Source organism: Argopecten irradians, chromosome 8, assembly GCF_041381155.1.
Source record: "Argopecten irradians isolate NY chromosome 8, Ai_NY, whole genome shotgun sequence".
Lineage (NCBI taxonomy): Eukaryota > Metazoa > Mollusca > Bivalvia > Pectinida > Pectinidae > Argopecten > Argopecten irradians.
The window spans coordinates 2,383,334-2,455,422 of NC_091141.1; the positions used below are offsets into that span (position 1 = coordinate 2,383,334).

The 72,089-nt window shown below is 34.1% G+C and overlaps 3 protein-coding genes across 3 annotated transcripts; 2 read left to right on the forward strand and 1 right to left on the reverse strand.

Annotated features, from left to right (window-relative positions):
- Window positions 1-284: 284 nt before the first annotated feature.
- LOC138328889 (uncharacterized) lies at window positions 285-21,332 on the forward strand. Its single transcript, XM_069275605.1, has 25 exons — window positions 285-382; window positions 1,114-1,257; window positions 1,726-1,869; window positions 3,979-4,122; window positions 4,839-4,979; window positions 7,137-7,277; window positions 7,889-8,035; window positions 8,577-8,645; window positions 9,162-9,305; window positions 10,767-10,985; window positions 11,552-11,748; window positions 12,047-12,152; window positions 12,396-12,766; window positions 13,267-13,390; window positions 14,656-14,865; window positions 15,379-15,465; window positions 15,614-15,792; window positions 16,186-16,283; window positions 16,547-16,778; window positions 17,885-17,982; window positions 18,246-18,477; window positions 19,026-19,142; window positions 19,552-19,751; window positions 20,386-20,558; window positions 21,050-21,332. Exons 1-25 carry the CDS (start codon window positions 285-287, stop codon window positions 21,330-21,332), a joined length of 4,098 nt encoding a protein of 1,365 aa, XP_069131706.1.
- Window positions 21,333-23,605: 2,273 nt separating this feature from the next.
- Window positions 23,606-36,123, forward strand: LOC138328890 (cartilage oligomeric matrix protein-like). The gene is made up of 22 exons (XM_069275606.1): window positions 23,606-23,812; window positions 24,052-24,214; window positions 24,561-24,886; window positions 25,260-25,508; window positions 25,743-25,892; window positions 26,494-26,598; window positions 26,954-27,061; window positions 27,253-27,457; window positions 27,661-27,784; window positions 28,131-28,216; window positions 28,676-28,771; window positions 29,157-29,390; window positions 29,732-29,913; window positions 30,263-30,435; window positions 31,763-31,906; window positions 32,280-32,357; window positions 32,936-33,138; window positions 33,945-34,030; window positions 34,572-34,637; window positions 35,118-35,244; window positions 35,679-35,749; window positions 35,980-36,123. Exons 1-22 carry the CDS (start codon window positions 23,606-23,608, stop codon window positions 36,019-36,021), a joined length of 3,225 nt encoding a protein of 1,074 aa, XP_069131707.1. The 3' UTR covers window positions 36,022-36,123.
- Window positions 36,124-36,479: 356 nt separating this feature from the next.
- Window positions 36,480-47,491, reverse strand: LOC138329082 (piggyBac transposable element-derived protein 4-like). Its single transcript, XM_069275811.1, has 6 exons — window positions 47,411-47,491; window positions 45,871-46,057; window positions 44,743-44,898; window positions 43,264-43,458; window positions 41,936-42,120; window positions 36,480-39,874 (listed from the first exon to the last, which is right to left on the reverse strand). The coding sequence occupies exons 1-6, from the start codon at window positions 47,454-47,456 to the stop codon at window positions 38,757-38,759; spliced, it is 1,887 nt and encodes a 628-aa protein (XP_069131912.1). The 5' UTR covers window positions 47,457-47,491; the 3' UTR covers window positions 36,480-38,756.
- Between the last annotated feature and the right edge of the window lie 24,598 nt (window positions 47,492-72,089).

The window sequence follows — 72,089 nt, forward strand, 5'->3', positions numbered from 1 at the left end:
ATGATATAGTGTTGTTACCTCTACATTACTAAAGTGACCTGAGTTACACGACATGATATAGTGTTGTTACCTCTATATTACTAAAGCGACCTGAGTTACACGACATGATATAGTGTTGTTACCTCTATATTACTAAAGCGACCTGAGTTACACGGACATGATATAGTGTTGTTACCTCTATATTACTAAAGCGATCTGAATTACACACGGACATGATATAGTGTTGTTACCTCTATATTACTAAAAGCGACCTGAGTTACACGACCTTTTCGCGTGTACCTAAGATGACGGACATGCCTCTGTTTCGGGACCTGAGGATGAACCATTGTGACCTCACTATCCTGGAGGCGGGAATCTTTGGGGATCTCCAACTCACATACGTGTAAGTTATAAACTTGTCCTATACCATTGCTGCATTAATGTTCCGAATTGTCTTTAAGCTATTCAGTAGTTAGCTCCGTTGATATGAATTTCCGTGCCTATAATCATCAGTATATACCAATATTAGCAATCTTATTAATGATATTAATTGTATTGATATTGTATATTGTATTGTTTTTAAAATTAATATTAAATATAATTGTTGTATATATGTTTTAATTGACACTGATGTTATCATTTTATCACTATACATTAAACCTGTTATTTTAAAATATAGTTTATTAGAATGTTGTTGATTTTTCCAGTTCAATGGCATGGAATATGATTATCACAGTAGAAAACGGTGTTTTCCCTTCATCAATAATTTACATGTAAGTAAGATGTATACATTTGCGAACCATTACTTATATCATATACATATATTCACCGCAATAAAATCCTCACTTAAAACATACAACCATTAGTGAAAATGAATATATATATATAAACAACAATCCTATGTCAACCTGACAATAAGACCAAGTGTTTCGAAATAACCGTCTTCATGTTCATCGGCGACCCCTTCCAAATCTACTTTGTATTTATCTGCCTTGTAAAAACAAGCGACAAAAACATTTAAATATATAGCTTTGTTACACTCATGGATGTACAACTAATTGTGTTGCAAAATATATATTTCTGTTATTACCTATCACATGTTCCATGATTATAAATTATCTTGTATTTTTCCAGAGTAATGAACTGCAACTGCTTTAAATTCACTCATGAAAACCCGTTCACTAATTTAAATCAGCTTCAGTACCTGGATCTCGGCCATAACGAGATTGACTATATACCCGAGACAGCTTTCCAGAACTGTACTTCACTTACTTCTTTGTGAGTACAATAAAAACTCTCTTCACATAATCTCGGCTTTTATGGACACCTTAATCAGTAAATATATCATACTCTGATAGAACCTATAATGAATTTTACTTAGTAGAGCGTATTAATATAGTTTGAAGGTAAGATATTGATCATCAAAATATTGAATATCAATTAATAATTTGATAGAATGGTTGCAACTGTTGAGAAAGCTGATTTGAAAAGAAAACAAGAAGGTTTTTTTTCGAGAAACAAAAATAATCAATTTACATATGCCCACAATGCTAGAATATCATCTGAGTGATCATCGTTGTGATGTATTGAGCAATATTAATTATTATAATTAAAGTAATAATTGTCTGTGATTGATCATTTATAAATCATCAATGAAACGTAATATTATGACAGCATAAAATAACGGCTTTTTTATAATTTCATAACGTCAAAATGATTCAATATTGTATATGCCGTACCTTACAGACGTTTGCATGAAAACAACATTGGATGGCTATCTAAAGAAATGTTCAAAGACAGTCCACTAACATCCCAATTTTATGCGTACGACAACGAAATATCCTGTATAGAGGATGGCACATTCAACCATACCAATCAAATCTCCCACTTGTAAGTATCGGGTCAACCGCATCAGTCATATGTCGGGTCAACCGCATCAGTCACATTTAAGTATCGGGTCAACCGCATCAGTCATATGTAAGTATCGGGTCAACCGCATCAGTCATATGTAAGTATCGGGCCAACCGCATCAGTCATATGTAAGTATCGGGTCAACCGCAGCAACCATATGTAAGTATCGGGTCAACCGCATCATTCATATGAAGGTATCGGGTGAACCGCATCAGTCATATGAAGGTATCGGGTCAACCGCAACAACCATATGTAAGTATCGGGTCAACCGCATCAGTCATATGAAGGTATCGGGTCAACCGCATCAGTCATATGTAAGTTTCGGGTGAACCGCATCAGTCATATGTAAGTTTCGGGTGAACCGCAGCAACCATATGTAAGTATCGGGTCAACCGCATCAGTCATATGTAAGTATCGGGCCAACCGCATCAGTCATATGAAGGTATCGGGTCAACCGCATCAGTCATATGAAGGTATTGGGTCAACCGCATCAATCATATAAAGGTACCGGGTCAACCGCATCAGTCATATGAAGGTATCGGGTCACCTGCATCAGTCATATGAAGGTATCGGGTCACCCGCATCAGTCATATGAAGGTATCGGGTCAACCGCATCAGTCATATGAAGGTATCGGGTCAACCGCATCAGTCATATGTAAGTATCGGGTCAACCGCATCAGTCATATGTAAGTATCGGGTCAACCGCATCAGTCATATGAAGGTATCGGGTCAACCGCATCAGTCATATGTAAGTATCGGGTCAACCGCATCAGTCATATGTAAGTATCGGGTCAACCGCATCAGTCATATGTAAGTATCGGGCCAACCGCATCAGTCATATGTAAGTATCGGGTCAACCGCATCAGTCATATGTAAGTATCGGGTCAACCGCATCAGTCATATGAAGGTATCGGGTCAACCGCAGCAACCATTTCTAAGTATCGGGTCAACCGCATCAGTCATATGAAGGTATCGGGTGAACCGCATCAGCCATATGTAAGTATCAGGTTAACCGTATCAGCTATATGTGAGTATTGAGCCAACCGCATTAGCCAAATGTTGTAAGTATCGGGCCAACCGCAGCAACCATATGTAAGTATTGGGTCAATCGCATCAGTCATATGAAAGTATCGAGTGAACCGCATCAGTCATATGAAGGTATCGAGTGAACCGCATCATTCATATGTAATTATCGGGACAATCGTGTCAGCAATATGTAAGTATTGTGTCAACCGAATCAGCCAAATGTTTTAAGTATTGAGCCAACTGCATCAGCCTTATGTTATTATTGAGCCAACCGTATCAGTCATATGTAATTATCGGGTCAACCGCATCAACCATATGTAAGAGTAGTGTCAACAACATCAGCCATATGTAAGTATTGCGCCAACCGCATCAACTATATGTAAGTATTGTGTCAACCGCATTAGCCATATGTAAGTATTGCGCCAACCGCATCAGCTATATGTAAGTATTGTGTCAACAGCATCAGCCATGTGTAAGTATTGAGCTAGCCGCATCAGCCATATGTAAATACCCAGTCAACCGGATCAACCGTCATTAATTTTGTAAATAGCTAGCACAAAGGCCATCAGCCATATGTAAGTAACGCACCAACCGCATTAGCCAAGGATTTTTTTAAGTAGACGGCCAACCGTATGTAAGTAAACCGTGAAACATTGTACATTACATAAGTAGGGCGAGCTAGCCATATAAGCCATATGAAAGCAGTCCGACCACATTGCAGCCAATCGTATTATGTATATCAATACTGAATAAAAACAAAGCTGTAATCCGATTGGGAATACTATTATTTTTTTTATATAGTATATCGTGCAAAATGAGATCGAAAACCAGTGATAAAACCCATTCTTAATAATGTTACTTTGACTTCTATAATGCTTTTTCCTTAATAAGATTTTTAAAACTTTAAGACTTTCTGAAAAACATAATTGTTAACATTAAGATCAGCTGTTGAATAAAGATATATTATCTCAGTGATAGAACTTGATAGAATAAATCCGACAGATACATATATTACATAAAGGGTTTCATGATAATTCTTTTTCTAAAAATATCTTTTTGCAGTTTTCTTCACAATAATAAGTTAGAAAAACTACCGACTGGTGGCGACTTTTCCTCCAAAACCATGTACGATTTATATCTGTACAATAACCGGTTTACAGAGCTACCGTCTGGGGTGTTTGAGGATCTCAATGTAGCCCACTCAATGTAAGTCGATACGGATGTATACCGTGCCATTTGTATACACAAATATATTGTTGTATTTGATTATGCATGAGAAAACATACATTTGTCTAAATATACGTAATAGAGGTTAAAAATCCACATCCATATTTTATCTTAATACCTCATACTACTGTCGTTGTTAGTATTAACATTACAGTTAAAAACGGTTATAACGAACCTCTGGGTCCCAACGAAATCACTTCGTGATATGCTTCGAACGCTAAACTTATTAAAGAATCTCATAGGGACTTTGACGGGGAATGAAAATTACGTTATAACCGCGAATTCGTTGTACGTGTATTCGTTAGTAACATGTTTTACAGAAAACTCAATAAGGAATTTCCAATTAAACTATTAATATGTCATATGCCGTCTTTTATGGAACCTTTCAAAATATGATATATGGGAGTACAAAACTTTTATTTATTTAAGTAGAAGTTAAGTTAACTTAAGACTTTAGAAAGGATTTTCTAATGATAATTTGAAGTAAGTTTGGTTCTTAAAGTTCCGGAATGTGATAAAACCGAGCCCGAATGATCCAGATATTTTATTGTGTATTCATTTATGTAATAGCAATATTGGACTGTATGTGTCTTTTCATTACCTAGACATGCTTATATAATTAAACAAAGGGAGGAATAAAAATATCGATGTGTTGAAAAATACCATATCAAATGTTATTCTAATTTTCGATACAGGTTAATCTACGGATCGTCTATCACTGCGGTGAGATCAGGGGCGTTCCGGAATTCAAGATTCGGAAACGTCCTTGATTTGAGAGGAAACCCATTGAATACAATAGAAACTGGCGCTTTCGAGTCTTCAACATTTGACACAATGTGAGTTTGCTTTAAACCTGGTCTTCTTTGTGTTCTTAGTATTATCATCATAAAGAAAGAAATACACTTAACAATGCAATACATTGTATTAAGCTCTATATGTGAGAAAGTATATTCCGATTTTTGTGTTATAACTTCATGCCTTAAAATGTATTAAATATTAATCCTTATCATCCACTCAACCTCTCAACCTAATCTCCTCTCTTGAATATTCAAAATTAACCGAGGAACTATATTATCTATGGAATCATTACGCCGTTGTATTCGTCAGAAGCGACACTACAAACAACAACGTCATTTTATAGTTTATAGACTGATAAACTTTAATCCAATGAAAACATGAAATGATTGTAACAAACAAGATTACATTATGATATTATTGTCATTGAGTGTGAGCTATGGGAGTCTATGACATTATGATAATATTGTCAATGAGTGTGAGCTATGGGAGTTTATTACATTATGATATTATTGTCAATGAGTGTGAGCTATGCGACTTTATTACATTATGATAATATTGTCAATGAGTGTAAGCTATGCGAGTCTGTTACAATATGATAATATTGTCAATGAGTGTGAGCTATGCGAGTCTATTACTTTATAATAATATTGTCAATGAGTTTGAGCTATGCGAGTCTATTACATTATGATAATATTGTCAATGAGTTTGAGCTATGCGAGTCTAGTACATTATGATAATATTGTCAATGAGTGTGAGCTATGCGAGTCTATTACATTATGATAATATTGTCAATGAGTGTGAGCTATGCGAGTCTATTACATTATGATAATATTGTCAATGAGTGTGAGCTATGCGAGTCTATTACATTATGATAATATTGTCAATGAGTGTGAGCTATGGGAGTCTATTACATTATGATAATATTGTCAATGAGTGTGAGCTATGCGAGTCTATTACATTATGATAATAGTGTCAATGAGTGTGAGCTATGCGAGTCTATTACATTATGATAATATTGTCAATGAGTGTGAGCTATGCGAGTCTATTACATTATGATAATATTGTCAATGAGTGTAAGCTATGCGAGTCTATTACATTATGATAATATTGTCAATGAGTGTAAGCTATGCGAGTCTATTACATTATGATAATATTGTCAATGAGTGTAAGCTATGCGAGTCTATTACATTATGATAATATTGTCAATGAGTGTGAGCTATGGGAGTCTATTACATTATGATAATATTGTCAATGAGTGTGAGCTATGCGAGTCTATTACATTATGATAATATTGTCAATGAGTGTGAGCTATGCGAGTCTATTACATTATGATAATATTGTCAATGAGTGTGAGCTATGCGAGTCTATTACATTATAATAATATTGTCAATGAGTGTGAGCTATGCGAGTCTATTACATTATGATAATATTGTCAATGAGTGTGAGCTATGCGAGTCTATTACATTATGATAATATTGACAATGAGTTTGAGCCCTGCGAGTCTATTACGTTGATAATATTGTCAATGAGTGTAAGCTATGCGAGTCTATTACTTTATAATAATATTGTCAATGAGTGTAAGCTATGCGAGTCTATTACATTATGATAATATTGTCAATGAGTGTGAGCTATGCGAGTCTATTACATTATGATAATATTGACAATGAGTTTGAGCCCTGCGAGTCTATTACATTGATAATATTGTCAATGAGTGTAAGCTATGCGAGTCTATTACATTATGATAATATTGTCAATGAGTGTGAGCTATGAGAGTCTATTACATTATGATAATAGTGTCAATGAGTGTGAGCTATGCGAGTCTATTACATTATGATAATATTGTCAATAAGTGTGAGCTATGGGAGTCTATTACATTATGATAATATTGTCAATGAGTGTGAGCTATGCGAGTCTATTACATTATGATAATATTGTCAATAAGTGTGAGCTATGCCAGTCTATTATATTATGATGATATTGTCAATGAGTGTGAGCTATACGAGTCTATTACATTCCGACGTGTTTTGGTCCAAAGGTTTGTGCTAAATACTGTAAAATACAGTATAGAATATAATTTGTTTGTGATATGATTATTCATGGTTTTGATTTTTTTCATAAGTATTTCTTTCATCACGTATCAAAAGAGATGATACTAATATTACTACGCTATTATTTTCCTACGTTTATTTTGCCAGGTACCTGAACGACATGCAGATTAGCCACTTACCTACGGGAGCCTTCCGATCCGTGACCGCTACCTATCTATACCTACATTCTAATGATATTACTCACATCGAACGTGCTGCATTCCAAGATGTACATTTGGATGTTGGCTTGTGCGTAACTTGATTATAAAATACAAGTCCTTTTTTATGATAATTTATTTTAAATCGTCCTCTAGAGGGAGAATTTTTATGTAATTTAAACAGTATAAATATATCTTCTTTTACTTTCCTGCCACTTGAACATTCTCATTTACATGGAAACAAAAACTAGATATGTGGAACCATCATGAACTTTTTGGTATATTTATAATAAGCCAAAAATCATAAACATGTATTAAACTAATTATTTCTAGATTGTGACTACATATGGTGTATAGTAAACTAAATAATTGTGTTGTGAGAGGAAAGCTGCAAATACTGTGCATAAAATGTAAAATACCCAGTAACAATTATTCCTTTGTTTATCGTTTCAATTTTGAAATAAATTCGTATTATCAATGTATTGTTCAGATGTGATAATCAACTTATTCAGGATAATTTTTACATATTTACATTTGTTTGTATGTATATACAGTTGTAATCGTTTATGTACATATATGTCATAAACGCAATACTAAGTAAATCGTGCAGTATTTGTATGTAGATGAAATGTTATTACTATTATGTTTAACGAACACATTATTCACAGAATGTATTCATTATGTTCCATTTTATATTTTAAGGTATTTGCATGACAACAAACTGACCAATTTGACGGACCCATTGTTTTCTAACGCCTCCAGTATCGGCGGACTATTTGACCTTGGGCACAACAACATATCTATTGTCGCCAGTAAAGCATTTGACGGGCTAACGTCTGTTTCTTCCCTGTAAGTATTTGGTAGTTTGGTATATATTGTTTATATGTTTTACTAAATTGTCGATCTCGCCTATACCTAAAATATTGCTATACATATGAACATCAAAAGGCATTGTCAAATTGCAATGTTTCAATATTTCTGTTTAAAGCACTTCATAAGTGTGTAATTGATAAATATACACGGATTCCAAGTTTAGATGTTTTGATAGCATGCGTTCTTCACAAAAGATACATAAATTATCATTGACACATTCAATCATCGAGTAAGGATGAACAGCCCTCTCCTTTATAGACTATATCCTGAACTAAAACACATGTAGACGAACACGTTGTGTTAGTGTTATTTCGGACTGAAGAAGGCCCTATAGTGGCTGAATATATATTCCATAGAAATGATTTTGATTTTACTTTGAATTTATTTATTTTGGCCTTTTATTTCGGATTATTAATATACTAGCTTTATACCGTTTTTCCTCATTATAAAACATATTTCGTTGCTTCTATCTAGACTATATCCTGAACTAAAACATATTTCGTTGTTTCTATCGTAGAGTCCTGAACGACAATAGTATGGAATACTACCCTACAGCCGCACTCGCCAATCTAGGACTCGAGCACATGTGAGCCATTTATAACTCAATAATTAGTCGATTTTCTCCTGACGATGCCATTCATACTTTCTGAGTTCAAGTCCTACCATTATATATATTAACGAAATGTTTTGTCTTTTTTGCCGTTGAAGTTATAAAGTTAGCTTAGTTATGACTACCCTTCCGTTTGTTTTTCGTTTCTATTGCGTCTTTGAATATTGCATAGTTGCCTCCATTGCAGGTAAGTATTCATTGTGATGTCATCATTTTAAGCGAAACTTTTTTTAAGTGTGACGTTAAACTTGCAAGCACATGACGTCAAAATTAAAAAAAGCTAAATGCAGGAAAGGTTTGAGGAGGATATGTTCAATAAATCAACCCATATCATTCAGTTCCACTAAAAGTTCATTTTTACCCGACCCGTATATGGATACCTTATATAGTTTGATAGAATAAGGACAATGAACAAGTCACTGCTTTATATGCATGGGTAAATAATCTTGAACTGTCAACACATCATCTGAAATTGTTTTCGTTTCCTTTTAGTAATATATCCAACAACAACATCCGGGAACTTTCGCTAGTTGCATTCCGTCATCAGGATGATCTGATCACTGTGAACCTAACTGGAAACAGTATCACCAAAATACGCAAAGGAACCTTAGCTAATCTGTTCAACCTACAAACCCTGTATGTATATAAATCATAGTGAACTATTCAACCTACAATCCTGTATGTATAGTCATAGTAAACTATTCAACCTACAAACCCTGTATGTATATAAGTCATACTGATCTATTCAACCTACAACCCTGTATGTATATAAGTCATATCTAACTATTCAACCTACAAACCCTGTATGTATATAAGCCATAGTGAACTATTCAACCTAAAAACCCTGTATTTACAAAAAGCATAGTGAACTATTCAACCTACAAACCCTGTATGTATATAAGTCATAGTAAACAATTCAACCTACAAACCCTGTATGTATATAAGTCATAGTTAACTATTCAACCTACAAACTCTGTATGTATATAAATTATAGTGAACTATTCAACCTACAAACCCTGTATGTATATGAGTCATAGTGAACTATTCAACCTACAAACCCTGTATGTATATAAGTCATAGTAAACTATTCAACCTATAGTCCTGTATGTATATAAGTCATAGTGAACTATTCAACCTACAATCCTGTATGTATATAAGTCATAGTGAACTATTCAACCTACAACCCTATAAGTATATAAATTATAGTAAACTATTCAACCTACAACCCTGTTTGTATATAAGTCATAATGAATTATTCAACCTACAAACCCTGTAAGTATATTAATCATAGTAAACTATTCAACCTACAAACCCTATATGTATATAAGTCATAGTAAACTATTCAACCTAAAAACCCTGTGTGTATATAATAATAGCGACTGTTTGTATATAAAGCATAATATTTAAATTTTTACTGCATTTTATGTAACCTTACCAAGCGCAGTTGATAGTCATATATACTATGAACTTTGATCGCTTATTATGACATCATTATTATTGTGACGTAACAATTGTCATGCCAGCGATCACGAAAAACGCCTGTTCAAATGGCTGTTCCATCCTTGACGTTAACGAATGATTATTTCATTGTAGATGCAAAAACACTTGGTATTTTAACATAAAATTGTAACCGAAAGGAAATATAAGCATAGCATAGTATATATAAACATGGCAAAATATTCAACCAACAAACCCTGTATGCATATAAAGCATGAAAATCTGTGCAATTTATGAATGTTTATAAAGTATATTATTCTGTTCAACCTACAAGCCCTTTAGGTATATAAATCATAGTAAGTATTCAACCTACAATCGTATATGCATATAACGCATAGTAAACTATTCAATCTACAAGCCATGTATGTTATATGAAACAAAATATTCAATTTAACCTACAAGCCCTTTATGTATATATGTCATAGTAATCTGTTCAACATACAAGCCCTTTATGTATATAAATCATAGTAATATGTTGAACCTACAAGCCCTTTATGTACATAAATCATAGCATCTTGGTCAACCTACAAGTCCTGCATGTATATATAGCATGTTATTAATGTTATTTTGATGCAATAACGTATTCATTTTGTCTTGCAGATTACTGGGATATAACCTCATCAGCTACATTGAGCCAGGATCGTTTTCTGGTCTTGGATCTATTGAGACTATTGATGTTTCTTACAATAACATGTTCTTTTTTCCTGCCATGCCTAACTTGACGTCTCTAGCTAGAATAGACCTCAGCCACAACCAGCTAATGACGTTTGAAAGCGCAGCGTTTGATGAGATGGAATTAAACGAAGCATTTAATGTTCTGTATGTGAATACATCTTTTGGTTTTTATCATTGATCGATATAGAGATTATAATTAATATATTTATGTTACCTGTACCTTCGGTGAAAATATCCATGCTTGCTAATGACCTCAAGCAAAAAAAGACACCTCCTATCTCAGCTAAAACTTGTGTTTTCGTCTGGTCTGGTAGTAGCTGTTCACAACTCTTCCCGTATTAGTGTGTTAGTGTATGTAAATGTCATGTGATTTGAAGCGTAAATAAACATTAGGTTTCACTTCATGTCGGATATCACATGTGTGTTTGAATAGAGCATTAGCATTAAAAACCTTTATCTAGAACCGTTTTACCATGCAACCTAGTTTTTTCTTATTATTTATTTTCTCTGTTTAAACGACTATTTTGTTATTCTTATTAATTGATTATTCGTGATTTTGCTTCAATATCCTTCGGTGAACTTATTGTAGAGACAAAAAATGCACAAAACATATAATATTATAGGCATATTTTCATGATTTTTCGAAAGAATAATTTGGTTGGATTTTGATACTATCACGCATTATGGAAACTTCAATTTTTGCACTTCAGAGATTTGACGGGAAATCAAAACATTGGATGTGACTGCTACATGATTGAATCCTTAAAGAAGATACGTCAGGTGATTTCAGGAGGATTATGTGGGTCACCACTAGGGGCCATAAACACATCATTGGACTACTCTTCTAACAGGAGAGGACGTGATCCCGCGTACTTTGTATATGCCGATCCGAGGCTGTTTCTGTGCTGTAAGCTTCTTTTATTTTGAACTTTGATTTTTGTACCAAACTCATCAAAAACTAAATCAAATACATACATGTATGAAGCATTATATATATGTGAATCAATAAAATGAAAACTATTAACAAACCCTTTTATATTAAATCAATAAAATGCAGTTGATAAAGAACTTACCAATAACATCTTTATCTGAAGGAAAACGTTTACTTGGCGAGTACTTATATATGCGCTTCCGAAATTCAATAAACAGATCCCCCTCTCATTCAAGGTTAAAGTAGTTGACGTGTCTGTATTATTTACACACAGCACCTGTAGATGTCATAGCGTCAACTGTCACATCAGCTGACGTCACTGTGACGTGGGCGAGACCAGAGAGCATAACAATAGTGTCTGATACGGACGATGACGCTTGGTAATGTATCTTTATATGTCTTTTTTAATGGTGTTAATGTTTTATCAAACACTTTAGAAAGCATGTTAAGTATCTTAAAATCGACCATTTCTTTTAGTATATATGGACCAGACAAATTAGCACCTGTCCTTATGAACAATTAAAGTGCACTGTTATACGGATAAAGATATGTTTTAATTTTTTCGTAAGTTCTTCATAAAAAAAATATATTCTTTCAATATATTTGTTGTTTGTTATTTCCAGGCGTTACAACCTCACATGTACAGGTTCGAATGGACATGTGCTACACGCGATCATATCTAGTGTAATTGACTCTTCAAACGCGAATTCATCGAGCTTGGCAAATTCATCCGGGAACAGTTTTGGGTTGAATACAACCAACGCCAGTAATAGCACCGGGTTGAATACCACACCAGTAAATACTACAACAGTGAATTCAACTAATACAACAAATAATGATACATCCGGATTGTTCTCCCATACATTTACTATAGACGATGGAGTTATGGCAAACACTGAGTATATTTGCGTTGTTGCAGTTCTAGACGGAAACGCCAACTTTATATCTAGTCCTCCAAGTCAGCCAGGGGTAGTCAGGACGCAAAGAGATAAAAGTAAGTAACCTGGAGACATATACATTAAGGCAGTCAGGACAAAAAGAAATCCAAACGAAGAAATGGTGGAAGTTATCGGCTGTACGCCGTGTCTTCTCCTTCAACCAACATGGCCGTCATTCCTTAGATTCTGATTGGTAACAAATTAGGCATCATCCGATTTTGGTGTAAACTAGTATATAAGGGTTTTGAAGGATGTCAAATGCAATGGTTTAATTGGGCATTTGGACTTACGCTATGATCATCCATTACAATTTGAACTTGCTATGATTTGCATATCTTGTCTAATACGTTACTGTCGAAGCACGCATTTCATATAAATGACATGTATTTTTTTCCGCAAAACTAATACTGATTAAGCGTTATTGTACTAATTGTTTATTCATACTGACCGTCGATATAAAAATAAATGTGTTTAAAAAAATGAACTCTAAGACTACATATATTGTAACATGTGCTATTTTATTGAAACACGTTATCCCTTCAATTCTTTTTTTCAGCCGTTCTGCCAACTATTAATATAACAAGTGCTAGCAATTCAACTAATTCGACAAATACAACAAATATGATTACAACAAATGATATCTACGATTGGACACTCCCCATTGTATACTACGATTTTAGGTAGGTAATATACAAATATAGCATTTTGATGAGGTCGATACATGGTTATATCGACCAAAGAAAAAATTTGACCGAGGACGTAGTCCGAGGTCGATATTTTTTCTCTAGTCGATGTAACCATGTATTGACCGAAATCAAAATGCTATATTTGTTTTATTATTTTTCTGGATTTTTTTACATTTTGAAATGAGTGCAAATCTAAATAAACATCGCATTGTAAATTCTGCTTTGCTATGACAGTTACAATCTTATGATTTTGTAACATGTTTAATTTAAGAACAACATACGAAAACAGTATCAATTGATGCACTTCACGCTTTTATTACATGCACCCGGTACATGCGTTCTTGTCAATGTACATGTACTCGATTATACCTGTAGTTCCATTTCGGACAATTAAATGTGTAGTTTGTTCTCCGTTGAAATAATCCGCTTCGACGCCAAACATATATCAAAAGATTCAGATTGACATGAACATACATTCTATTATGCTTAGTACTCCATTTCGTAAAATAAAAATCGTATACATACTGTACGAGTAGCTTAATTCGGCCTAATGTTGTTACTAGTCTAGGTGGAAAATTTCAAATAAATATCAAACGTATTCACTATTCAATGGCTCCAGATGCTTAATGAATGTTACTCGATTATTTCCTACTCTCCTACCGTGTTTATGTTGAAAATTTGTAAGTTTAAACTGTAGTCATCAGCTGGAAGTCATTATCATCTTTGATAGAAACCGTAACAATCAACGTCGTCTGTCACATTTTGTGGTTACGCTTCAAACTCAGGTCATCAAAGCGTTTGTTTCAAAGCGCAAGGAACACGAAGCGTTTTGGTAACGTAGATGATAACGTTATCTAAAAATAACCGTGCAATATACTTTTTCTATAAACTACTTCCGGAAAAATCGTGCAATATAGCTTTTTATCGGTGAGCACGTGGCGTGTTTTTGACCAATGAAAAGTGACAAAAAATCCAGAAAAATAATAACATAATATATTTTTCTTCCTATTAGATTTTTATCATTTTATACTAATGACAATTAATTATGGATGAACAGGGTTGTGTTTAAAACAAGGTGGTAAATCAATCGGCAGTTCTATTAATTTATAAAAACAAAATATACACAATTTCAGAGAAAGCAAGAAAAAAAACCATAACAAATGAATAAATTATACACTTATGAATCTGTTTAGGCAGATAATAGTATAATTTCACCATAAAACTGTATGTATTAGCTATCAATTTAATAATCGTTTCAGTGACACGCATCCAGACTTTGTGGGGTACGAGACAGCGATAACCTCCAGGCCGACCTACGTTCCGAGTCCGTTCGAAGCATGGCTGTCCCGATCAACCAATCCGAGTACAGACTCGTTTTCCTCCTGGTTTGTGGACAATCCCGCGACAAACATAGCTGTAGAGAGTACGATTAAGCTGGAGATAATTGGGACAGTTCCACCAACACATAGGTAGGTAATGTTACTTGAATTAGATTACATACTGGAGTTTTAACTCCATTTGAAAAAATAATGTATTATGATAATTTCATTTACCTTTGTTGTTTGAAAGCATTCTATTAATTGTATTTGAGCCTTGCATACCCTCACTGGTTTTGTTTTTCGTGAAAAGTGCGTGTGCTTTCTTATGTCACTTTCTATTTTTTCTTTCCTTTATATATTCTTACGTTTTATTGGAAAACCCCAATTAATATTCCGGTAAACGATCCCGACGTTACGTTAAATGGAACATATAACAGATACGTAGAAAGGGAGTTGCTTTATATTGCAATGGGAAATTCTACTTTGATATGTAACTTTTATGTGTATAAAATATCCTAAGCAGTTTGGCGAGGTATCGGTAACAATGAAATCTCTGAGATAGTTATACCTTTATAAAATGTTTGAGACTATGTTTTTCTTAGAGAAGTTCGGGTAATATCAATATAAATGCGTTTTCCATGTCTTCACTACATCTACATGTAGGTATGAATCTGATTCATTCTTTCCTGTTGATGGCGTCGGGTACGGGGACAATCAGAAGGATTGCTTTGGTGCAGACCACAATTTTGGGTAAGCAATTAAGACGAGGACCAAACCATCCGATTTCTTTAAATGGTTGATATTAATGAAACATTTTGTCGTTTGTAAACCCGTTCTCAATATTAAACTTAACACAATCCTTTAGTTGAGCTATATTGATCGTTTTGTTTTCGTCCAGATTTACTTCTGCTATCAGAGTGGCATTTGGTTACCAGGGCATTGAGAACGAGACAATAACTGTAGGTGGAGGCGATGACCTTTGGGTGTACATCAATGACATTTTAGTAGTAGAGGTCATCAACAGGGGAAACGATTTCCCATGCAAGATGATAAATCTTTATCTGGCATCAGCGGAAGGTTAGTGTAGATAAAGATGATTTATGTCGAAATCATTCGGCAATTAGCTAGTCACCTAAACATAAAAAGCAAGACACGCTACTGTATTGATTTTGAAAGAAACACTTTCCTTTGGCGGGAGGCTACAAGCGAAGCTTTATTGATATACCTATCTCATTTACATTTCAACCTGCCTTAGCAACCACCATTATATAAAGACCACCTGCTTAACAAGACCACATTCGCGGGGCTCAACCTGATCAATTTTAACCCACTTTGACATTCGAATAAAGACAACTTGGCTATAAATATTATTTTCGTGGTTCTTGAAGACAGGTTTGGCTGTAAATTACAACATCCGAGAATCCATTTTGTTTTTATCATTTGCATCATGCTGTAATCTTTTCGATGAAGGTGGTTCAACAATAATACCACAGGCAGGCGTCATTGTGAGCGGGCAATGTGTTATCACCAATTCAGAACCAACAGAGAGTGTTTTCCTTGACTTATCAGTGAGTTTTTCAAAATATCTTCCATTATTTGATTAAATTTGATTAATTAATGAAAATATTTATGGTTGGAAATTAAAGTTTTACTTTGTCATGGATTCCTATACGTCATGAAAATTGCATGAGAATAATGGCTGTCAAATTAAATTCAAAATCACAAAGCTTGGGAACACATTATATTTTCATTGCATCGTTTAGTCTTTGTTTCATAATAATGATTCAAATAAGGTTGATAATAATATTTTGAATTGATTCCAAATGTATAGGTGGGCGAGAAGTACCGTATATCAATATTCCATGCCGAGCGCCTGACATGTTCCTCTAACCTGTATATACAAACCGAAAATATCAACTTCATCACTGATCCACTTGTGGACATGCCCAGTGATTACGTCATCACCCCGCCGGAAGATTTCCATGTAAACGGCACGCTCAAGCATCTGTACCTCGTCGACATTTTCTCATCCGGACCACCTTTTAATGTCACCGTTATCAGAGGTAACGCTTACTATTGTTTCTTCATAATGGATAACATAGATATGTTAGAAAGCCACAGTATTGGTTATCACAGAAACGTTGGTTCCAAGCTTGAGACGATATTTCGTATTTAAAATGGAAGCAATCAGAGAAGAAACTGGCGATCCCGTGGGAAAGCTTGTGTTAGGACTGATGACTACATACCCTTTAGTTCCATTACGGAAATCTAAACAATGATTATCTTGCACGTGTATATTCACTGCATCACACAATTATCACTTTTCATCTTTCATTTTCAAAAGAAACGTATTTGATATATAGCTTGCTGTATGGAAACAGGTATATATCGAATGTTTCGTCACTATAAATATCTTGCATTTTTAAAAAATATTTTAAAAAGAATAATAATATTCTAAATTGATATTAATAAATTGTTAATAAAATTATTTTTGACCGAAGTATTTTTTTATTTTAACTAACTAATGATAAAAATTCAATTTTTGTTGTTGTTGTTAATGTTTAGATGATATTGTGCATTTTCTCTACATTTAAAACTGTTAACGCTGGAGTCCCTCAGGGATCTGTCTTAGGCCCTTTTTTATTTCTATTATATATTAACGACATAACTAATATTGTTACTAGTGATTGCAAATTGTTTGCAGATGACACTTCGATTAGTGAAGTAATTGATAATAACCAAATCTATGCTGCCCATACACTTTCACAAAATCTTTCGAATGTATAAGTACCTGGATTTATGTCGAAATCATTCGGCAATTAGCTAGTCACCTAAACATAAAAAGCAAGACACGCTACTGTATTGATTTTGAAAGAAACACTTTCCTTTAGCGGGAGGCTACAAGCGAAGCTTTATTGATATACCTATCTCATTTACATCTCAACCTGCCTTAGCAACCACCATTATATAAATACCACCTGCTTAACAAGACCACATTCGCGGGGCTCAACCTGATCAATTTTAACCCAATTTGACATTCGAATAAAAATAACTTGGCTATAAATATTATTTTCGTGGTTCTTGAAGACAGGTTTGGCTGTAAATTACAACATCCGAGAATCCATTTTGTTTTTATCATTTGTATCATGCTGTAATCTTTTCGATGAAGGTGGTTCAACAATAATACCACAGGCAGGCGTCATTGTGAGCGGGCAATGTGTTATCACCAATTCAGAACCAACAGAGAGTGTTTTCCTTGACTTATCAGTGAGTTTTTCAAGATGTCTTCCATTATTTGATTAAATTTGATTAATTAATGAAAATATTTATGGTTGGAAATTAAAGTTTTACTTTGTCATGGATTCCTATACGTCATGAAAATTGCATGAGAATAATGGTTGTCAAATTAAATTCAAAATCACAAAGCTTGGAAACACATTATATTTTCATTGCATCGTTTAGTCTTTGTTTCATAATAATGATTCAAATAAGGTTGATAATAATATTTTGAATTGATTCCAAATGTATAGGTGGGCGAGAAGTACCGTATATCAATATTCCATGCCGAGCGCCTGACATGTTCCTCTAACCTGTATATACAAACCGAAAATATCAACTTCATCACTGATCCACTTGTGGACATGCCCAGTGATTACGTCATCACCCCGCCGGAAGATTTCCATGTAAACGGCACGCTTAAGCATTTGTACCTCGCCGACATTTTCTCATCCGGACCACCTTTTAATGTCACCGTTATCAGAGGTAACGCTTACTATTGTTTCTTCTTAATGGATAACATAGATATGTTAGAAAGCCACAGTATTGGTTATCACAGAAACGTTGGTTCCAAGCTTGAGACGATATTTCGTATTTAAAATGGAAGCAATCAGGGAAGAAACTGGCGATCCCGTGGGAAAGCTTGTGTTAGGACTGATGACTACATACCCTTTAGTTCCATTACGGAAATCTAAACAATGATTATCTTGCACGTGTATATTCACTGCATCACACAATTATCACTTTTCATCTTTCATTTTCAAAAGAAACGTATTTGATATATAGCTTGCTGTATGGAAACAGGTATATATCGAATGTTTCGTCACTATCAATATCTTGCATTTTTTAAAAATACTTTAAAAAGAATAATAATATTCTAAATTGATATTAATAAATTGTTAATAAAATTATGCTTGACCGAAGTATTTTTTTTATTTTAACTAACTAATGATAAAAATTCAATTTTTGTTGTTGTTGTTAATGTTTAGATGATATTGTGAATTATGCAATTAAATTGACGTTATTCCATTTAGGAAATGAAGGCAGACATTTTACTATACTAGATAATACCGCAGCAAATGTACAGGCAGCGGTACCCCCGAACGTCACGACACCAAACTACAACACAGTGGATGGTATATCATATGTCGGTAGGTTTTCTGTCCTTCTTATCTGTGCAGAGGGGAACTTGTACAAAGTGTAATATATTGTGTATGGCTATAAGTATTTTATAATAAAGTTCAAATAAGATGAATAAACAATTATCATAAAAGTGAAAAAGAATAATTCACATTTAATTTGGCATAATCATATTATGGTTGATTTTTAAAAAAATAGTCTAAGATTCAAAGTGACAATGCTGTAAATTTAATTAAATTGTTTAATCTTGTAATCTGCTTAAAAATATTGACATCGATATCGTTAGTATCATTAGCAGTTAATTATTCAAATTAATGTGGATTTAGCGGATATATCATAACATTATACACCTTTCGAGACGAGAAGGACGACAATGTATATAAAGATAAGCATCATTCTTGAGTTGCAGTATAATTTCAGAATGTATCAATACCTCCTTCACTGGTCCTGACGAGGAGAATAATGATACAACAGTAGAAACGTTCACCGTCAACACTGGTAGTGTCCTCTTCACTCTTGTGTCCTCGTTAGACTACGAAGTTAGAAGTTCTTACACAGTGGTCATGGAGGTTGTTGATATTGGTAAAGTTCCGCCAACCACGGGAACCATCACTGTTAAGGTAAGATACCATACACATGCTTAATAGTCTCTCACTCAGGCGGGTAATGAAAATACCTATCTCGGTTATGGTGTGTATTTTTAGATGGTCTAGTGAGATAACCACACGGGAGATGTTTCATTTCTAATTACATGAAGGTAGCTTGATCGCGAAAATCTCATAACGTAATATTTTGTGAATGTATGAACTGTGTAGTTTGAAGAATATATATTGTAAAAGCAACATCACCACGAATACCATGCTTGAAAATAGCGACAATAAGCACTTGTGTACATACTATAACGTTCGCACTAAACAACACTACAGAATAAGGAAACTACTACTCGCCATCCAGAAACTAATTGTTATTAGGTCATCTAACCCGAAGGGTCAGGATGACCTAAAGTTATCATGTTTATGTGCGCCCTCCACTATCCGCCGTGCACCGTCCGCTGTCGCATGTTTCAGATTTTGAACTTCTTCTCAAGTTCTGCCACTGTGATTTAGCTGAAACTTGCCTGAAATGATCCTGACATGTGTGGTTCAAAACGCAATAACGTTACAATCAATACCTACTCGCAAGGGTAGACAACTCTGCAATATGCAAATATAGATACGTAACAGATCAATCTGGATTAACGTGCATTTTATCTAGGTTAACGTACAGGATGTCAATGATAACTGTCCTGTCCTTAACGAGACCAACTTCGATCTGATTGCCGATCCCGCCCTTCAGTCTCTTTCTATCGCCACACTTTTAGCATCTGACTCAGACGGTAGCACCAACAATAGTGATATTACCTATTACATATCGACGGTGTTAGAAAGGTAAGCCAATCAATCATAATTTGTGTTATTAGAACGTTACAAATGATTACTGAGACATATCTATATTTAGTAAGTGGGAAATATCTTTAAGCAAATACTACTTTTTGAACATTAAATCTTTTGAACACGAATTTTTATTTATCTGTTACATTCGATAGTGCTAATTAGTATAAAATAACTTTAAGTAAGTGTGAAATAAAGCAAGTATTTTGTTTAATGTCAAAACGGTCTTAAAACATGAAATTTATTCTAATCCACATGTATTCCATTATAAAGAATAGTTTTAAAAGTGGATAGCCGGGCAAAGAAAATCAGTATTATTGTGTTCATTGGCCTTCCAAAAGTCCTTACATATAAAAACAACGGTCAAGTTCTACTATCGTTGTCCAGTTTCGACCATTGAAATTATGGAAAAGACCCGTGAAAATTTAGCACAGTTCTAAAACTTTTTTATGTTGTTTTTCCTTACCGATTACAAATTTTCTAAATAGTCCAGCCTTGGATTTCAACCCGTCCTTGGACCTGTTCAGAGACGTCTACGTTCACACTACCATTCTAAACTTCTCAGTGATAGCTGTAGACAGTGGGTCACCACCACGAGGCTCCAGGGCCACAATGACATTGGAGGTAGACAATTCGTGTCTGATTGACGCCACATATGGTCCCGTTAATTACTCACTATCACTGAACAGTACCACAGGCGAACTCTACTTCAGGGCACCGGGGTATTACGTGTATCATTTAGGTACTAGTTTACTATCATATCTATTTTAAATTAAATACAAAGTAAATGGAAGGTAAAAAGAAAAATGATGGAAAGAGTGCTCTCATAAATATTTTCATGTAAGAGCTTACCCAATTTAAGAAGCTTATAGCCATGTATAACTTTCCCGATTTAAAAGATAAAAGAAGTAATGTATTGTTAGGAAGAGGGTAAATTATTCTATGAAGTAAACATAAATAATCATAATGACATTTAAATGGAAGTCAATATTTGTTATGTAATTACACCTATCGTTACATATGACTGACATTTTCAGAATGTGATCAGGCGCTAGGTATGGAGTATGGACACATAGGAGAAGAGGACATTACTGCGTCATCTTTCTCTTACGAGGGAAACCCTACACGGGCAAGACTTAACTTCCCTGGAATTCCACGTAAGTACTAAAATATAATGGGCCCACAATGCAAAATGCTTGTTTTATAATATATCTAAAAGTATAAACCAGGTCATCTTGGTTTTTATATACAGGTTTTGTAAAGGAGCAAACAACAGGATAGTCTTTGGATCGATTTGTTTTAAATGGTACAGTGGTGTAACACATGTATATCTATCATTTCACCAATCACATGGTTTAATAACGGTTATCATGGCATCACGTCGCCAGCTTTTAATTGATAAAAATTATATAATAAGTTCAACATAGTCATGTATGGATTTTTAAGGAGGAAAAATGCAATGGTTATAGTTTAGTCAATTTCTTACGTTTAGATGCCATCGGAAGAATTCACGGAGGCTGGACCCCTGCAGTTGACGCTGATCAATGGATTCAAGTGTCACTGAACACCTCCTACCGAATTACCAAAATCCTGGTACAGGGACAGGCAGACGAGGATAACTGGGTCACTAGCCTCGCTATCACTTACAGTAGTGACGGCGTCACATGGTTCAACTATTCAAATGACGCTGGTAACGAGGTTGGTTGACATCTTTTCTTAGTAACATAAACCTCAAAAGTTTTCTCAGATATCACGGATGGAAATGTCAAGTAACCAGTATTTTTTTCATTATTGTGTAGTATGTATGACTTCTTTTCTGTTTTTTTCCTCTCTGTCTTTATAGCTGCTGAATAAAGTTAATCTGGGTTACCTCCCCTTACCAATATTATTATTATTAATAGTTGTTCATAAATCAATCAAAATACACATACAAGTATATTTTTCCTATAAGATTAATAGCCGACAAAACTAATTTGTCAAATATAGTAATTTGCAAATTCATCTTACTCAGCATGCTATTTTATGTTTCTTATGTACTTTTTTCCCTTTTGATAGAAATCTAATGTATATATCATGCAAGTTTATGTTGATGCCCCATGTATCTGTCAATGTGTTATATGCAAAAAATGGATTTTTTTTATATATTTTTTTTTTTTTAAATAGTAATTTTTTTGTAAAGCATCGTTAAACTGTAGCTGAATTATGATTTCATTGAAATCTTTATTTTCGTAAATGTCTTATATTTTCCAGACGTTTGCAGCAAATAATGATAGGAATACAATAATTACTATATCATTGGATCCGGAAATCGCCACAAATGCAATAAGAATACACCCAATTACATGGCACAACCATGTCGGGTTACGTTTGGAGTTCATCGGCTGTTCGGAATTCCTCTTTGATTATTGTAAGTAATATTCAATAGTTCCACTCGCTTACTAAGTTCTTAGTAGACGCTTGAAAGTTCATGTAATAAAGTTTCCTTGTAGATTAGACTCAAAGACATTTAAAACCCCATGCTATATTAACTTCGAATACTTTTAGGATAAATTAACAGTAATAAAAAGGCTTTTTATTGCCACATGAGCTATAATTTTGATACATGTACGTCAATTTCGAGATACCAAAACGAAAAAGATAAAATATATTGCACCGGCGATACGTTGAAATTACTGGATTATTGGACCAATCGACGGTAAATATCACATTATTCACGTCGTTTTTGAATCTCAAAACACAGTATTATACCTGCTCTATCATTTGAACTTTTATTAATTTCTTACAGTTCAGGAACGGCTGTAGAATTTAGCATTTGACTGGTGAACAAAATAGTCCTTAAAATGTTGAAAATAAGTGTGAACACCTTTGAATCATAATGGTTTGTTTTTGATCGTCTAACTTTTTACATATCTTTTTCTAATATATTCATTGATGAGTTCTAAACGAATCAACAGACGCTGCATGGTCATGTTTCTTTTGCATTATGTTTTTGGCAAATTTTGATACATAAAGTTAATCACGAGTCAAACGTTTAATACTTTAATATGTTGACTGCAAAATTTATACATCATACTTCAACAGACAGAACGACCTGTGAGCGATGTCTCACCACTAACTACTGTGTAGGAGATGGAAGTTCTTTACCATGCGGACGATGTGAACCACCTCAGGCTAACTCCACTTGTGGACGATCTCCGACCGAACACTCTTTTGGACTTGCTTCCGAATGTACCACATGTCCTCTTGGCTGGGTATGTCTTTTACGTACAGTGTGAAGGTGGGCAGATTGGATTCTGTATATGTATATGCATTTGTTTACAAAAGCTATACAAGTATACGTTTTACATGAGCCAAAATGTTCCCTTGGATCATACTTTGTATTTGATGATTTTATAATTATTTGAATTAAAAGCATTATATATTATTGTTTTCTTTACATTTAACTTATTTTTCCTGTACAGTTTTAATACAATGTTTATAAACCCAACAGTTGTGTAAGGATGGATACGCCGAACCATGTCCGGAATTCCACTATATTAACTGTACAGACAGCGACTGCCCTGATCAGTGCTACCCCTGTGAGCCTGGGTATGCTTGTCGTAAGGGAGAGAGGTTTGAATGTCCGGAGGGAACCTACTCTAACGCCACGGTCGGTACGAATCATTTCTAATCTGAATAATTTCTTTTAACTACATTGTGTGGAATTAATTTTGCATATATAAGCATATTGCACTCTGTTTGACAAGGTTTCTGATTGATCAGTTTCATTCGTCTTTATATCATCTAGACGGCATTTTGAAATATGTGTATACAACTCTATGTTATAATTATTATCAAACTAGTTGCAGAATTAAAAATATAATGCTATGTCAAGCGATTCATTTTGTTTTAAGCGTTTCGAAGGTGATTATAATTACCGCTACATTTCTTGATACAAGCTTTATAAAGACATTGCGAAAACAACTGTCTAAATGCTGTGATATATAATTTTCCTCTTAGCGCGCTGTGAATTGTGTGATGCGGGAACCTACCAGGATGAGAGAGGTAAAGGGTCATGTAAGGCATGTCTTACGGGCTACGAATCCTCCATCAACAGACAGCGCTGTGATGTTTGTTCGCGGAGGACATATCTCGACATTGACACCAAAACATGTACACCCTGTACTTTGTGGTCCCAGTGTCCGTGTATAGCTGACACGTCTCTCTGTTACCAAAAAACTCATTGTCATAACTACCAGACGGGACCCAGTACATACAGCTACAGTTGTCTTCCTTGTCCTGACGGATTTACTGGAGATGGCGCTACATGTTTGGATATCGATGAGGTGAGGATTGCCTACTTATAATTAGTGAGAAAGACGTTACAAGTAATTACATTTGTCTCTTGTTGTAATGTAAATATGCTTAAGGAATAGGTTAATGGTTCAAAGACTTCCTGATAAAATGTATGTACATGTATGTGCTGGGTGTTTTTCGATCCATCTTCTTTTTCCCTTTGTATTAATTATGTATTAATCATTTCGTTAGGTATCTTTCAAAACAAAAATTGTGAATATTTGGCTTGCGTCAAACTGGTTTTCAGATAAAACATTCCAGTCTAATTGTAAAACGAAATAATGAAAATATAAATTGTTTGATTGTCCATTAAAGACAAATACTATCTTACACTACATGACACCTATATTGTTACCTGTTTAGTGTGTGGTATACAAGCCTTGTTGGAACTCCAGCACGTGTATCAACACGTCCCCGGGGTACCAGTGTATGGCATGCCCTAGGGGATACATAGGGACGTATGAGGACGCCCTGACAATAGACATACACAGACGGACCTTTTACTGGAGGAACAAAGTACTATCTCCAGAAAACCAAACCTGTACGGATATCGACGAGTGTTTGGTCAACAATGGCGGATGTGACGTCAACGCTTATTGCCATAATACTATCGTAGGTTTTATTTACATGAAAAACTTTCCAAAATTCATTCATTTATTCACTGTCATTGTTTTTGTCTGATTATTTTAAAGGCACTTTTGTTATCTAACCTTAATCTAAGAGTAACAGTTTTAATGGAAAATTCTAATAATGACAGTTTATATATGAAAAAGATGGAAACTAGATATTGCCAAACATAAGCACTACATCGGTGTAGATGCAGTGTAGCCCCGTTCTATGTTTCAGGGGAGTTTCTACTGCGGCGAATGCTTACCTGGTTATATTGGTAACCCAGTGGTTGGCTGTAGGATAGGAGACTTCTGTTTGTCTGGGGAGAATAACTGTAATGTCAACGCTGACTGTCTCGTCACTGGACTAGGGGAGTTCCGCTGTGTAGTAAGTATAAAAAGGAGACGGATTGTCGTAATTAGTTATCGTGTACCTCTAGGGATAACTACATTACCTATATCAATAGATCAGCAAAAATGGCACGTATCATCGGCAGCTGAAATGAATATATTGACATGATAAATTTGTATTGCTAATTGGCTGTTTTGCCTGGGAAAGAAATTATTATCAATCATTTTCTTAACTCTTCTGATTTGTAATGCAGCTTATGAGATAATCTTTACCCATTAATTGTTTACTTAAGATGTCACAGACTACTTAATGATAAACGTTGTCATGAAAATAAGCATAACAATACATAACTTAACTGTATTTCAATCTATATACTAATTGTATTAAAACTTTAAACTAAAATTTGTTTGTACATTCAAGAATCAAATAGTCAATTAGGTGTTCAATAGAAAAGACATGAACAACGAAACCAGGTGCTCCGAATAATAAGCGTATAATAGAAGATACCATAATAGTATGTGTTTTGGATAAAGTTTGCTATAAACCTAGAGATAACGACAGAACCGCTTGAGAAATCAGGGATCAAACCTTCATGTCATGGTCATTAGCACGCAGTAGCGTTCTTTATCTCTTATAGTGTCGGACCGGCTGGGCAGGTGACGGGATTTACTGTGGTAAGGACTCAGACGGGGATGGGATATCAGACACTATTATTCCATGTAGTTCTGACAGTTGTTTGGCGGTAAGTCTGTCATTGTTTATATTTTTTATTCTCTTTGTAGTTTACTCTCGTCAATATTAATTAATGATTTCATATTTATTTTGAAGTTTACTACAGTAGATAATAATAAGTATACATTATTAAACTATAAATCTTATATGTATCATTTCCACATTTTATGTACTGCATACATCACATAATGTGGAAAGCATGAGGTGTTGTATATGTCAGAGTCATATAAGGCGTGTTGGTCTATTTGTGTCATCCAAATTCAATTTGTATGGACAGTTTCAATATCATTGTGTAAACTTAATGTGAGCTAAATCAAATTACTTCTACGAAAATTGGTTTAATTGGGTTTTTTTATGTGTTATAGGATAACTGTCAATATGTGGCTAACGGTGGACAAGAAGATAACGACAATGATAAGAAAGGCGATGTGTGTGATGATGATGATGACAACGATTTCATTGCCGATGTGGATGTAAGTGGGATAAATAAGTAGAAAAGCTGGGCACGGATACGTCTTTGATATATTGAAAATATCAGAATATATAAAACATGCAGCCTACATTTGTAATCTCATCACATTATGTCATTTCTATATGGTTAATTTATTCATTTGAAATTACTATAGAGTCTGCATCTGAATAAGGCGATGCTTTGTAATTCCAGGATAACTGTCAATACGTTGCTAACAGACTTCAGTCCGATATCGATGGAGATGGTCGTGGAAACGATTGTGACAACTGTATCAATGACGTCAATTATGACCAGTCTGACGTCGACGATGACGGCGTGGGTGACGTATGTGATGATGATATAGATGGCGATTCAATTCTAAATGGCGCTGATAATTGCCCTTACGAGGCCAATTTAGGTAAATAGCAGTCATTTGCATATAATGATATCAGCTTAAGGGTGTTTAAAATAGACTTTTAAAAAGATCTTTCATTTGTTTGACTTCAAATATAAAATGTTCTTTTATGGAGATAAGTAAGATACTGTTGACGTACTAATTTTGGTACAAACTTATGAACGTTTAATGTTTCTCCTCTCTACCATTCCTAATGTTATATGTAGCTCAGACAGATGTGGACGGCGATACTGTTGGCGACAGTTGTGATAACTGTAAAAATGTGTCTAATATCGGACAGACTGACACTAACCAGAACGCGGTCGGGGATAGCTGTGACGGACAAGATAGGTAACGTTTGTCCTTGTTCTGAAAACGATTCTATCATGATAAACATTATGTGATTGCAGGAATATATCAAGGTCTGTATTGAAAAAAAAACACTACAATAACGATGATGTTGGTATAAGTTATCGACTTTGTCATAGATCCAAAATCTAATTGAATAGAATGTAATATTGCTGTCAGAAATGTAACGTTTGTAACCTATAAAGTATATAGATGTGTGCTAGATAATTTTCTGTTGAAAACCAACAACATCGACATCTCCCAGATAACAATATTAGGCAAAAAATCCAAATCTTGACATGTTACATGTATGTGCAAACTATCAAAATAAATTACTTTTGCTTGACAGTGATGGTGATGGTGTAATTGACTATATGGATAACTGTGTTTACTTCCCGAACTCAGTACAAACTGACAGCGACAATGATGGAAGTGGTATGTATAGAATTGTACAAACGTAATGGTTTGTTCGGGTATAGAAGGAGATAAACATGTGTTCTCTATAGAGTTATGAAATTTCCCAATATATAATATCTGTGTAAGAATAGACCGCACTGTTAAATTTACAATATATTATATACCGAAGGATGTACACTTTTTGTGTGATTTAAAATGCCATTTATAACATTATTCACGTTCACTTTTCACTTCTACCAATAAAAGTAACCAAGTTTATCCCGATATAAATGAGATCCAAAGCGTGACCAAGCACGCATTGTGAAGATTGTCTACAACACTCGGGCATCTATATAGACGTATATTCCATAAAAAGGATTATTTATCCACGCAGTAATGATATTGTTTAACGGACTTTTGTTGGGCGTGTAATGTATGTATAGGAATCATGTGACCGAATCAGTTCAACAACAATGACCAGTTAATATGTTTATCAAGGTGACACCTGTGATGATGATATCGATGGAGATGGTGTACTGAACAAGGACGATAACTGCGTGTACGTTCCTAATCCAGGGCAGGAAATGTTGATAGGTAATTCACGAATCCCACGACATGTAATTTGTTCATTTTTAACAAGAAGATGCAAAGAGCAACTTATTTAAGGTATATGAATTAAAACATTAATTTCTGTAGTACGATATCCGTGAAGAGCACTTGCGAGTGACTGATTTATTTTCGAAACAGACAGACATATTTCTTTTGCATCTTGTAAACGCTGTTGTTCTTCATTAAACAGCTTTCCAGAAAAGTGGCGCTTTCTCGTATGACAAAGAAGCGTTGCTCATACTGAAAAAGCAGCAATTTAAATACAATGTACATATATATATATATATATATATATACTCTACCACTAAACTGATGCAATACTGGTACACAAATAAAATTTGATAACAAAGAAACTATAATTTCCACAAAGGCCACCAGACCAGAGGCGATGCCTGTGTACAGGACATGGATGCTGATGGGACACCTGACCTTGATGACCTTTGTCCTTACCACAAGAATGTCGCTACCGCCTCGTTCTCGCGTTATTTCACTTTGGACCTCAACCCATCCTGGACGACCGAAGATTCCCCCGAGTGGGCAGTTCTAAACAAAGGCCGTGACATTCATCAGTCGAAGTCAACACTCAAACCAGTGGCTCTGATCGGTATAACAATAAATAGTAAACAATGATAATTATAACGTCGTTGTTGTCGTATACGTCATTATAACGTCAATGATGCGGCGTATTCTTTTATCAATTTTAAAAAAACTCGTTATAGGAGAAAGCAATAGCATTTTATCGACACTGACAAATGATAGATTCTACCTTAGAAACGCCGAGACAATTGTTTACTTTATTGTGTACAAATCGTAAATAAGCGAATATGAAAAACATGAACGAACGAAACATGCCACTGACAAATAAGTTTCACTGATGACGTAAATTTTCTGTGACGTCAGACCATTTTTTTTCTGAAATCTCCAATAGATGTTATGTCTTTACAGGCAAACAGATATTTGACCACGTGACACTCACCGGAACTACTTTTGTGGATAGTAATGAAGGATATGGGGTGATTGGTTTTATAATCGGTTACCAAAGTAACAGAAAGTACTATCTGTTGACATGGAGACATAAGTCGTTTAACCTGATTGACCGCGGAAATGTTAAAGGCGTTCAAATATGGGTAAGTATTCATCTTTAATTAATCGTATTTATTAGCTGTTCTCGGTGTTAACTCTCCAATGGTAATCAAAAATATGTTTTTGAAGGAAAGATATAGTGTATTTACAGTTAACATATAATTTAATCACATCAATACGTGTTTTACTTTAAATTGAGAATTGCACGATATTTTACATTTGCGTGTTCCGTATAATAACAAATGGTATATACAGTGGTTGAATTGTGTTTCGGATTCTGGGTTTCGTATTCGGTCGTCCCCTCCAGGGAATAACAATGTTGCTGCCTTCCATTAATTTAATATTTAACAAAGACCTAGGATATTATTTATCTATTTTATTACTTCCTTCCAGCTAGTAGACTCCGGAATCGCACCAAGCACATCGTACGCTTATGCGCTATACCATGGCTGTGACACAGCCGGGATCACTACACTGCTGTGGCAGGACCCAAACCTAACAGGCTGGGAGTTAGGTCAGGGATATAAATGGACAATAGAGCACATCCCGTCTCTGGGGGCTCTGAGGTAAGCCAAGGGTACAAGTGGACAATAGAGCATATCCCGTCCATAGGGGCTCTAAGGTAAGTCAGAGGTACATGTCCCAGTGGACAATAGAACACATCCCGTCCCTGGGGGCTCTAAGGTAGGTCAGAGATACATGTACAAGTGGACAATAGAACACATCCCGTCCCTGGGGGCTATGAGGCAGATAAGGGTACAAGTGGACAATAGAGCACATCCCGTCCCTGGGGGCTATGAGATAGGTCAGAGGTACATGTATAATTGGATAATACAACACATCCCGTCCCTGGGGGCTATGGGGTAGGTCCGAGGTACACGTTCATGTGGACAATAGAATACATCCCGTCACTGTGGACTCTAAAGTAGGTTAGGGATTCAAGTGGACAATAGAGCACATCCTGTCCCTAAGGACTCTAAGGCAGGCCAAGGGTAGAAGTGGAAAATAGAGCACATCCCGTGCCTGGGGGATCTGAGGTGTGTACATGTATATGACTTTCTATATTCCATAAACAACATATGAGTGTCGCATAACTACATTTTATATAGTAAGAACATCTTATTGTATATTATAAAATATTGTATTGATTTTATCACTAGGAAATATTTTGCATAAAAGGTCTTACCGGTGAATTTGGTAGATTAAACAAGTCTGTAACGGACTTGAACTTGATAACAATGGCTTGATGATTATTTGGCGCGACTCGTGGTTGTTGGATATGGAATTAATTCCACACTCGTAAGTTATGTTTTAAAAGTTATAAAAGACACTCGCTACAGCTCGTGTCTTTTGTAAATAAAAAGCCATTGTTATCAAGTCCGTTACAGAATCGTTTAATCTACCAAATTTACCGGTAAGACCTTTTTCCGTCAAAACGAGTTACACAGATTATTATACTACACATAAAAACGTCACGTTTTTGACAACGACCACGTCACATACGGTACGCTTTCCAACATCAGTTTTGACGTCAAGCAGCGATCACAACATACAATGTAGTATAACGTCACTCGATTATTGATGACGTTGACAAATGAAGACGTGGCACTGAGAAATAAGTAGTTCGGTCAAAGTTCACCGTGTCAGCCAATCAGAATGCGTACAGAGTTTACATCACCTGTGGTATAAACAAATTGTTAATCAACAGCTGCATAGTTTATTTGATACCACGAGAGTTGAATAGCATCGCCTATTGTGGTAAACGGTTGTTTACATAATCTATTACATGTTTAACCTGTTGTTTGTAACATATCATTATACAGAGTTTGTGTAAGGTTGTTTACATTTCCTTTTACATGTTTCACTTGCTGTTTATAACATATCATTATATAGAGTTTGTGTAGACCACGACAATAACATCCTAGTAGACTCTGGGTACGTGCTGGACGTGTCTATACCCGGGGGTAGACTGGGAGTCTTCTCCTATAACCAGACGGGCTCTCATTGGTCCAATCTCCAGTACCACTGTACACAAAGGTACATGATTTTCTCAGCTTAAACATGGCATTTGTTCCATATTTTATTGCAGTGAAGTTGAGAGAGATTATATTCTCACTCGTAATACATGTATTCCAGATATTGTGGCACTGTATAAATAGCCTGGCACTATTGGTTCTCACATGTAACGACTCTTGACTTCATTATTTTGTTCAAGTCACGCATAGCATTATCACCTTGACATTTCGTATGAAATTTGAAGGATAAAAGGTGCAGTATTAAATTAAAATTTTACAATCTGGTTACGACTACACTTAAGGCATTTAGAAGAAATATCAAAATATTATTCAGTCGATGGCGATTTTCAGTTATTCCATTAATTTTATGAAATTGTCACATAATTCTTTTTCAGACTGAATAAAGCATTGCATTTGAATGGTGTTGCATATGGAGAGATTGGCACATTCTCTCAGTTGTCCATTGAGCATAGGTGAGTAATATGTTATTCTGAAACTTAGACTTTTGATAATACTCTCGCATTATACGATATGTAATATAATCTGTTAGTAATCAAATATCGAAAAGAAATAGTTTTAACAACAACAAATAGATTGCTCATGAAAATAATATGTTCTATTTAACAATTTCACAAACACAATGTGATCGGAACCAAAGACCAAACTTAGCAACGACGAGTTATGTGCCATGTGACGCCATGTCAATGTGAATATGATGATTATACATATTGATAAGACTTGTCAATGAGTAACAAGGTTTTCATGGATATAACTTGCCTGCTTTACATTTGCTCTGACAAATAGCACTTCTGTTGATGTTATACACCGTGTGAATTAAGTCGAACGTTATTAGAACTGAGTTACCATGGCATTCACTAATGTTAGACATATGTATAGAGGACATCTACTTAAAAGGGGTATTTCATAGCTTCACAAGTAGTTGTAAACGTATAAAGATAGTAATGAATGCGCATATTTACCAGATGCAGTCGTGGATACGGTCCCTGTCTAGTTATGCACGAGGAACTAACTTTGTGGATATATTTTGTAGTTTCAGTTTGGAGACTTGGGTTTATCTAACAACAAGTGACCTCACCATGAAACAGCCAATCCTATGCTCCGTATCTGATGACGTCTGTCTCTATATTCGGAATAGTACCTTTCACATAAAGGTTGGAACCAGCATAACCGACGGAACTAGCGTCATAATGGGGGACACGTGGACACATGTCCTTACAGTATATGAAGCACAGAGTAAGTCACGATTCATTCAGAGGCGTCTATCTGTGTTACAAATTACTCCAAGTACTGTATATCAATTAAGTTCGCTTTATTTTAGCTGTATTCACGTTTTTAACTGATATCCGTGAACTCAATACATCAGATAAAACATTTAAAAATTCATTGAAATACCTAAGAAAAATAATTCAAACCATTATAGGAACACAAGAACCTCGAATTAAAGCTCCGCAAATATGATCTATACAGGAAACCGCGAGATATTGACACCGCAAATATGTTCTATACAGGAAACCGCGAGATATTCACACCGCAAACATGTTCTATACAGGAAACCGCGAGATGTTGACAACGCAAACATGTTCTATACAGGAAACCGCGAGATGTTGACAACGCAAATATGTTCTATACAGGAAACCGCGAGATATTGACACCGCAAATATGTTCTATATAGGAAACCGCGAGATATTGACACCGCAAATTTAAAGCCCTATGTATTTTTTATTTATTTTAAATTTAATTCAAAATCGCACAACGAGGTTGTATATGAACAAATAATAACGTCAAGTACACTACGATGATGCGAACATCGATAAATTATCCATTACACATATATTTCATAGAGGAACAGAAATTCACTCATACAAAAACAGCGCTATCTTATAAACAAATTTAGGCCTATATATAGTCAGTAAGAGCATTGTCCTATTAATGAAACATAGAGATACCCATGTGTTTGGATATATCACTATCCAATAGACTTGGTAAGGTGAAATGAAACTTCCTTGAATTTAATATGAACGCATTTGTCAAAATTACAGGCAACAAAGTGACGATATTTGTTAATGGGACCAATGGCCAGGCAACACAAGATAACAGGTCATACAGCATACCCTTCCTTACTTTGGTATGTTAAATTTAATATTGATTACTCATTTACTATGAAAGGTCATAATGCACTGGTTAAGTCTTTAATTTAGAAAATCCTAATTCTGTCTTCAGAGGTAAATTAGTTAAATCTGTTTACAGTATCTGCCTAGTTTCGTTTCAAGACAACACCAACTGAAAAACATGCATCATAATAATAATACATTTTGTTTTATAAAAGTTCGTGAATTATAATTAGGAACAAAATGTATGATTCAAACTTCATGTAACTTTTTAATCTATTAGACCGGTTTTGATTCACAAAAGCATAAATAAACTAGCACGTGTCTTAAAAATGACATCTTTTTGTAAAAGTAGACTTTGTATGATCAAAACGAATTGATTGAAAATACGTTTGTTAATTTGTCAATTGGACGAGGGTAGATTTGAATGGTATTACATGTATCTATGTCAAGGTTTATAACGAAGGGCCATGATAGTTCTAAGTAAAAATGATTGAAACTCAATGTGCCTTTTGTGAATCATACGTGTCATTTTTTCAATGGTATATTATTTTCCAGAATGCTACGGACATTCTGTATCTTGGACGAGATAATGACAACTTCTTTCACGGATTGATGGATGAGGTATATAGCTATATAAAAGATATAAACTAATTCTTATAAAAAATGTTAAGAATCAAAACAATGCTAATTGGACATAATGTATAATTTTTAGTCAATTAAAAGTATGTATACAGTAGTTAGTGCTGATATAAAACTTAACACTAGTCCTTATAATTCCAAACTACAGGTAGGGTGAAATAATCTTATTTTAATTGAGATACAACCCATAAGGTCTGGTGGCAGGCAGAGTTTATATTCACGTTAACAGTGAAGTATCCAATGGCTCCCATACTATGTGTTGACTCTTTATTAAGATCGAGTTGTTCACTAAAACTTGTTTTCTTTTGACCGTAAATGTAATTTTGGTTCAACTTAAACGTCGTTCGGAGGAATAGAAGCTGTCAAATGTCATATCAATCGTATTTAACTGACATTTCTCAAATCCATGTGCTGGTTTCGTATATCACGCTTCATCAGACTTTTGCTGAATGTCTCTTTCAGGTTAAAATTTACAACACGGCCATACTCGATGCTGATATAGACACGTATTGGACTAAGTTTGACATGACAAGAGAGTTCAAGAAATGCATACTGTCGGCACACTACAACATGGACAACCAGACACAAAGTCAGTAGTTTACCTCAACTTATATGACGTATATGTATTTACCCAACTTCTATTTACGTCACTGTGCTTTGCATTCTTTTGTTCATGTTTTCGCTATACTACACCACACATTTAAAGTGGGCTGTAACAACACAATCCGTTAACAAGTGTTAAAAAAGGCGCGACCCAACTTATTCCGCATAAGTTATATCATAAAATTAAGATCAAATGATCATTAACTTTGCATTGTCGAATGGTCTGGTATAAGTTTATAATGTTTCCGAATCGCTGTATATTTTTTAAACTTATTCTGTATACATGTACTAACCTAGCAGAAATGGGTAAACGTGATTAACTCAATTAAGACAATGTCGTCAATGACAATCACAAAATATTTAAATACATCTGTCAATGGACGAACTAAATACCTAAACACAATATTTACTTTATTTTAGCGACTTTCCTCGAAGACAAAGGGCTTCGTCATCTAGATGTTCGACTCCATGGGAATCCAAGTTTTGTCGAAGTGAGGATTTACACATTTACATTCGCCTTCTCATTTGTGTTCTTTAATTTTAAAACCGAGTCTTAATCTGCTGTGTATACGACCAATAATACTTATGTTGTAGCATCAAATATCATTTTTTATTTGTTCTGGAATGTATATGTACCTACCATGATATTCACTGCAAAAATGTATGTACATTGTACTTTTGACTTTATGTAGTTCTATCCGAAATGTGTTTTATTTTACAGAGCACAACCGACTACCAAAGGTTTTACGACTCGATCACGTAATAAACGTCGGACAAATGCACGTTAATATACAAGTTTGACCCTGCTATGTACTACACTGGCGTTCTAAACTTGTAGTTTTATACAACTTCGGGAGAAGTTTTTCGGAGTTTTTTTTTAATAAAGCACCAAGCTTAGTTAGCTGTAAAGAAGTTAAAACGACGTTTTTTAACGGAGAGTTGTTTCAATTACTTGTATACAAATGTATATTTTTTGTATTTTTATTATATAATCTATATATTTTATCATTAACAATCAATAGAATATGTGATTTAATATCACAAGTTAAATATGTATTCTGAAAACCAGAACTTAAACAAGTCAATAAAGAACATGAAATTTTAACTTAATATAGAATCTGTATACAACACAAAGAAGAAATTTCCTTTTTTTTTCAATAAACCTACTTTCAATAAATGACGGAGACGTAAATCAGACATAATAAATAACAGAAGCTCTAGTGGAATTTTTGACATTTATTTTGTCTTATTGGGTAACAAAACAGCTTCAAAATAACAATTTCAAAAAATTCTCTCTGTCAATATATCTGTCGGAAAATGTATTTGCCTATATCGAAGGCCTCCACATTTACAAACCTAAACAAACTGTTTATGTTAAGCTTAGGTTTGAGCTCACCTAATAGTCACACTTTCAAATTCTTGCTTCAAAGAGAAAGAAAGTGAAGATTCTATTAGTAATCGGTCATAATACAAGTTTCATTATTCATATTAACCAACTCATGTAAAGAGTTATGAAGAACAATTGGACACGAAAATCCGTGAAATGTTTTGAGAAACACAAAACTTCTTCTGGTCTCTCTTCTGTTCATGCATAACGACAAAAAAACACAGCTAGAGTTATGATATCTACTCATCCTCTCTATTATCAGTCACTCAAACGAACCGATTTCTCTCTCACACAATAATGTAAATGTTTTTGAAAAATTTTAAGAGGTTACACTGACAATAGAAGTTTGTTTCCTATTGTTCTGCCCAATAAACATCATGGCAATTTTGTATAAAAAAATACCCGGGAACTCAAAACAACACTTCAATATAAATCTTATTCATTAAAAAATGTCATTACATAGTGTTTAGGAAGAATGGTTTTGTTTATATATATATACAATACTTACAATTACATATCTAGAAAGGCATCCCCATCAAATTGCAAGTTATATTTGTACAGTGTAGATAGAAAAGGAGTTATATCAATTATGCGAAAACAAAAAATATTTCATATATCTTGTATGGTTTGCTGTTCTCCATAACAAATATTTCTTTTCTTTTACCAAGAAACTTACTTGTCCAAGATCTAATTTTCAAATTTAAACTTTAATTATATGAAGAGTCATTAGTCAGTAATTTTCAGTGCAAAAACAAATTTTTATGATTTCTACCTAAACAACAATTTTACAAACAATCATATAAGAAGCATAGGTAACATTAGATAATAGCTATCAATTATAATTTCTATATATCAACAATGTAACAATTCATAGAAAAAACAACGGAGTTTACAATCTACTTAGGACATGAAAAAATAAGCAATGCATACATGTACATGTAACTGTTAACAGAAACAAACAACATTATTATCAAACAAGAACATACAGGTAAATAAAACATACATTTAACATAGCTAAATTCCATATAGAACTTGAAACCCTTGGTAGTTTGAGTAATTTTGTAAGTCCTACGCAATATTCAAATAAACAATAATAACGCGAAGACACTGATGATTCAAAGTCCTGTCATGTCATGATCACCCCACTGACTTTGTTAAAACAGGGTTTCACTCAACTGTATCACAACAGAAAAACAAATTATCGTTTACCCGAATATTTTCATGAGTAAAAATTTTCGTGATTCGAACTAAAAGAAAATGTAAGCAGTTTTTAAAATTCGGGATATGGTTTTAAGAGTGTGTAAGATTCATTTCTCAATATTTCGATGATCTAATTTTCGCAATGACAACAATATCTAGCGAAATCGTGGAAATATCCTTGCTAAATAACCAGTTGTATGGTATACATTACATATAACAGATAATTAAGTTCCAATGATAAGTGTACAAAACATATCAGGGAAGTGTGTTATAAAAGTAACAAATCGTCATGGACATGATTAATGCCATACTAAATCTATAACAAACAACGAATTTGTGAGATCAACATTAATTACTGACAATGATGATAGTGGTAACAGATTCACTCTTTGTTCTATTTTCATCGACAGACTTGGTGGTTTCTGGGAATTATACAAAAACAGAGCACAATCAGACGCTGCTTGCACTTATTATATAAATTGGTTTTATACACTGAAATGTGTTTTATATAGCAAACGTATATAAGTAGTTGCATCTGGACACTGCAATGTATTCTGGGTAACCTTCACTTGTGTAGAGATCCAATGCAGCCATTTGTTCACAAAAGTCTTTAGGAATAAACATCTCCTCTTAACCTTAAATCCACAGCATTTGAAAAAATATGAAATGTTCATGATTTGTAAAGTGTGTAAAACGTTTATAAAAATGGCAAAAAATGGTAATGAATGGAAAGATCTTTAAGAGTATATCCATAATCATCAGCATTGTTCTGATAGGACCTATATCTTATGAAACATGATTTGAAATTTCCAAATGAAAGTTAAGGACAAACGGTCATGGAAGTATAAGCATTATGCATACATTTTGAAACAATTCGTTGCACTTTGTTCCTAGCGTTTGATGCTCCCATTTCAGTCGGAATGTTTTCTCTTCCGCCCATATGCCCGCACCCATTCCCTGATGTTTTTACCATCTGGCATGTGCCACTTGGCAAAACAGTTTCTGTCTTTGTAAATACACAGCGGTACTAAGCAATGCTTACAGATGAAGCTTGTTTTTGTACTGGGACAAGAATTGCCTTCGAGTCTTGCAGTAGCATTACATACCGCACAGTCGCGGCGTGTTAAAACCATCTCTGGCATGCATTCCCGACATGGCGCCAGGTCTACACCACGCTTCTTCTGTGCCAACAGAGACTTGACTAGAGCTTTTCTGAACTCTAGTTCATTACAAGGTGTTGCGAATTCCGCTGGAAATCTGTCCACATACTCTGTGTAAATGATATAAGAATTCATCACCATCATGTCGATGCAGTGCATAAACACACATTTCCACCAATGGAGTGTCTCATCCCCGATCTTGAATGGGTAATTCTGCATGTTGTTGATGCTACGAGTGAATCCCTCTGATCCCTGCTTGAAGTCCTCCACCAGTTTGGGTACATGTGTTTTGGAGTCAACAGCCGATCCCATATGAAGAGTTGAGAGATAGGACTTAGTACTGGTGTCCTTATGCTGTACAACCACATAGTAGCTGTCCGTTTCTCGCTGCCATCGGAAGTCTCCTTTTTTCGCTGCCTCGTCCCATTCCTGCCAATCCCTCAAAGATGTTGGTATGACCAGGCTTCCAGCCTTTAAACTGCTAGTGATAAAGATAGAACTACTGAACAAATCTCTTAGCAAGGTCTTGGACATGAAATAGCCATCCAAAAACAGTTGGTAGCCTTGATTCTGGAAATCAGCTGTAAGGTCAGTAACTATTGAATATGGAATACCCTCAGGATCATGCCCTGGTTGATAATCAGACTTCTGGACGTACAACAACAATTCATACGTGTATCCGGTGACGGCACAGGCAAGGGAGAACAGTTTACATCCGTATCGCTGTGGTTCTATTTCCAAGTTCCCTATTCTTTTCTTTGTCTCCAACATTCTATCCTTTAGGGCTAACTCTCTGTACGGGAAGTATAAGGTGTGAGATACTGTCTTCATGTGCTTCAGGAGAGGTGCAACATAGCTCTGTTTGTCTTCTGTAATAAATTTTCAATGGGTTAAGAATGTAGTTTCATGGTAAGGGAGACAAATCATGATTTTTTTCATGCAGACGCTTGAGCAGTGACAGTGCCTCTAGCTCTTCAAGCATTTAAATGACCGTGATTTGATTAATATCCCCTTTCCTGAAGTTTGAATATATGAATAAATTATTTTATTTGTTTTTAAAATAACAAAACTAATTATTCCATCAAACATATATTGCTATTTTATGGTAAATATATATTGATTAAACATTGTTATTAATTTTGAAACTAAAAGTATTGACATCTAGGCTATATTGTATCAGGAGAACCTACAGTAATTGTATAACAAGAGGCCCAGAGGGCCTGTATCGCTCACCTGGTTTGTAATGCCAAATAATGTTCTGAATATAAGTTCATTGTTTCTTTTCTGAAGAAATTTGGATATTTACCTCTAATTCCCCTATTGGGCCACACTCTTCCTCCTCCAGGAAGGTCAAAGCCAAAATTTATACGAATTCTGTTAACCCCAAGGATGTTTCTGGCCAAATTTGGTTACAATCCATGCAAAACTCTAAGACAAGTAGAATTTTTTAGGATTTACCTCTATTTCCCCTATTGGGCCCCGCCCCTCCTGCCCCCTTGGGGTCAGAGCCAAAATTTATACAAGTTCTGTTCCCCTTCCCCCAAGGATGTTTCTGGCCAAATTTGGTTACAATCCATGCAGAACTCTAGGACAAGTAGCAATTTATAAGATTTACCTCTATTACCCCTATTGGGCCCCGCCCCTCCTGCCCCCGGGGGGTCAGAGCCAAAATTTATACAAGTTCTGTTCCCCTTCCCCCAAGGATGTTTGTGGCCAAATTTGGTTACAATCCATGCAGAACTCTAGGACAAGTAGCGATTTATAGGATTTACCTCTATTACCCCTATTGGGCCCCGCTCCTCCTGCCCCCAGGGGGTCAGAGCCAAAATTTATACAAGTTCTGTTCCCCTTCCCCCAAGGATGTTTCTGGCCAAATTTGGTTACAATCCATGCAGAACTCTAGGACAAGTAGCGATTTATAGGATTTACCTCTATTTCCCCTATTGGGCCCCGCCCCTCCTGCCCCCAGGGGGTCAGAGCCAAAATTTATACAAGTTCTGTTCCCCTTCCCCCAAGGATGTTTCTGGCCAAATTTGGTTACAATCCATGCAGAACTCTATGACTAGTAGCGATTTAAAGGAAATGTTGACGGACGGACGACGGACGGACGGACGGACGGACGGACGGACGACGGACGCCGCACCATGACATAAGCTCACCGGCCCTTCGGGCCAGGTGAGCTAAAAATTAAATGCAATAAGGGAGATAACTCTATTGTGATTAACGTCCTTTTCAATGAAAAATGAAGGTTTTATAGTTCTAAAAATGCCATATCTTGAAAATTTGTGGTTCAATTTTCTTGAAAATTGACTAAATAAAAGCAACTTTGTCACTTTTTAATCTATTATTTTTCTATATAAATTGAACTTTACAATTTTGATCTATTTTCATTATTGTGAGAATGTTTTAGGTAATTTTAATGCATTTTTTTAACCAATTTCCACCAAAAATTATCACTAAAAACTAATTATGACGAGAAGTAAAGCATTTTTTCATGAAAAAGCATTGATATATATCACTTCAATTAAACAATACATATATCATAGAACATTTTGTTAAAGATTTTTATTTACGGGGCGGATTTAGTGCAGACTAATGCTGTTTTTCCGTGTGGATCAACTACTCAGAAATGACAAATTTGAATATTGATTTCGAAAAAATGGATTGTTCAATTTCTTCGAAACTTTGACAGAAGATGCATAACAACATATTTACTTCATAAAACAAACATAAAAAATATTGAACTACGGAAAGAATTTGGGGAATGTGAGACTATCACCTTAAGTTAATATAAGAGTATCAATTACTAGAATATTAATTCCATCTGTAATATACCAGATTGGTAGTAGTGAAGATACTTAGTTCAAAGCTTGCTTTACTGGATACTAAAATAAGTAATAAACTAAAATACACAGGAAAAGTATGCTTACCTTTTTTAATATTCTGTGGTGGGACGAGATGAAGGAACGCAAGCAAGGACATGAAGCGATGTTTCTGCATGCTCTCTCGAACCAGTTCACTGGTTGGACCAAACACAGGGTCATCCATCTCTGACCAATAGCAGTCCAGATTTGGGAGTTTGTTCAGTGACATATACATCAAGATTCCAATGAATCTGTAAAACCAATTGATAGTAAAGCTTGTAAGCTCCATATTTGTAATTGAATAAGATATTAAAGGTTTCCTGCTACAAAAACAGAAATGAATTTAATTGACTACAAGATTTTCTGCCCTGCACCTCCAAAATATGTAACACAATAGGTTGCCATAGACATATTTAACATGTTAATTCTATAAGTTTACACAGCTTTAAAGAGCAATCTCTTACTTCAATATCAAAATCTTCCGCTTTCTACCGCATCTTCAGATTTCCATAATTTGCTTTGGTTTGGTAAATATGTAAAAGTTACAATTTATAAATTCTGCCTCGTTGCACATCTCTGGTGAACTATTTAAAACAGAAATTCAGGCAACTTATATTTCTCATTCTAAGAAAGTTACCAAACATATTCAATCAAATAAGCTAATTTTGAATTATTTTACATATTTTTAGTCAATATTTGTTTCAGAATCACTTCAAAACGCCCTGCAATACAATTGCTTTTGAGGTGTGAATCAAACACATTTCAATCTTTAGAGCTTACCACTTTGTACTCCCTCCCCTACACTTCATAGCAAGGGCATGTGGGTTATCTATATTACACATTTATTCACATCAAAATACATTCAAAATATCAGCAAAGGGATATAACCCTCTCATAAATATTGATCTGCTAGAAAACTGATTTAGTTGAAAAACTACAAAGGACTTCAGATTAACAGGTTCACACTTGATAAACTCAAGAACTACGTTGTATCAATAATGTAAGGAATTTGGAAAGTGTGCTCAATAATATATCATCAATATTCTTTGTTTAAAGCTTGTTGTCTAAGGATTATATACACATGTACTGTCATCTACTGTCATATAGTGAGATTTGACTTCCTTGTACAAATTATTTTTGTGTAAAGATTATATACACATGTAAAATACATGTAGTGAGATTTGACTTCCTTGTACAAATTATTTTTGTGTAAAGATTATATACACATGTAAAATACATGTAGTGAGATTTGACTTATTTGTACAAATTATTTTTGTGTCAAGATTATATACACATGTAAAATACATGTAGTGAGATTTGAATTACTTGTACAAATTATTTTTGTGTAAAGATTATATACACATGTAAACTACATGTAGTGATATTTAACCTACTTGTACATTTCCATGGTCGTGACCTTTGACCAGACATCTTTCTGCTGGACCTGTGTAGCATAACACAGGAATTGTCCTTTCTTAATGACCATCTCAGCATAGCTGTTGGTAGCAAAACAGATGGAGGCAACTAGGTCGAAGGACAGGAAGAAAGAGAAGAAATGGATTGGTGTCTTGGCCGTCTGCCTAACAAACCTGTAGGTTAAAAACACATGATCTTAATTATCAAGGTTAAAAACACATGGTCTTAATTATCAAGGTTAAAAAACACATGATCTTAATTATCAAGGTTAAAAACACATGATCTTAATTATCAAGGTTAAAAACACATGATCTTAATTATCAAGGTTAAAAACACATGGTCTTAATTTTCAAGGTTAAAAAACACATGATCTTAATTATCAAGGTTAAAAACACATGGTCTTAATTTTCAAGGTTAAAAAACACATGATCTTAATTATCAAGGTTAAAAACACATGATCTTAATTATCAAGGTTAAAAACACATGATCTTAATTATCAAGTCAAGGATCAAAACAACCTTGTCGCAAAACACTGATATTTCATCAAATTAAAGTTACCTATGTAAATAGTAAATACTAGACTGTCAACCAGAAAATGACAAAACAAAAATTTATAGAAAGAAAAGCTATAACTGCTTGCAAATATCGGCCTAAAAATTATTCTTAATCTATACATTGTATATATGTAAAGCTGGTATATCATTTGATCATATCAGTGATAATGATAAATATATGGAAATATTTACATTTTGCCACTGCAACTCCCATTACACTAATGATAATCGTGATCTGCATTATGAGCCAAAAAATGCAGCCTACACTTGGTGTAGTGATATCTACATAAATGAATGCGAGTCTTGTTTGCTGACACCATGTTAGTCCGCGCGGGAAAATTGACATTGTAGTTGAATGAACCATTTCGGTTATGAAACTTATGAAAAAATCTTTTAAATGTCTGGATTATTGAAAGTAAACTGAAAGGCTATTGAAAAACATTGAAATTTTTGTTATCTTTTCAATTTTTTATAGGGACTATCTTTTACCACATTGAACTTGGCTGTTGAGGTTAAATGGCTGAAGCGGGAAATTCAAATGTTCATTCGCATCTAAATTATGTTTTACTTTGAACTAGAAAGTAAAATGTAAACGGGCGCTATTCTATTTATCTGCCACCCAGATTGCATTTATATCTCCAATAAATGCAATCTAATAATCCTTTATTATTGTTAAATATGAGAGTGCAGCTGATGCGGTTACAATTTCCGGGAAAACAATAAAATAATAATTCATTCCATGTACATGTATCAAATTGGATAACAATCAAATAATTCCATACTTTAATACTTCTCTCATTAAAAATCAAGATCCACCTAAATTACGTGTTGCTATGTAGAGAATTCCACGATATTTTAATATTGATTATAAATATATCTATGAATTGTGGACATGAATACTACCTAGTAAGCATCCTCATTTGTATACCAGGCGGTGTGTTAGGTTCGAATGGGAGAGATCCGAGTTCCTTGGCTCCCTTGTCGGGGACTTTATCATCCTGCCATGACAGCCCCGTCTCTTCTTCTCCATCATCACTCGAGCCCTCTGACAGGTCATCACTATAAATAGAATATTCTAATAGACAAAAGGTAAACCATAATCGCTGATATTAATACCCCTCCACCTAAATCGCTCTCTCCCTCTTCTTGAAATGGTGTTGAAGTTAAACATGTCCCCATCCCAACTGTATGTAGCAGCAGTATACCATGGTATTTCATATTACAGGAATTTCATATTATACCTAGTAAATAAATTGTTGAGTATACATGTGAAAAAAGATACTAGTAAATAAATTGTTGAGTACACATGTGAAAAAAGATACATGTATATGTGTTTACTAGCTGTAGGACATTTAATGTGCCACGAGTACGGAAAAAGTAAAATATGGCTGACTTTGTTTTAGAGGTTTTTTTCATCCACAAATGATATTTTGGTTCCTAATAATTTAAGTGTTACAAGTCTTAAATTGTCCTAGTTAGTCACAAGTTATAGTGAATACAGTACAATATAGTTAATTTTATTTAAATACTGTAGATTTACGGTACATGTAGCTTCATTTTGTACGCTCAGGTACATATCTGCTCTTGTAAAAGTTTATTCTAGTTTATTTTATTTACATATTATTTTTTAAACACTTTTCACTATGAGTCTCAGGACCCCGGTCACCATCTTGTCTTGTCTTGTTAGCAAATGTAGGAGCACCTCTGTGATATAGGAGTCTAAATGTATATGCAATATTTCCTTAAGAAGCTTTTAAATTAAAAATTGTATTTCTTTGTATCAAAAAAAACCCAACAGGAACTGTACAAATATGCCATATAGTGTTCATAATATAACATCATAATTGTATGAGTCGAACTATCCTCTGCAATCATTTTTGCTTGAGATCTGGCTAGAGATGCAGAAAACCTAGAATTTTCTCAATATCGAGATCTAATATTATTGGATTAGGGTGGGGTAGAGAGAGAATTAGGTTACAACCCTGATATACAATTTGGTGTTTATATTCATGTCACCCCAATTTTACTCACTGCTCATTGTTGTGTGCAAGGAAGTCATGCTCCCCTTCCCAGAGTTCTGGATTAGGCTGACCACTGTCCAGTAGTACTCTGTCCAAGTAGTCCTCCTCTATAGGTGACATTCCCCTGTCACCAGGATCAAATGGCTGACGGAACTGGTCAAAGTCAAAATTACCACGCCGCGATGTTACCTCATGGTCTACAATCAGAAATAGGTACGCATTTATATTAATTACTGAGAGCTCTAAATCTGAATGGAATTTAAATTAAAGATGCTCCAACGCCGACAGAGCATAAATGATATTCATCATTTGAACAAAAAGTGGTGTTTAATCGTGTATATATATGCCTAATTAACACACAAAAAATAACATAAAATAATTCATTTCGCCCTTGGTGCATACGCAATCATTACTTCATTCCATGTAAGATATAGTGCCAAGGATTTTTTCGGGATGCAATTAATTATTTTTCATAGTTTTAACTTGAAGTAAAATTAGAAGGTCAAACTTTTTTAATGGTGGTAATGATGTAAAGTAAGTAACTTTTGTACCCGAAGAAAAATACTAAATCGTCTGCTCTTGTTTTTGATAGTGAAAAAATACCATTTGTCAGCGGTGGAGCATCTTTAATTCAATTTAATATCAGATAATTAGAATACATTTCCATACCTAGGTAATAAAATAAGTCCTTTAATTAACTGATAATTATCTATGTATAATGACTTAAATGTAAAGAATATATTTTTTTCGAAAAAGTAATCATTCAAAATTCTTTTTTAAATAGTTAAACAAAAAATTTTTTGAGGAAGCAAAACAAATCACAAACCATCAGAAAATTGAAAATAACATTATACAAAATTATTTTTCCATAGCACTGAGATAACTGAATATATATTTATATTGAAAAAATAGTAAAGTGCTCTTGAGTGTTAATTGAATACCCCTAATGGGACCCCATAGTATTTTTTACGAGTTGTCTCCCTTCGCCCAGACAATGTTCAAAATAGAGATCGATAAATAGCATTTATGATTCACGTGTCGTGCATTATGTGCATGCACCACAACACTGTAATTATTCATTAGTATTACATACAGAGAAATAGTCGAAATATATGATTTTAACATTCTACAAGTGCAGAAAAACATGAGCGCCATAGTCAACACGAGTTAAAAGGGGAGAAATCATTGTTATATTTATCCGGTATCTTTGACCAAAAAGTGTAACAAAGATCCATTTGAAATAATAGTACAATAACATAACTTATATTTCTAGAGACGTTTTACTTAAATTAACTTTGATATGAAGCTAAAACTAATAGTTTTAGTCAGAAAGTATTGATAATCGTTATCGGTACCGTTAGAGAATACAGGAAGATAACGCATGCTCCCTTGCAATGAAACGAAATCAAGCCTATCGATAAACAAAGGACGCGTGAAAATTCTCATAACATAAACCGACGTCCTGGTTAGCTCCTATACAAGTCCTACATGGGTTGTCATGAAATGTCATTTTGTGGAAAGTGAAAACGGAGTAAACATTCAGTAATTACCATGTAAACTCATATGATCCTCCAGCGTGTTCAGTTTTAGAGCCATGGTCGATACTAAAGTGTAGAGTCGGATGCGGTCTATCATGCGGCACGGAGAGTAAAAGACGGAATTTGCATTAAAATCAAACAATTTTCATCGATTGTATTCGTCACTTTTTCATTTCAACAAATTTTATTATATGAAAATTTATATAAATGGATGAAATGATATAAATCTTCTCCATAGTGGTGTATATAATTAAATAATAAAAAATATTATTTTAGTTTATTAACTGCTCACACACATGCTCATTCATTCTCCTTTCTATCCAGTAGGCTAGTAACTTAGACAGAAACGTTAACTCATAATTAGAATTACGATGACGACCTAATTTGTATATATGTAAATGTATCTATACACGAATTATTGTAGATAACATTAGATAACAAATGGATTAAAATGTACAAGGATTTTGATAAAATTGGATGAAATGAAATCTAACATAGAGAGATTGATGATATGATTAAAAACGTTTAGTTGACTATATATATTGAGTGCCTTTGGATAAAATATATTCATTTATATGTACGGGTAAATCAGTATCTCCAGAAGTGAGTAAATCTGTGCTTAAAAAAAAAACTTGGTATGAATATCAGTGATTAAATTTCTATAGTTTATGTAATTGGGGCAGAAGAAAACGAAATGGGTAGAGTCTTCATGCATTATACAATTTTCTTTTAAATATACCTAATGATGGCGCTACACTTATCTCGGTATCAAGTGAGTTCCAAATTAGCATGACGCCAGGAAAAAAAACTGTTACCGAAAAAAATTGATATTATAAAACGAGGAATATTAAAGAACCTATGGTGCCTCAGATTATGAAGTGGAACATCACCATTAACAAATGGCGCGACTATGTCATATAAGTATATGGGTGTCATATGATTTAATATTTTGTACATTAAAATGAGTTTATGTTTGTATCGTCTAGAAGATAGAAGTTCCAAAATTGTTTCAGAATAAAGGTTTTGAAATGATGTTTCACTTCGCAATCATGTAATTAATTTCATGGCTTCAATTTGAACAGATTCAAGTAATTTAGATTCAGTATCAGTACAGTTACACCAGACAATATCTGCATACTCTAATATCGGTCTTACATAAGAACAAAATAGTATAATTAATGTGTTTCTATCAACCTTGTGTTTAAGAGTTCTTTGCCTATTTAATCGTTTAAACGATTTGTCATAAATATCTTGAACGCGATTATTCCATGAAACTTTACAGTTAAGTAAGAGACCCAGATGCTGGTGACAATTTAGTTCATTTTTATAATTTGAGTTTTATATATTTTGTCAGAATTCAGACCCTAGACATTATCATCTACATGTAATGCAAAAGACATTAGTAAAAAGTAAGAATTAATGGACTAAAAGAGATTGGGCTCAGGGTGGAACCTTGAGGTACACCTAAAGTTACGGATTTGTAGTTGGAAGATTTAGTCTGTGAACTGCCATCCGTTTATTATGATGTCATTGTCATCGTGACGTCATACTTGTCGTAACAGCGATCACAGAGGATGGCTGTCCCGTCTTTTGCGATAATGATTTTTTTATTCATTATAGATGCAAAATATCTTGATACATGTATCTAAATTGTTATCAAATGTAAATATACGCATTGAACATCTTTCAGTTGGCATGTATAGCCACTATGAATGACAGAGCTTAACTTCATCATATTGCCTCTGTCCAGTTGACATTAGTATTGGCAATGGATGCCAACTGAAAGACGTTCAATGCTTAAATGAATTTGATTACGACAGGTTTAGACGAACTTAAATCAGCTGGTCATCTTCATGCTTGGATCGACATGAACAAGATAACTATTGGAAAAGTAGTTTCCATTCGTCAATAATGCGTTTTTTTTTTTTTTAAATTGTTTATGAACACTATGGATATCTCATTTCCCATGGAAAGTGTCTTCATTTTATGGGAGGATCAGATGATGTTTCTAACGCAAAATATCTTAAACAATGCATGAATTATGTATCCACCATATCTAAATATTTACACTCCATATACAAAAAGTACAATCCATACCCATAATTTCGAGTCCACTCCGTGGCCAATAGATCGTAAATTGAGAGTCTACTCCGTGACAATGCGACATTTTACATCGATAACTGACAAAACGAGCTATACTTTGGCAGAGGTAAGTAGAAAAGTCATTTCGTGATATTCGTGATGATATTTGTGGCATAAAAGCATTAAAACATCCGGAAATCACATGTTTACACCGATTGTCACGCTTCGATTTTTTAAATCGCAAGTAACGCCAACTTCTGGGTAGTGGTATCAAGAGAAATAGATGTGCGTGTTCTTTGTTAAAATATCTCAAGATCTAGCCATGATATGGGAAAATCGGCTTCTTGTTGCTGCAGAAACCTCACTTTGTAACCGACACCTACTTTTTTCGCTCTGACACGGCCGCCATCTTGAAGTGTCCACTCCATATCGGGTACACCACGTATTGGTGCAGCCATGTTAACTGTTTATTGACACTCATGATGATACACCGTCTCTAGCATTACTTTCTTACTAACTCTATTTATTTATTGTTTACTTATTTTTTGTTACCTACATGTGTTTTAATGACGAATCAAGAAGAGTTTTTCATATATTAAGTGTCCACTCCATATCGGATACACTACATTTAACTTTCCTCATTTCTGTCGTCAACTTGTTGAACGTTGAATTTAACACTTTTATTTTCTTTATTATTAGCACTTTGATCACATTGGAACTATTAGGCATAAACGTAAAGCGGTAAAGTGATAATGTCGGAGAATGAACCATATTTGGTGTTAAGGTCATGAGCGTGCAATGGGACGTAAGACTTCAAATAGATGTACGCAAATCATCTTTATCATCATTGATTTATAATTACTTTTAGATTATTATTACAATAGGATTCCCATTTGCTGCGTTTTTATCAGAGAAACCTATGACGTTCCGAAAACTACCACATGCTACACACCAAGGTTTGTTCCCTAGCAACATGTACCGGGGGCGGTGGTAATTAAATGATGTAAATAATTATAAATCAAAAATAATTTTCTCCTGATATGACAATTATTAATCATTTAATTGAACGTCACGACTACTAAACTAAACACACTGACACTGCGTCTATGTCATGGTTAGTGGCCAATTTCCCCCGCGACAATTTGTTGACAGAAATATGTTATCTGTCGGCATATTATCATCTGATGCATGCCCGGAAGTGATGTAGTAATTTTGCGTGAGTCTGGACCAAAGTGATAATACGTCAATGGTTTGTTATGTTTTCGTTCTTGCTTTTTTAGGGCAAATTTGTTGGAGCACACGCATTCATTTGTGTGTATTTCATCTAACTAAACAATAATTCTAGATCGTATTTTTGCCTTTTATCAAAGACGGTACATGTGAACGAAAACTTATAAGTGAACGAAAACTTATAAATCCTTGCTTTTATAAACAATACGGGCGTAAATAATGTTGCCTTCTACACCTCTATTAGACAGTGAGGATTTATCTCCCCCTTTTTAAAGACGAAATCCCATATTACGCAGCATTGATACAATATCAAGCAAAATTGCATACGAATCATGTGAACAATCACACTTTCCGTTATTGCTTAGTTTAGAAAAATGACTGAAATAAAGATTTAATTAAAACTAGGATATAATTTTGTTTCGACAGTTTTATTTTATATGTTAGTCGTGAATAAGCTCCAAAAGAACATTAACACATAGATCCACAACTGCAGCAATTTCAGGGCGGTTTTCAATCATTTGCAATATGATTGGTGTTATGACTTCGTCTACGTGTTTGGGAGACTATGCTGTGTGTTCACGTAAAAGTGGAACGGTTTGTAGATTTTGAAGTGCAATCTTACTGAAGCATCTGCTGAAGATAGACTGAACAACACATCTCTCGCCATCCTCGTAAACCACAGTGTCTAAACTGCACTACGTAACCCAGTGTAGGCTGATTACGTGGGTGACTGGTGATGATCTCTCCCAGTCACAGGGCTAACAAAGACAAACTACATATGTAGTTGTACAATTCATTTGATGCTGAGACCTATAGCTAACCATGTCCATTGTTTTTTTGTTTATAAGGGTCGATTGGTTGGGCCTTGTCGTTTGGTTTTTAGTTAATGATACATATGGAGATTTAACATTGCTTTCAGTCGATCCCTGATAAAGTCATCGCAGGCCTGTATCAAAAGCTGCAGGTCCATCAGGATTTATACTTGAAATAATGACTTTACTTTTTTTAAAACAGTCCAACCAGTCAAATCGTATAAACAAAAACGGCATTGGAGCAGAAAATCACCTCCATTCAAGCATTTTATCTGGTCTAAATCATATTTGAATCGTTTAACACGCATGTCCATGGTACAGTACATTGAAGCAAAAAGTAAATTGTATTGTAGACCTATTACCAAAGTTTCTATACTCATGATAAGCACTGGTGTTTTGTGTTCCTACTGACCTCTCTAAAGCTCTGTGACATCACTAAAAAGGCATCAAATCACTTTACGTCATCAATTCCACATTAATTACGATTCACCAATGCGAATAAAACTGAAACACAGATGAAATGAAGTGACCCAAATAACAAGTTAAGGACATTATGTTTGTCGTTACTCGTTGAGCACAAATGTAGCTCTAGAGTCGTTGAATGGAAACGCCTCCAATGAATTTCACATAATACCATGCTACTGTAACATTCGTTCGTGTTATGTTTTTTTCTAAGAGGAAACCACTGGGACTTGACACGAATCTCCGTCCAGCGGTCAATATATTACGTGATATGCAGTATATTGTCCGTTAGATGGAGATTCGTGTCAAGTCTCTGTGTGGAAACTAACACTATCGTGAAGTATTTGATGATGACCTTCAGGTTAAACAATTAAAAATAACTAATAAGATCAAATATAACGCTGTTTTTAAAGTCTATTCATATTCGGATTTTATTATTTTTGCAGACATTTAGATTGTCATTTAGAGCCTATAAACCGATAATTTTGTATTGGTGGTACTTGGTATACGGGACTGAACACAATACCCGGTCTTACTAATTGACCTTAAGGATAATTAACTGCAATATTTCTCTTATTCGCACTAATTGACCTTGAGGATAATTAGCTACAATATTTGTGCAGACGCAACCTCTATGTTAACTGCGTAGAAGATTCTTTATTTGATTTCCTGTAAAAACTTTCACAATATCAAAAATATTGCCCCTATATTTTTTGTTAGAAATATCAAATCGCAGATTTTTTTCTCATTTTTTTTGTTACAATCCCTAACATCTGCCCTTTTTTATCTTACATATGAGTTGCCCTTTTTTATCTTACATATGAGTAAGATAAAGTCAGTAAAATAGTTACTTACACATGTATTCAATTTAGGGGATTCAACTCCATTGAAATTTTATTCGTTTTTATCCAATTAAACAAAAATAGAGCAAATATGTAGAATATTGAACCGCGGGGAAATTTTAGGGTATGCGAGACTACCACCTACAGCTTTGTGAATTTCGTTTGGTGGTGCCTTCATACTCTTTTGTTTAAGACATGTTTTGAAACTATTCTTTAGGAGAAAGTAACATCTTTTGACATCTTCAGGAAGATATACAATTATTAATTTATTTGTTGGGCGTTATATACATATTTAAATCCGATTGGATTTACATTGCGCGCAAAATACAGATACATGACGATATACCCCGTAGGTCAGGAGCAATCTTCAGTGTATATCCTAAAATACCCCACAGTTAGCAATGTTTGATAAGTCTTAGTTACACTGTATATGTAAATATGACTGACAACATATATCAGATAAAGTTTATATAATTTGTCGTGCGTTATCGGACACTCACGTGAACGATACGTCACGTGTTTGACTCTTTTACAGTGTTTTCGTTTTTTGTTATATGTTGAACCGAGATGTTGTAAAGTGTTAAGTTAGCCTCTTAACAGCCTTTATACCTATAAATTTCCCCTGTGAACACTATATTTCGACCGACAATGACTTTGGTTAGAATGTATTATAGAATGTTTACTCCATAGCATACCGTTTTCACTACATAAACCACTGTATTCACTCAGTAGACCACGTTAGGTAAACGTTAGATTATACGATTATTATATGCAAATGAGCTGCACCCCTATCATCCAACACCTTTTTAGCCCACCTTGCCTGAAGGGGCGGAGGGTCAGGTGAGCTTATGTCATGGCGCGGCGTCCGTCGTCAACATTTCCTTTAAATCGCTACTAGTCATAGAGCTCTACATGGATTGTAACCAAATTTTGTCACAAACACCCTTGTATACATTTAGGCTCTGATCCCTCGGAAGCAGGAGGGGTGGTGACCAATAGGTAAAATAGAGGTAAATCCTTTAAATCGTTATTAGTTATAGAGTTCTGCTTGGATTGTAACCAAATTTGGCCAGAAACACCCTTGGCAGAAGGGAAACAGAATGAGTATAAATATTTTGCCTGCAATTCTTGTTTCTAATGTTGCCGCTTTATTTGTTACGGTATGCATAAATTATGAAAACATGGAAAATTCGATAATTTTCCCCATTTTTTGCTGAGTTTTTATTTAAGAAACCATAGGGCGCATCAAGCAAATTAAGATAAAAAATATATAATCACGGCGAAAATGATCAACATAATGTTTTTGTGGTGTCTTTATTAAAACTATTTAGCGTACGGCTTTATAGTTATCTGCTGTTTTTTCATTTAAACTTAAAACAACAGGTAAAGGATTGTAACAGTAATAACAAAATATGAATATCATTACTCGCTTAATCCGGGAGTATGTAGTTTTTATTTTAACTAAAGTACAGTAAAGTATCCGTAATACAATTTTCATTTTGTAATATACAATGTATTGCTCGCTAAGCAAATGCATTACCTAGGATAATAAATAAAATAATTAATCAGATGCTAAAGGTAAATGCCTTTGCATATTAGTTATCTCCCTTTCAGATATCGGTTGTGACGTCATTACCATGCTGGCAAAATGACGTCATTTAAACAATATTACGGTAAACTCATGACGTAGCAATCAATTGACCGATCGCCAGCAGTATGTAGCCATGCCTCGTGCTCGTAAACGCACGTGTACTTATTCAATGTTCTAGCAAATGTGTCAATGCCTACCACAAGAACGCTGTAATATACAAATAAGAGTACCATAATCTTGAAACTCTGTCAATAGCTAGAAAGTGAGGTGGCTTATCTTATAGTCAACAGTAATTTTGTGCACCTGTATAGAGATCAAACTTAATAACATTGATATCAATAATTAATTTATAACATAGAGGGATCGACTTACAGGATTAAAACTTTATACCTATACTACCAGAGATTTGAATATAATACTATTTAAATCTATGATACTACTGTATATCATAGAACGATAATACAATAGTACAGATTTGCCACGGTGGTATCTGTCATTACCAAAGATAAGGACATGATCAGAGAAGGTAAACAACAAAAGATTCAATAGCATAATCAAATTCACTGGCTGACCACCTGTCGCTGCCGTAAGCTGATGCTAATGTAATTAAACTGACGCGACGAGAAGGTGTGCCAATGGGAAATCACCAACAAATAAACAAATCTCCGTGTAATTTTCAATTATAGAATAACTAATTGACCTTTCGCTTCTTAGTTTATCGTCATATCCGATTGTTGGTCAAACTGACTACCATATTCAAGCTAGGATATACCTATATTACTAAACAATACTGTAGTTCATGAATTCTTTTGTATCTAATGTATGGTGTTCTGTTTGGTACGCCCAGTGTTTGAACGTTTGCCCACATTGGTCGCACTGAGTGTCTACGCACGTATATGATTTTTATTTTAATATGTACCCCATTTTGATATCAGATGAACTTAATATATAAACTACAAAGGCTTCGTAGTCGCATCTAATAGCGGTCATACAGACAATACGCATCGCTATTGTCCCAATATTGATACTTTATCTATTTATGTTCTACATGTATTTACTATTTATGTTCTTGTGAACATTGTGACCATCCTCAAAATGTTATTTTGATTGTTGTTTGTCTTGATAAAGAAGCAGATCGCCATTTCGTTTATGACATATAGATCCATGTAGATTCTTTTTGCGTTTATTCGCGATGATTTTTTTTACTTTTTCATAATTCATTTGGCACTAACGGTCTTCCGTAGATTAATTACAAAATAGTGATATTACTTCGTGCCTTCATATAACATGCAGATGGAATCTGGAAATTTCTCGTTGATTTTCAAAAAGAGCCAGTATCAATAGGTTAATAGATATCCTTTTAGCAAGTTTCTAAATTATTTGATAATCCTCAAGTGTAGTGTGAATTCCACGCGTGCAGTGGCTACAGCACATACCCAATATCTAAGAGCTGAATTTTAAATCACAAAAAATTAAATCATGGTATTATCTAACTACAGAACAAACCATCATATACAAACACAGATCCAAACTCTATGTGTGAATGTACTCATCGCTGATCAGGAAATTCATCTAACTGAATTAATTCTAGGTATTACTGATTCTATTGCAGAATACGTGGTTATAATAAGGAATGACCCCCGCTACAATGGAAAATAACCATATTGTCTGATGACGGTGACGATAGACAACAAGTCATACTAATGGCAAATCATTGAAATGTTACATCAGATACATTCACTTATTGTGTAACAAATGTCCTCACATAAATGTTTATAGAGACCGATTATAGTTCTATTAAGGAAACGTTTATATGGTAAGAGATAACAGCTTGTTGTTAGGTATGTGTGCTTAACGTTGACACTTTACCATTTTAAAACCAATTTATCACTTCCCTAAAAGAAACCTATAGAAAATATTCATTTAAAAACGAAAAGGAATTGTATTTCAATTTTGATATTGTTTATCTTTAAAATCGCAAACTCCATCGTCTATATTCCAGGGGTTACTATCACTTTCGTAATATGCACCCGTGGAATAAATTAGATAAGTAGCAAAAAATGAAGCCATTTCAGAGAAAAAATATCTGACCAATCGAAGGGCTACAAAGATTTTTTATGAAGACTATCTAGAGAGAGTCGTCAAACTTCAAAGCCATGCAGTCAACCACAGTGTATCACCGCTTTTACATTTGTAATTGGTAAATGCAAAAACCTGCTGTCCAAATTTCATGGAATGTCTTGTCAATGACTTGTTGTGGCCATAACATGACAGTAAGCTTCAGTGAGGCAACGATGATATAAAGTGCTCGAGTCCACCATAACAAGAGGACACAAGACGAATTTATCGCAGCCTCCCAAAACATGCACCCATTCACACATGCAGCATATTGCCTATATGGTAGCGAGGCCGTCCTTATATGCTTCTAGCTGCTAATAAGACATTAAAACTATTCAGCAAACTTTTTCCTAACACATAAAGGAAGGACCGAATACGGTTTTGAGGAGGTGTTGGTGGTGTTGGGGAAGGGGTGTAAAGTTCAATAAATGCCATATTGATTGAGAAAGAGCACACCATCTTTAAGCATGTTCATATATAGCCAAAGTTTTAATCTTTTACTTTATATACAAGTTAATAAATATCAACAATGACATGAACACGACGAAAGTAAAGAGGACCAATAACAAAATCTAAACTAGCTGTGGATGTGACGCTCCTCACTAAAACCGAGCCCATGTTGCAATAAACAGCGAATGTGATACATTATTTATCACAACCGCAACAAATCACTCATGATACACAAAGAAAGAAACATATACGTTGACATCCATACTTTGATCACAAAACGATACTCCAGAAATAGAGAGAGAACTGCGATGGTACCAACAGTAGAGGGACAATGCATCACTTGAAAGTCGATGTATCAATTACAGCACAGAGAGGATACATACGACAATGGACTTTTGATACATTGTCTTGGTTTGTGATAACAGGGGCCAGGAGATACTAATTAGCCAGCGTCTCATCTCACAGAGGTATAGGTTAAAATGTATAAATGGATTCATCATGATAGTGGTGTCCTTAAAATGAAACAGAAAAAAAAGTTGTAAACAGAAACAGTATGTTACGTACTCGTGTCTTATTACCTGCAACAGAATAAAAAGTAAAACAAAATATTTTTGTCTGTTTAATGAAGCTACAACGCTGACGAGTTTTTTTCTCTCTCTCTATCAAAAATAGGAGTATAGACGAATTCGTATTTTTCTTCAGTTACAAAAGGAACTTAATTACTTTACACCATCACCACAATTTGAAAGTTTGAGCTTCTTATTTCACTTTAATATAAAATATCAAAAATAATTCATTGCGTCCCAAAAAAAGCCATGGCACTATGCCCTATATGGAATAAATTCCTGATTGCGCTTTCGAAGAATTTTGGTGTAAATTAGGAACATATACACGATTAAATATCTGCTTTGTCGGCAGTGTAACATCTTTAATTGGTTTTGTTTCTATACAACAACATATTAACAATAATGTTCATAGTATTTGTCTAATCAATGCCTCGATCTCATTCACTGTCAATGTATTCATACCCGTCAATATGATGTTCATACAAAAATGAAGTAGGAATTTGATATAGCGAACACACGTAAAAATGTTAATATTGAAAATTAAAATACGTTGAATATATCAAGTATGTATTATTTGGGACTGTTTCATTCAGTGATTTCGTCTTATTTTATTTATTTCTTCGCCCTATTTTGTACTAGGAGAGCACCAGGAGAAAATCACCGACTAATGATACAGATCCATGTCATTCCATAACAATAGACGGAAGGTGCAAACTGCCCACGATTCTAATATTTTGGGGGAAAAGTTTTGTAGATTTAGTTATGGGTGTTCTGTGATATGATTATTGTGATTTATCAAGGAAAGAAAAGCAATTCTCCTGAGAAAGAGGAACAATAATTAAAACTCGAAGGTAGTGAAAATAAAGATTTATTTCGTCAGATAGGTCATAATTCGTACAACAATGGCCATAGTTCAACCAGAATGTGACGCTGTATCTCTCTTGTGTGTATACCCACTTCACTGTACCAAATGTCAATGCGATACCATTTCAAATAATTTTTGACCATCACTCAGTGACGAAGAGTAATGTATCCCAACTTAATATATCAAGTCCATATGACTTCGCTGTCGTTTGTGTTGTAAGGGTAAGTCAAGTCACATACACTGATTTTATTTGCTGTATAGAATTGAACAGTTTTAATCATCATATTGTAGTAACAAGGACTGTGAAAATACGAAAGGAAGCAAAATATCAGATTTTAGCAGTAAAGTATTGCTAGTATACAAATGATATTTGTCATCAACATTTTTGGTTTTTCTGTATTACTATATATGATACCCACATATTTAAGTATCACGTAAAAAAAAGCGTGACGAGATAATTGCGCCGAGAAGTAGTCAGGTATTTTTTTCTCTTCTGTTCATTTTTTATTAGATAAAATAATATTCCAACACTATCCAACATATTTGAAATTTTAATTACAGTGTATGACTTGCCAGAGACATAAAGGCATTTACAGTTTACAAAATGCACGTAACAATAATTTTCAGTAAAGTAATTCAAATGATGTTTTTGGCACCGTATACATATTCCAGTATATATAAAATGAAGTTTATGCCATTGACACTGTACAATCCGTATATTTTGAATCCATATGATTATGTTACACGTCTTTGTAAATTTTGAGCGATTCAATATATTACACAGGCAATATGTCTTCAGGTCAATTTGACCTGAAAAAAAACCTTGACCTGAAATTGACATGAAATTCACCTGAAATTGAGGTCAATTTTACATGAAGATTTTAACCTTTTTAACCTGAAATGACCTTTTTGCTCTTTTCAGGTAATGTTGACTTGGAAATATTCACCTGAAATTGACCCGAATTTACCTGAAGACATATTGCCTGTGTATTATTATAAGTCACAGAAACCAATACAATCATTCCTATAGTGAAGGGTATCAAGGTTCCTACATATGTATCATGGTTCATAGATACTATTCTAGTATACTACTAAGAAAGAAGTATGGTTAACTTTTACAATTGATAAAGGTATGATAGCTTCACGTTGTCACTCCCAGACAAGACGACTCATAGTCTGACATATAGTATTGATATCTATATATATCATTCCTAAGAACACCAAAGCTCTTTACAAGGGCGTTGTCTTCATCCAATATCATAAACACAATACACACTGGAGATATCAACACCGCATTAAATTACTTAGACTTCGTCAGTAGCAACGAGTACAACTACGATATATGTATAATCGAACATGTTTTCAAACCCTATATTAGAATGTATTGAATATGAAGTTCAAATGTGGACACCTTTTTTCGAGATGTGGGTCATGTGGTAAAATTAAACTTAAATCAGATTTGTCTGACCATAGGGTATTTAATTTGGTTAAAGGACTACTAAATGTATTATATCGTCATATCATTGGCAATGTGGCTTCATACTTGTCACTAATATTAACTCATTTTTGATATTTGAACTGATACAAATTAAATATAAGGTACTCACGCATAGTAAATATGTTGTCTAAAGTATACTTACATTAATTTTAAAATATGAATCGAATAATAAAATAATAGATATAGACTTCAAAAGGAACCTTAAAATGAGTAGTTTGATAATTTAGCAAAGAAAAGTAAGCATTCACATGCAAACATTGAATAAGGTCAATATCTTATCGGGTATGGTCAAAATCTTATCGGGTATGACCAAAATCTTTTCAAGTGTGGTCAAACTTTTATCGCGTATGGTTAAAATTCTTAAATGTAAGTGTAAGGTGTAAGACTCATTAGATAAGTAAAAATCCAACAAGGATTATCAAAATCTTAAAAGTTAAGATATCATAAAGTAAGGTAAACATCCTAAGAAAGAGGGAGGCGATACGACGCGATGTTCCAAATCAATCTTTTTCTGAAGAGAAAGCTAAAAAATGTTAAACGTAGTTAGAGGCCAACAGCGACCGAAAACCTTCACTCCTTCAGGTGTATAAGTAAAACATACTGTAAACCAATCAATGGCCAGATGATAAACTTCCTCGTAATTAGTGACTAGAAATCATGGAAAAACAGTTCAACGTACATTAGAGCCTTAGAGTTTTACAGCTGTAAATCGTGAAATTAACTGCATAAATAAGTTTGATTAAATAGCTTATATTTTGCATATCTGTTTATTCAAATTAAAAAGAACAGCATACGAAGTAGTTATCATCTCCTGATCGAAATTGATGCTGTTTAGGACGCGAAGTCCGAATGTACGATCGAAGTGGCCATATTGGGTAGGTCATGGTTTATACTTGAGGATATTTGGAACTCCTCAGGTGCACCCGAGGGTAGATAATCCCGTCACAATCCCCTTGTAAATCGGTTCGTACTGGATGACACTATGTTACTTCACAAGGACAGTGTTACATTGCAATTAATCATCGCAATATGCTTTTGTATATATATATATATGTTCTACCAGACATTACGACATGCACTGTGGTTGTATCATCTTTATTCATATCACATTAAATAAAATCAATTTGGTATTTACATATCAAATGATTTCCATCAATAACAATTCACCTCATTGAACTTCATATTGACGTTGTATGTCAAACATGCTGCAGTCTTGTCATTGTCCTAGCTGTAGGTTAATACCCTCCCAAAGGCTTGTTAAATCATCGTGTCTCGCTGCCAGTGTAGGGATGGGGGTAATGTTTAGAGGAGTGAAGATAAACGGATGGCGGATGCGAAATGTGCTGGAGCTAAATAGAAAACACTATTTCTCGATATGGTTATTCCTTGATTTGGTTAATTAACGTCGAAACACTCTTAAACATTTTTGGTTTATTTTGCTTTTGAAATCTTCGCTTTATTATGACGACCTTGTAATGGCCTATAGCTAGATATTTGTCACAAGGAAGCCAATTTCACTGTCCATGAAAATGATCGATATCGTCGCCGCTTGTGTATTTGTTCTAACTAATTACCATTTACTTAAGCAATGATGTCAGAATAAAAAAATAAGGGATGATTTGAATATACAGTAAAACTGTACTACAGAATCATAAATGTTGTGAAACTTATGGCCAAACCAGACACAGACTGACTTATATAGCAGCATTGCTAACGCGCCTGCAGAGAGTATGTGAGAATTCCCCAAACCTGGACTCGACTAAATTCAATCCTTCATTACGTACTAGTATTGTAAATGATATATAAGTAATAAACAGTTTTTATGAAATATATGATCTATATATGCCATAGATTGCATAAAAAAGACAGTTTCTTACTTATATTTACAGAAATCACTCATTTCGGTGATCTGTGCTTTAAAGTTGTCGAGGTCCTACCAAGACAATCGTTTATTAACGATGATTTAATCCATAAGATGGAACAGCCATTCTGACGTAGATCAGTGGACGTGTCCACGTCAACATTAGTGACGTCATTATGGCCACGTTTGGAGTGGCAGTTATACCATCATAGACTTCACCTCGGCTTGGTTAGTCTATACAGTAACTGAGACAAGCAAATGTAAATACGCCCACATAAAAATAATCTTTTCTAACATTGGATATCAAGCGATTGGAATCAATGTGAATTTTCAGATGCTTATTTTACATATGCCTGTTTGGATGGCAGGCTAGAGGTGCAATGGTCGCACCAAGTTCACCTTGATTGAACCTCTATTTAGCAAACCACTTGTTTACGCTTTATTTCGTTAAGTTTTTATACACTAGGATCCTTCGTATTTCATTATAGTTATTGTTTACACAATTTAGCTGTAGTTAAAACATAATTTGCTAGCATAAATAAAAGGTAAGACCATGAAAGAATTATGTTCCGGACAATGTCCTATGATCTGAAATGTCGCTATTCATAATAGATTTAAAATTGTCTGGCTCATTCGTATTTACTTGGAACAAGATTAGAATCCTATAATATAAAAAAGGAAGAGTCACAGACGGTTATGTAGCAGAAGTAATTAAGAAAATGCCAGAAAGTAAACAACAACAAAGATGCTGTTGCATCAGTGGCCATAAACAACGATAAAGACAAGAACCAACACATTTCTTGTCAGGATGCAACGGAAATTAAATACATGTACATTGTAATGCTGTTTTCAGCAAACACTTGATGCAATTTATAATATTAGATTGATTTAGAGCAAATTAAATTGTATTTATATCACTACCTAGTCTTTGTATAAATACCACCTGCCTGATTGTCCATTTTCACCACAGTTTGACCTGTGTATAAAGACCACCTAGCTATAAAGACCATTTTCTCTCTGTCAATGAGGTGGTCTTATAGACAGGTGTGATTGTATACGGCATAAAACAATATTAACGAAATTAACAATTAAGGATAAGTAAAACTTTTAATAAAAGCATTAATACAATTATCAATGCTGACTAGTATGAATTTACCCCCAAAGTTTCAGTAAGAAAACATTGTAACCAAAATCTCAATTCCAAGCGGTATATTAACTAATTGAATTGCGACTACTGCTTACACTTAACTTTATCAGATCTGCCATAATTACTCTAAATGGCTGACTAACTTATTAATTTAAAAACAAAAGGAACATTTTTTCTTATTTTTTTAATGAATGCTGTCAGATAATCATGGAGTTGTATCTATTTTCTTCAGGTTAAAGACACCCAAACCTGGTATAAGAGATAAATGCTATCAAATTGTATTTTTTAGTCCCAGTTACCGATATAATTTTTGGATTGATCAGATATCTTTTCAATTACCCAACAGTTCCAGCAAGGATTGTATTAAACACATAGTAAACCATTATTCCTTAGCGCACCGCAAAACTACCGTTTAAATAGCAGGCAACCTACAGAACTAATAATTGGCTGATTAAAGACACAACTGGAGGCAGACATTTTCAAATTTCGATAGCTATGGCCAGGTGGTACAAGTTGATATCTTATCACTGGCTTACTATGCGCCTATTTATGAACGTTAATACCATAAGGTCATGGTAGTGAAGAAAACGGTTGAATGACGATTTTTTTAATGCACCGAAAAATCAATATCTCAAATACATAGAAATAGGGTTATTTCACTAAATCATTTTAAAAGTGCAATACATGTACGCCGCAGACCATAAATTATCTAATCGCTTGTGTAAGTGCAAAAACAGTTATTTTTCTCATGGGTATTTATGGTCATTAGCACTCGTAGAGTAGATCATAGTAATGGTTAAAGTGGATACAATCATGTTTATTTTCTTAATTCATAAAGAAATCAATTATGTCAAATACATAATAATAGTATAACATGTATTTCATTAAACACATGTCAAATACATAATAATAGTGTTACATGTATTTCATTAAACACATGTCAAATACATAATAATAGTGTTACATGTATTTCATTAAACACATGTCAAATACATAATAATAGTGTTACATGTATTTCATTAAACACATGTCAAATACATAATAATAGTGTTACATGTATTTCAATAAACACATGTCAATACATAATAATAGTGTACATGTATTTCATAAACACATGTCAAATACATAATAATAGTGTTACATGTATTTCATAAACACATGTCAAATAACATGTCAAAATAAATAGTGTTACATGTATTTCATAAACACATGTCAAATACATAATAATAGTGTTACATGTATTTCAATAAACACATGTCAAATACATAATAATAGTGTTACATGTATTTCATTAAACACATGTCAAATACATAATAATAGTGTTACATGTATTTCATTAAACACATGTCAAATACATAATAATAGTGTTACATGTATTTCATTAAACACATGTCAAATACATAATAATAGTGTTACATGTATTTCATTAAACACATGTCAAATACATAATAATAGTGTTACATGTATTTCATTAAACACATGTCAAATACATAATAATAGTGTTACATGTATTTCAATAAACACATGTCAAATACATAATAGTAGTGTTACATGTATTTCATTAAACACATGTCAAATACATAATAATAGTGTTACATGTATTCATTCAATAAATCATGTATTCATAAACACATGTCAAATACATAATAGTAGTGTTACATGTATTTCATTAAACACATGTCAAATACATAATAATAGTGTTACATGTATTTCATTAAACACATGTCAAATACATAATAATAGTGTTACATGTATTTCATTAAACACATGTCAAATACATAATAATAGTGTTACATGTATTTCATTAAACACATGTCAAATACATAATAATAGTGTTACATGTATTTCATTAAACACATGTCAAATACATAATAATAGTGTTACATGTATTTCATTAAACACATGTCAAATACATAATAATAGTGTTACATGTATTTCAATAAACACATGTCAAAATACATAATAATAGTGTTACATGTATTTCATTAAACACATGTCAAATACATAATAATAGTGTTACATGTATTTCATTAAACACATGTCAAATACATAATAATAGTGTTACATGTATTTCATTAAACACATGTCAAATACATAATAATAGTGTTACATGTATTTCAATAAACACATGTCAAATACATAATAATAGTGTTACATGTATTTCAATAAACACATGTCAAATACATAAACTAGTGTTACATGTATTTCATTAAGCACATGTCAAATACATAATAATAGTGTTACATGTATTTCATTAAACACATGTCAAATACATAATAATAGTGTTACATGTATTTCATTAAACACATGTCAAATACATAATAATAGTGTTACATGTATTTCATTAAACACATGTCAAATACATAATAATAGTGTTACATGTATTTCAATAAACACATGTCAAATACATAATAATAGTGTTACATGTATTTCATTAAACACATGTCAAATACATAATAATAGTGTTACATGTATTTCATTAAACACATGTCAAATACATAATAATAGTATTACATGTATTTCATTAAGCACATGTCAAATACATAATAATAGTGTTACATGTATTTCAATAAACACATGTCAAATACATAATAATAGTGTTACATGTATTTCAATAAACACATGTCAAATACATAATAATAGTGTTACGTGTATTTCAATAAACACATGTCAAATACATAATAATAGTGTTACATGTATTTCAATAAACACATGTCAAATACATAATAATAGTGTTACATGTATTTCATTAAACACATGTCAAATACATAATATTAGTATTACATGTATTTCATTAAACACATGTCAAATACATAATAATAGTGTTACATGTATTTCAATAAACACATGTCAAATACATAATAATAGTGTTACATGTATTTCATTAAACACATGTCAAATACATAATAATAGTGTTACACGTATTTCATTAAGCACATATTTGAAAGTACTACGACTAACACTGAAGACCATTGTATTGTAATATAATTGGTGTTAGTACAGAAAGATCAGTATCCTTCTGAAAGTCCTTTCAAAGGTTACGATCTTCTCATACTTTGTTTCATATTATGTACTAAAGATCGTCTATTATGGCTTTCTAACGGCGACGAAGAGGACATTTCTTGTGATACCACGACGATTCTCTAAAAGGCAATTCTTAGGCCACAGGTTTATTCATTTTGTCTACACACTTTACACGATTAAAAGGCAACAACCAGACTATCGGAATCGTGTTGATAAGATTGCTTGTTCGTTCATACCCTTGGTTGATATCCATTGTCCTACAGTGCAGCACAGACATTTATTGTAGCGCTCTTAGATACGGGTCTTTGACTGTTACTGCTTGTACTGGAGTAATAAATAGTTTCCTTTGTTCATAACAACAATAAACGAATAGTTTGTTACTAATTCGTTACCACTAGTATTTTTTAATGTTTCATGAATTTTCATGAATAGAATTTTGCCCATACCAATAGTATCTACTGCATGCAATCTCACAGGAAAATACAAAATGCACAACATACGCTTTATTGTAATATTTACTACAAGCAGATTGGACTGCTGGAACAAAATAAAACATCTTTAAAATTTACACACAATTATTTTTACATCACCTTAAAGTTTTCTTACAAACTATTACTGTATAGAAGTGCAAGATTTATAGAGGACGTGTTCGTAGTGCCTTGTGGTGTCTCCCCGAACACACATTAGATCTGATGTTCGAAATCTGGCGTCTTGTACTGTACATTCTAGTTTATATGGTACAAACAGTAGTTACTGAACACTTTCATAATAGCAGGAAAAAGTCAAAAGGTGATCAAAGTTAGCGTAATGAGAACTATCCAAGAAACAAATACAAAGTGTTTTGTGCTTGTAATACCTTAATTTAGTACGAATTAGACGAAATATAGAGCAAATATTAGATAAAGATCTTCAAAATGAGAACAGTGGCAGTTACCGGTAAGTCTATAGCTAGATATTTATTTATACAATTTTCATATACATCCATCGCTTTAGTTTTAGATGGATTCAGACAGATGCTATACATTTTTAAAACAATTCGTACTAATAACCTAATGGAAAATACCACCATATACATGTATGTGTGAAAATTAGTACTTTTATATATTTCACATTACATTTCATATTGTTGACGTGTCTAATGGTAAGTGTCTGTATATACAGTATACATAGCCCCATTAGAACTACACACCCTAAATATTGCGTATATGTTCGAAATAGTTGGACAAATCAACAACTGTACGTATAAAACGATGCAACAGCAGCTCGTATCAGGACATAGTCTGTTACAACCAATCAATTAACTCTCCTACGCCTGACGTCATTTATATCTTAGTAACCGTGGTATATAAAACCATGCGCTATAGATTACACAAGAAATACTGAAATAAAAAATTTGAAATACCTCATTAAATAAGAACTAATTAGAGAACCAATCGTGTACCTGTGTTTTAACAAAAATGTGTCTCTTACCAATAAGAGTTCCACATCATCAATCATAAGAGAGTAGCTTGTTTTCTATATAAAATAATTAATTAAGGACGCCATACAGTGCGGCACAAACGCAAAGAAGATAACGTCTCCTGGCAGATGAAATATTCACAAGTCAGTGGAATTCTTACTGGCTAATTGAGTCACGGAACTTTACTAAAACTGTAACAAATCTACACATACAGGCAGCGGTGTTCTAATTAGAGACAGAGGAGTTTTTTTTATGTTTATGACATAAGAAACACCATAAACAATGTTTCAGAAGAAAGGCTTGATTACACCGTTCTTAAATGGAAGGTCTCTCTATGTTTCAGAAGAAAGGCTTGATTACACCGCTCTGAAATGGAAGGTCTCTCTATGTTTCAGAAGAAAGGTCTGATTACACCGTTCTGAAATGGAAGGTCTCTCTATGTTTCAGAAGAAAGGCTTGATTACACCGTTCTGAAATGGAAGGTCTCTCTATGTTTCAGAAGAAAGGCTTGATTACACCGTTCTGAAATGGAAGGTCTCTCTATGTTTCAGAAGAAAGGCTTGATTACACCGTTCTGAAATGGAAGGTCTCTCTATGTTTCAGAAGAAAGGCTTGATTACACCGTTCTGAAATGGAAGGTCTCTCTATGTTTCAGAAGAAAGGCTTGATTACACCGCGATTCTGAAGATGGAAGGTCTCTCTTTTTAGAAGGCTTGTTTTAATGATAGAAAAGGCTTGATTACACCGTCTGAAATGGAAGGTTCTCTATGTTTCAGAAGAAAGGCTTGATTACACCGTTCTGAAATGGAAGGTCTCTCTATGTTTCAGAAGAAAGGCTTGATTACACCGTCTGAAATGGAAGGTCTCTCTATGTTTCAGAAGAAAGGCTTGATTACACCGTTCTGAAAATGGAAGGTCTCTCTCTCTATGTTTCAGAAGAAAGGCTTGATTACACCGTTCTGAAATGGAAGGTCTCTCTATGTTTCAGAAGAAAGGCTTGATTACACCGTTCTGAAATGGAAGGTCTCTCTATGTTTCAGAAGAAAGGCTTGATTACACCGTTCTGAAATGGAAGGTCTCTCTATGTTTCAGAAGAAAGGCTTGATTACACCGTTCTGAAATGGAAGGTCTCTCTATGTTTCAGAAGAAAGGCTTGATTACACCGTTCTGAAATGGAAGGTCTCTCTATGTTTCAGAAGAAAGGCTTGATTACACCGTTCTGAAATGGAGGTCTCTCTATGTTTCAGAAGAAAGGCTTGATTACACTCAATTCTTATGGAAGGTCTCTTCTATGTTTCAGAAGAAAGGCTTGATTACACCGTTCTGAAATGGAAGGTCTCTCTATGTTTCAGAAGAAAGGCTTGATTACACCGTTCTGAAATGGAAGGTCTCTCTATGTTTCAGAAGAAAGGCTTGATTACACCGTTTCTGAAATGGAAGGTCTCTCTATGTTTCAGAAGAAAGGCTTGATTACACCGTCTGAAATGGATAAAGGAAGGTCTCTCTATGTTTCAGAAGAAGGCTTGATTACACCGTTCTGAAATGGAAGGTCTCTCTATGTTTCAGAAGAAAGGCTTGATTACACCGTTCTGAAATGGAAGGTCTCTCTATGTTTCAGAAGAAAGGCTTGATTACACCGTTCTGAAATGGAAGGTCTCTCTATGTTTCAGAAGAAAGGCTTGATTACACCGTTCTGAAATGGAAGGTCTCTCTATGTTTCAGAAGAAAGGCTTGATTACACCGTTCTGAAATGGAAGGTCTCTCTATGTTTCAGAAGAAAGGCTTGATTACACCGTTCTGAAATGGAAGGTCTCTCTATGTTTCAGAAGAAAGGCTTGATTACACCGTTCTGAAATGGAAAGGCTTGATTACACCGTTCTGAAATGGAAGGTCTCTCTATGTTTCAGAAGAAAGGCTTGATTACACCGCTCTGAAATGGAAGGTCTCTCTATGTTTCAGAAGAAAGGCTTGATTACACCGCTCTGAAATGGAAGGTCTCTCTCAATGCTCACTGTGTATTGTACTACCAGTAAGCTAATATCTTTGATTTAAACTAATCTTATCATTTGTATGTATTGATGTTTTTGTGTGATTGTTTGTTTGTATAGCAAATTACATTCATTTTCAGTAAAAGAGGCAGATGTCGATGGTGAATGAAGAACAAAGTTCCCAGAGAAAACTTACCGACCTTTGGCCCATGTCTGTCAGCTGTCATGCGTAAGCCTACAACGTGAACCCCTTAAGTGGAATGTAACTAAAATGTGAGAAACTTCAACCAACAGATCAGCGTGGCCCTTTATACATTTTGTGATATGTTAACTACAATGGGAGGAGAACAACGGGCAAAAGATTATAAGTTAATCCCTGATAATGTTTTGACCTTTGCATGAACTAGCTCAAATCTCATGCTTTTTTAATTAGTTAAAGAACATTCATTATTAGGCATACGTTATTACATTCAAACAATAAATCGACTTAACATGAAATTAACATGACATATTATCGATATAGACATGCATGATCATGGGATTTATATATAAAAAAAACTTAAATGAAATACAAAGTTCCGCCATGATGAATGCTTTTTGTCTCATAATAATGCTACTTTGAAAACAATGTTTGCTTGGGATGTCTAAAAGCCGTATTAGTGAAATTTCGAGGGGCATTTTTTTGTTACTTTTCTCAAGCTTCTATTGAAAAATTGTATGTTACTACAGTATATAAATTTCCATGAGCAACTACTATTCCCATAACCTATTTCCGTAAGGCTAATGCTTTTCCGGTATTTGTGGAATAGTACAAATGGCCAAGTTATTTGGAAAATTTCATTACTGGAAACGTTTTACGTATGATGCCTTATCATTGAGAGCTATAAAACGAGAATAATTATATACCAAAGTCATTTTATCAAACTAAAGCATCTTCAATTATATTTTAATGACGCTTAAGACGATAAACCTATGAAGTACGCGCGTTAAATCGGAAGGAAACACAACCGATTCTATACACAGAGTCAGTATATATAACAAGCTACGATTGTGAGCACAAATCAGAACAAGTATAATGCCACAATGTCGCTATTTATTGTTATTGTCTCAGAATCCTTACTGGAAATAACGTGTGCTGTTTTAAATGTTCTCATCTCGCAGGCCAGGACAATTACTCACCGTGACAATATGTTTAAAGTCATAATCTTACAGCGTAACTATTTGGCTAATAATTGCGGAAATAAGTTTTTCATGAAAAAGACAAAACAAAATTGAGTCACGAAAATAAGGTTGTTTACATCGTACCGTAGAGAATAAAAATGTCTACGGCTGTCAGTTAATTCAATTTCGATACTCATGAACAGAAAGATATGAAAAGACCTAGGTGAGAATACATTGTACATTTAAGGCTGAGTAGCTTTTCGACAGAGTGTGTGGAGCAGTATCAGGAAAATACATCATATCCTTATTTGTGAATGTAAATACAGCATATTGCTAGCAAAAGAAATCCAAATGTGTGTTCACAATGATTTTGACTCTAGATTTTTCGTAATCTAAGTCGTTGTAGTTTTGTGATGAAATGCATCTTAAAGTGTTCATTTCAAGTCATACAATCTAAAAAATATTAAATGAGCATTCAATAAAGTATTAGATTTTCGATGACCTTTCAAAGTTAAATACCTCGGTCAATCAAAAGATCCGAAAGTCATATTCCATAAGTAGAATATCAATATATTTCCAAACTACTATTACAGATGCCTTGGGTCTGACACATTAGATACTATCGTCGAGCATTACTGCTACAATGTGAGAATATAAAGGAACCGTAGTAAGTTGGAAGCATTAAACTAAAACTTGTCATACCTTCACAGTGTATTGTTTAGTTCAACTCGGACATAGATTTTATATAAATACAACGCGTTGCGGTTTTTTTTTTTTTTTTTTTTTTTTTTTTTTTTTTTTTTTTTCATGACCTACTTGTCTTTATATAATATCCTCTGACTGTACCTAGATCTGTGATATGAATACTTCACAGATTTGCCGGTCACAAATTTTAACATGATATTTTAATCACTGTAAAAACACCTCACTTTCTACAACGAACCTGATCCATATTCCGAGGTGGTTTTTATAACATTTATAATACCACCTTGCTGTTGCCATGGACGATCTTCTCTTTATACAGCTTTTTTCTGTCTTAAAACAGCGGAAATATCTACCGAGTATGATTATATAAATACTACCTGCATAAGAGGATGACAGTGCTCAAGTATGTGCAATCCATTGAAACATTTTACTTATTATAGCAAAAGTTGAAAACTCACCGTCGGCAGTAAGATAACATATAAGATTCCTTACTGTACTCTGTAGCGCTTATTAGCATTGCATTGTAAAAAAGAATACTCACAATAAGCATTCAGTGAAATAATTCTTGTTGCCTTATCTCCTGCGTTTTTTTTTAAATCTTAACATTTTAGGAAATTTCTATGAATTTTGGGTTCGTCCCGACGTCTGCTTACAACATAAGCAACGTTACGTCACGTCCTGTTGACTGTTGACAACGTAAGCAACGTCACGAACACGCTTGTAATCGCATGACTTCCGTTCATCTAATCACCAGTGGGATTGATAAAAACTAACATATAGCACTTGGACGGTAAGCGAAAAGGTGTAAATGGATAGCTCCGTATTTTATC

Bases quoted from the DNA above. Each gene is read 5' to 3' on its own strand.
- LOC138328889 (XM_069275605.1), top strand. From the start codon at position 285: ATGACGGACATGCCTCTGTTTCGGGACCTGAGGATGAACCATTGTGAC. The intron at 383-1,113 runs GTAAGTTATAAA...GTATTTTTCCAG, and splicing joins GATCTCCAACTCACATACGT to AGTAATGAACTGCAACTGCT. The intron at 1,870-3,978 runs GTAAGTATCGGG...ATCTTTTTGCAG, and splicing joins ACCAATCAAATCTCCCACTT to TTTTCTTCACAATAATAAGT.
- LOC138328890 (XM_069275606.1), top strand. From the start codon at position 23,606: ATGTTGACTGCAAAATTTATACATCATACTTCAACAGACAGAACGACC. The intron at 23,813-24,051 runs GTATGTCTTTTA...TAAACCCAACAG, and splicing joins CCACATGTCCTCTTGGCTGG to TTGTGTAAGGATGGATACGC. The intron at 30,436-31,762 runs GTAAGCCAAGGG...ATCATTATATAG, and splicing joins CCGTCTCTGGGGGCTCTGAG to AGTTTGTGTAGACCACGACA.
- LOC138329082 (XM_069275811.1), bottom strand. From the start codon at position 47,456: ATGGCTCTAAAACTGAACACGCTGGAGGATCATATGAGTTTACATG. The intron at 46,058-47,410 runs GTAATTACTGAA...TTCTGATTGTAG, and splicing joins GGATCATATGAGTTTACATG to ACCATGAGGTAACATCGCGG. The intron at 43,459-44,742 runs GTAGTATTCATG...TTTAACCTACAG, and splicing joins CAAATGAGGATGCTTACTAG to GTTTGTTAGGCAGACGGCCA.